At 39.0% G+C, this 72,089-nt stretch overlaps 1 long non-coding RNA gene across 1 annotated transcript; it reads left to right on the forward strand.

Moving 5' to 3' along the window:
- Window positions 1-7,438: 7,438 nt before the first annotated feature.
- On the forward strand, window positions 7,439-45,492 carry LOC112954987. Its single transcript, XR_003250812.1, has 4 exons — window positions 7,439-7,509; window positions 12,669-12,797; window positions 44,090-44,309; window positions 45,348-45,492. It is a non-coding gene; the product is annotated as an uncharacterized LOC112954987 (long non-coding RNA).
- The last annotated feature ends 26,597 nt before the right edge of the window (window positions 45,493-72,089 follow it).

The raw sequence follows: 72,089 nt of genomic DNA on the forward strand, positions 1-72,089 counted from the left end.
GGAATGCAGTCGTATTCCCAGCTGTATTTCAACTTGCAAGTGTATTTCAACTTGCAAATGAGAATTGCTCCTTAAATGTGACACTCTGAAACTTCTGTCAGAGATCTGTGTAGATTCCCAGCACTGTGGGAGTGATCATTCTTTATTATTCTGTGCCAAGATGTTTTTATGCTGATGAAACTGGCAGGTGGGCATTTACTCAGAGATAAGAAAGTATGTCTTTTTTGCTTGTGGACTCTGTTTTTATTCAAGAAATCTGCCTGTGTGACAGAGTAGAAAAGCCTTTGCTTCTCACAAAGCTATTAAAAATAAATAGTCTTGCCGTGTTGAGAATGTTAATGGGAGTTTGTTCTGTCCAGTTCTCCCGCAGATTTGAAAATGCATATCTGTGCTTGCCTGTGCATTTCCCTGTGCTCCTAGACTTCATTGCCTCGTACCCGCAAGGCTGCAGGAAAAGAGGCTCAGATGCCCCTGTCCTGTGCAGAGTTGCTGTCGCCRAGAACGCCGGCTGAGGATCTCGCCTGCCACCAGAGAGCACTGTGACTATGCGCTCGAGCTCGCTCCAGGGCAGGTGCTACTGGATGCTCTGCTTTTTTCATCAGATTTACTTCGCAGCTGGCAGCAGGAGGAAAATTTGTAAGGCAAACCCTCCCCAGAACAGTTCTGTGCCTTTTAAATGCTGCTTCACCAGCACCACCTATTTTGCTCTGAGAATCCACATGGACAGGGCTTGATTCCCCACCCTCCCCAATCCGAGGCAAAGAGAAACCTTACCAAAGGCAACCGACCACTTGCAGGGACCTTTGCATTCAGTTTAAAGCCAGCCTGAACCTCTCTGGCTGCAGGCTGGGAACATGACATGGCTGTTGTTCTTTCTCCATTGTCTCATTGCTTCCATCACAACTGTTCAAGTGCAAAAAGMAAGGATAGAAAGGAGAGTATGGACAACCCACTCCCTCCTCTTCATCTGCAAGATCCTTGTCAGGTTGTTATTTGAGAGGTTGGTTAAACGTGGATAAATTGCTCCCCATTTGTTACTGCAGCTCCAAATCTTGTTGCTTCTGTTTCAGACCTGAAGAAGATCTGCATTCTTGCAGACTGCTCTGTGATTTGTTTCTTTTTTTTTTCTGCCTTCATTCTCCCAGAGATTTAGTCTCTGCTGTGTCCTTATAGCAACATGCCTACAACAAAATTGCTGCAGGTCTTCAGCTCTGATGTGTCAGCTCACGGTGTGACAAGAAGTGTCACACTGCTGCAGCGCTCTGTGATCACTCGTGTGCTTTGCAGGTCTCTCATCTGATTGAAACCACCCACCGCACCCAGCAACCCTAATATTTACCTTGAAACTGGACATGTCTTTTCTTAGGAATGGTGCATGTGAATGAGCTGTCTCTGAAATATGCCTGTCTGCAGAGGTAAAGACAACTGTCTTCTGAGAATGGTCCCAGACAAAAAAAGTGTTAATTTATAGCTTTATACCTAATTGCCATGCAGTATTCACCAATAGATGAAAATAATGCTAGAGGTGCTAGGAACACCACACCAGAGCATTGTTCTTTGTCCGTTTTCCAAGTCCTTACCGGAGGAGGCAGTGTCAAAGGACCTCTGCCATCTCTTCTGGTGCAGGGTAGCAAGGAGCTGACGAGTAAGGATTCCTCCCTTCCTATCCCTGGAGTTGGAAAGTGCACGTCAGAGGGCTGGGTTGGCTTGGCTGGCTTGCTATAACCYTCTTTTTCTTCTATTACTCAGGAGCCCTGAGCAATGCTAGCTCRGCTCCTCAGAGCCGTGGAGATGAGGTGAGCTGTTTGTTGAAAAAGCTGTGGTTCAGATGCAAGTAGCATCTTCTATAGATATAGGTTGCATCTTACAGCCTYCCTGTTTGAGATGGCTAAGGAAGGCTGTATCCGTGATATGAAGTCTTCAGAGAATGCAAGGGGCTGTTTAGATGGCACCTAGACACCCCAGGATCTGAGTGCATGCTGCTCATTCTGAAATGCTTACATTAAAATAGGTGGTCCTGATTCTGTCCTGTGTCAGATGGAAGAGAATTTTTMCCTAAGTACATCCTGCGAGTGGAGGATCTGCGTATTTCCTACAGCCCTCCCTTTCATGTAACTTCAGGCCCAAATCTTGCTTAATTTATAGGCTCTGACAAGATCTTAGAGCAAGAATGATAGCCTGGTTGCAGAGCAGAGGCTATCGTTTAGTATCTAAAGTGCCAATTTTCTGACAAAGTGAGTAATCTAATACAGTGCTGGATAGTATCTGTTTGATAGGGAACCTCTGTAAGTCACCTCAGATTAAGAAGGGGAGAGTTTAAGCTGTTATATGGATAATGACAAGGAGAAAAGCAAACAATTCAGGCACAAATCTTCATTCTYTCCCACAAAAGAGATGAAACAAGTCAGAAAAACACAGTCTGSCTGAAATCCTTCATATTATTCTTTTATTCTGTCTGATATCAATGTTTCATTTTGGTTTCCCCTCCACTCCCCAGGGCCRAGAGAGCCTCACAGGTGGACATACAGACACACAACCCCAGGAAGAGTTCTGGGGCAAACCTTTTTGCTCAGCAGGGCCCTTGCTGGCACTGTTGGAAATACTCCATTCAAACCTCAGTCTTCAGAAAGGATTTTGATATTATGCCTGAGGATATCGTGAGGGAAGCTTCTCCCTCCAGCTAAGCTCGGGATCTGTCTCCTTCAGATTTACCAGACTGGAGTGACAAAATGTCATATTGGGAAAAATACTTGAAAAATTACTTCTGATACATTGCAGGCCAAGTCACGAACCTGATGAAACAGGTAAAAATACCGTGCAGGGTTTAGTAAGTATTGAAGACATCCTGCTGGATGATCAGTGTATATATGTGTGGTTTGCAGAGATGATTCAGATTTACTCTGGTTAATTTATTCCAAAATATAACTTGCAAGTCTGACTTAGGAGCCTTGGGTTTCTGTATAGTCAATGGGCCAAACAGAGCACCTGCTAAGGAGACAGAAAGCCTAGGGTTGCATCATGGATTGGAAACTAGAACAGGCACCAAGCCAAARCACTGAAAATAAACACTATGGTTAGGCTGGCAAATAACTCCCTTGTGCTGTAGACTGGATGATGATGTCATGTGGTTCAGCCTAGATGATACAGAGAAACCTTATTCTCTTCCACAGTTGTCTATAAACTTTGGTAGAACATTGGATGAATTGCTGTGCAGTCAGTGAAAGCACAGAAAATCTTGGGAGAAGGGATATGTGGGAGCATCTACATGTTCTTGCCTGATGCTTGGGAAGAAGAATACCTGGGACCAGCAGTGAAAACACAGGGCAGTTTTATCTGCAAGAAGATTTATAGCACAGCTTTGCCCTGTTCACCACCTGCATTGCTGATGGCAGTGGGAATGTTGCCATCTGAATGGTTAGATGAATGTGAACTAAATGGTTAGATTTCTTTGCCACATTTYGAAGTGTTGGAAGTAAAACAACATCAGGAAATGTAAAAAACAAATAGGTTATTTTTCATTTGTATCTTTTTAAAACTCAMTAGAGTCACAGGAAAAATAGTCTTAAAAGGCAGATCCTCATCTTACAACTGAACTGTCAATCCAGTGGATTCTGTAGAGCTGAGGGTGTCTGGCCCATTATACTGTTCTGTCTTCTTTCAAATAACAAACCACTCTAGCAAATCTAAGCATGGAAGGTATTTCTTATCCTGCACAGAGACTTTGAAAACTAAGCATTTGAATTAAAACCTCCATTACTCTTCAGAGATGATGAGAGTCAAAAGTAAGTTGAACTGCAGTCATTGATTTCAGATAATACTCTCARCTGCTTCTGTTCTGCCACTGTTTGGTGGCATTTGGCTTTTTTTTCCCCAGACATTTCATAATGACATCCAAGAATTTTTTTGAATTTATTTATCCATCCTTTATTTTCATGGAGAAACAGAGTCTGTGATAATTGAAGGGAGGTGCCCATGTGTTTGCCTGCTGAAACAAAGTTTCAGGATCACTGTTCAGCATTATTGAGTATTTAGTATTGGATATGTTTCAATATGACTGCATTTCCCAGGGGACTCAAAGACTAAAATATTTTACTCACATTAATATTAGGTTAAGCCAAGCTGGGGAAAATGAGTGCAAGGGAGGCTATGGAATTACTACCAAAAACCAGACTCCATCCCTATCAAGAATCTGTATAATATTGAATCTGCCTTCAAATTCAATCTTTCAGTAGTTCTTCCTTAAAGTATGAAAGTAGTCAAAAAGGTCTGTGGCAGCAAAAAGAAATGGCTTTAATCCTCTTCACAAGGCCAGCAAAAATGTGCTTGTAATGCTATGTAATTCCACAGTGGTGAATGATTTAGAATAGAAATGGGTTTAATGGGGTTTCTATGGAAGATATTCTTCTTATGCAAAGAGTAAGAGTATTGAGTCCCTTGGGACTCAATAGCAGCAGCAGATGTAAGTGGTGGAATTGGGCTACCAGAGTGGAAGGGTCTTCTAGCTCTCTCCTTCTGGCCTGCCATCTAAAGCAGGAATGACGAATGAAAAGTACCCCAAGGGCTCCACATTTCTAGCAGTGCAGTTGCTAAGCAAGAACTYGGTTTATTTTCTTTTTTGGAAAATATTTTTATTTTAAAAATTTCTCCCAAATTAAGCAGTGGCAAGTGGGCAAGCTTAAACATTCTGATTTGGTTGCCATCTACATGTTTGTTTGTTTGTTTTTTTTTTAATTATTATTTATAGGAAAAGGAATAATGAACTGTTTTGAACTGAGTCTTTTTATTTCCAAAAGCATGACAATTTTCATACAAAATTATCTTCACCTTCAATCCAGCTCTTTCAAGGCTCACCTTTAAGCTGCACACTTTCATGATTGATGGCAGATGCACTGTCTCATTCTAAAGAGCTGATAGTAACTTTCCTATCCTCCCAACACTGTCTCTAAGTCATGTAGTTCTTTGTTCTGTTATGTACAAAGTCTCTCCTTGCAACAGCGTAGAGAATTCCAATTTCTGCTGCTCAAAGCAGGAGGACAGCTAGGGTTTTGGTCTATCTCCTTAYGGAAGTCATGCAAGGTGGGAAGTACCAACTGGGATAAATTTTCAAACACTCACTAATTCAGAAACACTGTGATGGAGAAAAATCGTCACGAGAAAAATATCTTTGAGGTAAAGAAAAACAAAAAATATATAGTTATTTGCTTTTCCCTGATTTTTTTTTATTAATTCATGTTCATGTGAAATAGTTCATATTTCATCATTTCAAATCAAAACATGGATAGAATACTATTCCKATGAATTAAACTAATTTCCTGCCTCTGCTTCACCTCCTGTCGGAGCTTAAGGGGACAATAGGACACTCTCTTCTGTCCCTATCCCACCTACCTCCAACATCTATATTTAGGTTATCTCTCCTGGGCTTGTGCAGGGACTGGTAATAGAGCAAATCACCAGCATTTTTCARAGTTTTCGAGCAGTAAATATTAGATCCTTGGTGATTTCAAATTTAAAGGTGACAGAAAGATTGGCTAATGGTAAATACCAGTGAGAAATGGTCTGTATTACTTGGTAAATAAGGCCAGTTCCTCAGCGAGAAGAAAATTTAAATATGCTAAGTCTGTGTTGTATTTCTAGGAAAATTAATGCAGGCAGGAGTTACAGAATAAGAATCGTTTCCCGGGAAAGAARCGACACAGGAAAAGCTATAGGGCTTAGAAGTGAGAAGCAGCGTGGCGTGAGACTCCCAGTGCACTCCTGTGGGAAAAAAAAATAACAACTCAGTCTCTGGAAATGTAAGTAGGGTAAAAAGTAGGATTAGGGAAGGATTTACTCTGTACACAACAGTGGCGAGAGCCAATACAGGAATAGCGAGTTCAGCCAGAGTGTCTACATTTTAAAGAGAACATTGAAAAATAATTGAAGTGGTGGAGAAAAAGCTTATCGCAAGAAATTTAAGAGTGCAGTCGCTTTAGTTTCCTGAGGGGAAAATGCCTGATGGTAAAGGGTTCTTTAATCGAGTAGAGAAAAGCATGGGAGTCAGTAAGGATAAACTGCAACCCAAAAAAAAAGACAAAAAAAAACCCTAATTAATCAAATTAGATACAAAGAAAAATTTGAGGGAAAACTAACTAACTAACTCCTGGGAAATACAACAAAGGACAGCACTGAATTCTCTCTTCCTTGATGTCTTAAAGGCAAGAGTATATTCCTTTCTGAACTATTCTTTAACAAAATTGTGCTTTAGTCAATGAGAAGATGTTGGCATCAATTCTAGACTAGATCAAAATCAAGAGTTGTCAGTGATATTTGGTTAACCATAAATTGAACAGCCTGGGGGCAAGAGAACAATCAAGTTTCAGTTTTGWTGGGAGCTGTTCTTATCAAAACACAAGAGTCACATACTGTTTTATCTTAAAGTCTCTTTCTGTGTAAGCATGGATTAAAARGAGTAAATACTTAAAGGGTTAAGTAATCTTAAAATGTTTCTAACTCCAATATTTAAAATGTTCTGGCTGTAGCAAGCAAGACACAAAATGTCTGCTTTGAACTGGCCGGCCTCTAATGCTGCCCAGCTGAATCTTTTATACTTAAGCAAATTCTTTTTACTGAGTTGTCCAGCATCATTTCTGATCTCTGGTTGAGGTAAATCATTGGTATCCAGTGATTCATAGCTCTGAATGATGTGCCCTCTTCAGGGTAATAAACATGAATCTGGTGACTCCAAAGACCTCCCATCCCCTTACCCTTAATCCCTCTAYGGTCATTTTAGATGTTCATTCTCCAGAAAACATTTTGTTGGAGAGATTTGTAATATTTTCATATTCTTGGTGGTCCATCACTAATTCTAATAAAAGCAGCAGTCACGTTCTTCTGGCTTCAGCATGCATCACTGTGTACCAAAAGAGGGGTGGACATTTAAAAATGAAGATAGTAAGCTTAGCAGTGAAGCTACTCAACAAATGTTCTCTCTAATCACAATCACTTTTGTTCTAAACACAAGTGAGTTGTCTGCAGGACAATTTTTACTATACCCTGAAAGATATTCAGCTGTTCCTATTAAAATCYGTATTTTTGTTGTTCTGATTGCTGAGATGAGAAGATGAGGGTAGCATATTTGTCTTTAATTGAGAATATTTCTTTGCATTGGTTTTATTAAGTTACTGTTCTTTTTTTAGCAAGACTTTTGTAATAAATTCTCTTTCCTCATCTACTTTMTCTGGTCTAAAGGAGAGCTGGAAGTCCAACCTAATAACCCACCTTGAAGCTCTGAATGCAGTAGTCTGCTACTGACAAATCAGGCCAGCTGGCCGATTAATTAATGATGAATTATTTGGTGATGTACACCTGGAAATAATGAGTTGCCTGGAGGTTACATATTTGTGAGCTTTCACATGGAATTTGGAGTTTTTCTGCTGCTGTGTGCTTATTTTCTTGACATTTTCCTGGAAAGGTTCAGAAAGAGTGGCCTCTGAAGAATCTCAAGCATGATCATTTTTGTCTTCTGGCCAGGTGAATTAGTTGTGCTTGTTGGTAATAGGAGTGCAGACTAGATGTTGACAGAGAAAGCAGCTTGAGTCACTATGTGAGATTTGGTTTCTTCTCATAAGTAACTTGTTTTGTGGAAAATACATGAATCAATTGYATTAATATTTATTTTTCAGGGTCATGTTCTTCCAGATCCCTCTGAAGATGGGAGGGAAAGGTTTAGGTGCCATGGTATTTCATATGCTTCTTGGTCTCRTAGCAGAGACAGAATGAAAGTTTCTCAGAGATGATCAGTTTTAAAATTTCCTTTCTTTCTTTCCTGTTATGCACAACAGGCTCCTATTTTTTCACGATATAGGATCTGTTATGTTGTCACYTCATAATTTGGGGATGGGAAATTATGACACTAATCACACCTGATCCAATAAACCTATTCTTGTCTAGAAAAGGCTTATTTTTAAAATGAAAGGTATTACAAGAAGTTAGCAGTTGAATGAAGTTTGTAGTAAGAAGTTTTTCACTTCTAAATTACGTGTAACTAAAAATAGGAATGCCATGGAGACATTTTAGGATAACAAAATGTATGGCAGAGATGATCTTGGAAATTTAGGAAGAACGATCAGACTATAAGTGTAGTGCAAATGTAATGTGTAATTTTTTTTTTTTTTTTGCTAGTCAGTATTATTAATAGTTTCCCTGCTAATAATGCTTTCTTGTTGAAGTCGGGTAATGGGCACCTATGGTTTTTGGAGTCAAAGATCTCTGTGCTGCATTGCACAATATTGGAAATTAAACAGTTGAGTCAATTATCAGTCAATAGAGCTAACAGCACTTCTTTCCTTCTATCTTAGTAAGCAGAATTTAATGCATTAAAATGTTGTATTGCATGAAATCAGAATGTGTTGGAGCTTAAATTCATGTTGTAGCGCAGCTGAACTACGAGTCAGCTACAAGCTCTACGAGTCAGCCCAACTGCTAACTCTTGCCTTGAGCCTGTGTCAAATGTGAGATCATTATCTTTGCCCACCATGAGATTGCCAGTAACGTAACACAAAGCTGTACTTCTTCAGTGAACATCTTAGTTTAGAGGCAGATTATAGGATCTTTTTTATTCTTTCTTTTTGTGGAAATACTGTTTTTAACAGGATTTTTTCACCCTATATTTTGAGGACCGTCTGCAAAGGTCTCTTGTTAGTCTCTGCAACCATCTGCTATTCTGTTTCAGCAGCCCAAAACATCAAACAGACTTTTTTTTTTTTTTTTTTTTTTTTTTTTTTTTTTTTTTTGAAGCAGTTGCCAATTTCACTAAAAGAGGAGAGCAGAATAAACAATAAAGATGCAGAAGGAAAAGTTGCAAGCTGATGGAGAAGCTTTTGTGTTTGCTGACAAATTTAAAACTCAGATAAACCTTTCTGAGTAGGTGGCAGTGTCACTSCTATTCACCCTCAAGCTGCTGCTCCAGGTTTCACTTGACTAGAGTCATGGAGCACATTCCTTGGTTGTGGAAAAAGAAGACAGAAAGATGGATAGTAATTGCACACAAATAACACCATTTTCTTCTGGTTGACACTAGTTCAGTATTCTCTAACAAGCATTTTTCCTTTTATATTTTTAATGACACTGAGGGAAGATAGGCACAGATCATGAAATGTGAAGACTCTAGTGCCAGCCACAACTAAAATATCTGTTTTTTTTTGTTGCTGTTGATTTGTTCCCTCCAGGAAGAAAAAAAGAACGATACAGACATCTGACATCCATGACAATTACTGGTTGCAGCCACAGAAAATTGGTTGCATTCATTTTCTTTAAAAGTYTGTTCTTATTGCCTGCAAAATAATGATGTTGTTATTTATTATCTGATAAGCAAAGAACTGGCCCTCTGCAAGGAGGAAATAATGAGAGGCTCTGCCGAGGGGAATTTAAAATCACTACATGCAAACAGGTCCCTGAGGAGGTGTTAATTTAGGATGCCACCTATGTATCAGTGTGTCGCATCAAATTATGTACATGCCATGCACTGATGAAGATTAATGTTTATGGTCTCATAAGGAAGTAAGTCTTTAGAAAGGATTTGAATGGCATTTGATGAAAGCTTAATGAATTGGGAATGAGAAATTATTTAGGCATTAAAGCTGAGCTGAGTGTATAGTAATGGGTTAAAAGAATAAAGGGCTAATTATAGAGATGAGAATAAAATATATGATAGCATTGCTGAACTTTTAAGGCATAGATGATTGAATGGAGATGACCAAAGATAGAGACAATTCCTGCACTTCTGAGAGATTCGAGTTACTAAAAAAAACTCACCCCCCAAATCCTTTCTAGAAGGATTTTACAATCTGCCTCTTGTCCTGGTTGTGATTTGCAGGAAAAAAAAGGAAAAAAGTAAAGTTAACTGAACGTGTCTTTGTATATGAAGATCAAAGCCTGCGAAAATTCAGTGTGAAGGTTAGGAAGCATTCTTACCATTGAGATTTACTGGGACAGTGAAGCCATTTCCTCAGAGGAAGCTGCTACAACAGGCCAATCACTTGGCCCATTTAAAACTAGATTCTCCGATGCACTAGGAAATGATGCCCTGTTGGGAGCAATCCTGCTGGTGCCAGAGAAGGGATAATGTACTTGAAGCCCTTATGGGCCTTCCCCATTTCTTATATCTGCCAAACTGTAACGTTTTTTGTGTAGTTCAGTTGACTGGGGAGAGGCTTTGAGTAATTTTTACTTTTTTTTTCTTTTTTTTTGGCCGAACTAGCCTGGCCACTTCTAGTGCTCTTCCATTTCACTTCCTAAGAGTAGTTTCAGTTTGACAGTTATAATCCATGGATTTCTTTAGTATCCTCTTACTCCMGTGAGGATGCATCAAGAGAGCATGTAGGCTTCCTGCATAGCTGGAAGAGAATAGTCCATTATGGTGCCTGCCTCTGCTAATGCTCCTTTGACATTGTGAGAAATTGCATAAATAGTTCTAGGAATCTTATTCCTATAGTCAGCAGCCTACAAGACAGCCTAGACAAGGACTGGGAAAGTTATGATTTGTGGTGTCATACTATGCCCAAAGAGTGGGAATTAGCATTCACTCAAGCTTATACATGGTTCAGAAGTTGAAAAGGGAGAGACTGGGTCATTAGCTGCAAATCACTTCTGTTACAAGCCTCAAGAAGCYGCTTGTGCTTCAGGTTAGATTTGGAAAAAATAAATGAATCCCCAGAGAGCTTAGCCTTGTGACAGCAGAGAGTTGGGTTTTCTGTGTTGTTATGTCTTGACTGAGGTCTGGCTTATTATGTGCTTGCTTATTCTGCTTAGTGCAAAAAGCATAAATGCTAGCAAGGCTTTCGTGACAAGGAACATGCTGCTCTACAGCAAGGCAGTGAGCTGAAAATGTGCGTCATATCACAGCGATGGGCATATTAGAGCATGCTGCGAGGGGAACTGTGAAACACGGAGCCAGCCAGGACAGCTGGGTCACAAGTGTTCAAGTGCRTGATGGTGACTTGGGTCACCCACATCACTTCTTGCCACTCATTCCTATTCAGGTAACTGGATGTGTGGAGGAAGGCTGTTCTAAAGATGATCAGCACTATCTGGTTGTGAACTAGGGTATGAGTGTGCAAAATAATAATAATTCTGTATTCCATATTCTTATTTAAACAATTTCACTTAAGGACTAGAAAGGATGTCATGCGATCCACCACATCCTGCAAATGGTGAACTGTCCAAGCAAACTTGTGTATACCTTACATGGTCTAAGTTATCGGTGGAAATCAAGACCATTTTAAAAATAAGTTCCTACCTTGGCCAGTTAATTTATTCAAATAATTTTTGGGGGTGAGTGAGTAAAAGATGTCTTTTTCCTCTCCTTTTTCATCTAATAAACATTTTGGAAATGGAAGTAAGTCACAAAGCTTAGTAGTAAAAAGAGAAAGACCATAATGATCTATATAGAAAATAGCATCTTCGGTTACAAAATATTCAAAGGCTTTAAAAACCGTATTTTATGTTCTGCTATTGATGAAGAGCAATAGCAGAATTCCTCTAGTGAGGAATGTGCCTGTGCTTCCATCTTCTTTTTTTCTCTCAGTATTTCTTCCTATTAGAAAGTCTAGCGTTGTCTCGTAGTCTCCTGCCATGAAAAATCCATGAAGAAGTTATTTCCCAATTATCYGGATGTAAAATCCATCAAAAGCAGAGTACACAGATTCTGAGTACCTACAGCAGGCTCAGATACCTTCATTTATCAACCAGATGGGTCACGTTGCTTCTGTGCTCTTTTTGGTATATATAAATTTCTCCCTAAATAAAACCGAGAAATGGAAATTGCTGTGAGAGCTAAAAGGCTTATATTTGCATAGTTTCAAGTGTTGACCAGGAGTGCGTAAATGCATTTGTTTCTCTGAAACATGCATATTCCACGGGGGCCAGCTGAGGCCTCACAGTGTGGATCCCCAGTGGGGTATTTTCTGCTTTAGTGGGGAGATTTTTAAATTTGATCTAAGACTGCAATACAGTAGTTAGGTGAAGCTGTATATCTCAACAGCAGCTTACGCTGACATAAAGTTTGGGCTGCTGCAGTTCCTATTACCCTTAYGCCACATGGGCCTGGTTTTCCCTTGTGCTGGCATTTACTTTTCTTGTCACCACACAGGGAACCAAGTCAGGGAAGTGTTCTGCCCGAAACTTCTCCAAATAAAAATTAGTTTTCAGACTAGGATGACTTGCAAATTATTAACAATAATGATCCCCAAATAAAGCAGAACTCTTTTCTGCAAGACCTTCTGCTTAAGTTTGACCTTTAGTCAGCCTTCATTCCTGCCGTTCATTTGGTTCCTTATAGGGCAATAGAGATTCATAGCTGAATAATATATAATAAGCCTGAAATAGTATCCATTGACTTCTCAACAGTCCGTTCAGATGAGAAATACCTCAGTGCAGGACCAGAAGGAGGAGCAGTGAAAGGCTATTGCTAAAGCAGCAGTTGCTGACGGCAGTGTTAATGTCACTACTTCTGTTGCCTGTGCTGGGTGCCTGAGAAGGTCCCTGCTGAGGGAGACAGGGTGGCCTTGCTAGGTTTGGTGGCCTTTCCCAGCAAAAGCAACCACCTCCCAGGAGAAACAGCAAGATCTGCTTTCCTAGCTGCCATTTCCCATCCTGTCTCTGCCTCATCTCATCTCCCTCTCTTTCTCCAGAGGAAATGGCCTGGCCCAGCTCCAGCAGATTGTTCTGGGAGGAGGCATTTAGAAGACTTGACCCTGAATTGATTCAGCCAAAGTGACCCAGAGGACACCCAGATGCTTCACAGAAGGCGGATCAAATCTGTAAGTGAAACTGTTCAACTGAAGGCAGCTGTCATGATGTTTGATCCCTTACAGTGCGACTCCAGTTTCCCTACCGTAAAGGTGGGAGAATGACTCTCACTAGTTGAAGTATATGAAGTCTGTCAAGGAAGTTCTTGTTCACTTTAAAGGTGCAGAGGGTCTAATGTGCTGGCATTTTTTCCTTCAGTTTGTGTTAGCACTTTGAAGATGAATTTTTGTACTTTTTATTGGTAGGGCTTTCCGTCTTGGCTGCAAGAATGAGGGTCAGTATAGCCAGAAGCTGTGAAAGTCAATTTTGACTTAACATCAACCCTGCTGCTTTAGCTCTGGGACTCTGCTATTCCAGACACACATTTGTGGCAGATTGRCTGGGGGGTTGTGAAGCAATTACAAGACTACTTGGATACTTGGCCAAAGCTGCCAAACTCTCATTGCTTTTCATCAAAGTCCRAAACCCCAGGTGAGATGCCATGGGCTTGGAGGCTGGTGCTTGTTGCATACGTCTCCACATCCAGTTTCTGCATTCTTTTGTACAATATAAAAGTTCATTAAATAGTATGTTTTCTTATTAATCCTGGAACAAAATTAAATTACTGACATAGCAATGTTTTCAAGCATCTATTGAGGGTGAAGCTTAATGTGGGTTTTCTTTCTTGACCATACATAGTGATTATCCAGGGTCATCTTGAGGGATCATATTTGGAGATGGTATGAAAGCACCCTGGCAGATACCATAATGAACTGGCAAGTTCCTGCATGTCTCTCCCAAGCAACATGTGCCCTCCAGGGCCAGCAGCTGCCTGACACCCTTCCTGTACACAGGAATAACCACAGTGCAGGGGCGTTGGAAGCCAGCTCCTGCAAGAGGATTCTAATGGATCCCATGTRTGAGTGTGGTAGAGGGGACACACAGAGTAGTTTTGAGCTTTTCAAGGAAAAAAATGTCTTAGTTTGTAAGAAGAGAGTTTGTTTATACTTAGAAAATGAATTATTAAGCAGAGGGACTTCTGTAGCAACATTTGCTGTATTTGCTTCACGTCTATCACTAAGTTATAGCCCCTAAGTAATAGCCCTTGCTGAGAGGTGAAATGGTGCTTTCCCTGCTCTCTGCCACCATGCCACACTCGCCTCTGATTCCCACAGACACTTCACTAGGAAATTCACTGTGAGGAGAGCTCTAATGCTTTCATGAGTTGAAAGATAATGAGAATGGACTAAGACATTAATATATCTGAGGCAGATGATCATCTCCTGCTGCTACATAACAGCCAAACCATTTATTGTCAGAGCAGGAGACACTGATCCTCTGACAATGCTGCATTATGATGTTATCCCAAATGACTGAGATAATTCCAGCTGATGGCTGTGGGTACATTAGAGTGACAGTTGCCCTGTGTCTTGCCTCTTTCTTTTTTTTTCTTCCTTACAAAAGTCATGTTCTTTCCCCAAAATACCCAGTCTGCTTACATAATGTTATTGGTTTCCTCCAAATAGATTTTGACTTTAAAATCTGCAGGTATTATGAATCTCTCTTYTCAGTGTTGACAGTGGCCCAAGAGCATGGTCACTGTACAAACAAACAAACAAAAGAGAGATGCCAGGTAGAAGTTTTGGAATTGGAAGGTGTTATTTGTTTAAATAGCCTTATTTGTTTAAAAAGTTGCAAATGCTAGAGCCTGGTTCACTCCAATATGGCTGGCAACATGCTGCATATATCTCCAAGTTCCTAATTTCAACCCTGAATAGAGTAACCCTTCCTCGTAAAGACACTTTGAGCATCCTTGCTGTAAGCAAAGACATTCTGTAAGCAATACATGCAGAACTTAAAARTATAAAACAAACTTTTGGGGAGATAACCCATGCAAAAGAGAGCTAAGAATTAAGGAGCTTCTAGGCTAAAYGTTGTCATGCTCACCAACCTCATAAAACACCCACAGTCCTGGCATAGCAGGAAGCAATTGGGAAGGGAAGACCCTTAGAATAAACCCTCTATGTTGATGAGTTGCTGCCTGCCTGTTTTTTTTCTTTTAGGATTTCATCTGTATTTTGTTATTTTTCTTCTTCAATGTATAAGCTAGGTACAAGCCATGTCTCAGCAATCCTTCCTTTATGTGTAGTTTTGCCTTTCTTATGTTGCATGACACTTTTGCCAGCTTTCTCACAGTTGTTTCTCACAATTTAGTGATTTCCTCAGAAGTCCCAGCCACGGTGCCCCGGCTGTGTCAGATGAGAGCTGGACCTCGACTCCTTCAAGCACAGAGCTGAGYCCCAGAGGGAGGAAGGTTGCAGACATGTTACGTTATAACAGATACACTAGGATCCATAGGTAGCAGCTCAAGTTTTGATGGGAGAAGTTCTTGGAAGAGAAATCCATTTAGAGACACTGAATTCACAGAAACCACTCCTGGCTTCAGAAGCTTCTGAGTGTCACATAGCTATAGCTTGGGAGAGACACWGAGGAAAAATGATTTATTTTTCCTTCATCCTCATATTGCCTAGGTATCAACAAAGAGAGACCTGCCATCTGATCTAGCATGGATGCTCTCTCTTATGSTTTTGTGTATTCACACAATAGTGTTCTGTAATAAAAAAAGAAGCTATTTTCTAATGTCTTTTGCTGGAAAAGCACTTCTAATTTGATAAAGTGATGATAAGCATGAGAATGCTGTAGTATGGCTAAGGCCACTCTTCTTCCATCTTCAGTCCATTGCTCAGCCAGTCACTGATTGAGGAGATGGCCTCATATTTCTAGTTCTGTTTAGGAGATATTTGGGAGGTCAGAGGACAGTCCCTATCGTGAGTTCTCTAAACTCACCAGGGACATAGATGGGACTCACACTGTTGCCTCTTCTGACCTGGACACTCTCTTTCATGCTCCTGGGTAAATACAAACAGGAAACTCYTAATTGTGAGGGACTGTTGTCCTGTGGAAAGTGCCTGTTGACTGTGGAAAGTGCCTGATTACCAGCAGGGTATAGCTTTTGTGAACTAATTCTTTTGAAAGCGTGACTAATCCTGATCTTGATTTGGTATTTCATAAGTAACTCTGATCACAAGTCTGCCAGTATATGGTCTCGGATCTCTCTGTCCCTTCTTTCTGTTCACAGCTTAAAAGCCTCCATTATCTGACCCCTATCACCAGTGTCCCTGATGCATAAATCCCTCTTCATAAAGATTCCTTGAAATCCTAATGAAAACTTCTATAAAAGGAGGGAAATGTGCCATAGAACTATACAGAACTGTACAGCTATTTAAAGTTATCCACAACCTYACTAAACCTCAGTAGAAGGATGAAGAAAGAAGAAATAATTCCAAGAAGTGGGAAGAAAATTCAGGTTCAGGTGGGCTTGCCTGTCACATTTTCACTTCTCCCATCTCAGCAAAAGCACAACTCCTACCCTCTATCTTTCCCCAGAGTATGTGCTTCTATCTGATCAGAAAGTACTGCTGACATTTATAATTATTCCCAAAGGAGGAAGTTTTACAGGGGCTAAGAACATGCTGAGCATTCTTTAACTGGATAGGAAAAGGGATTGCATGAGAAACAAGGCAGGGTTCAAATCTGTAAGGAGAATACCAGGAGACTATAGGTAGGTGTGAAAAGAAGGGTTAGCAGAGCCAGAAATACTTGCCAGTGTTTACAGGTCTGCTTGGCATATTGCATTTTAATAATGCAACATTCATGCTAGTAAAGAGCCATGGAGCATGGCAGAAGCAGTACTCCTACCACTTCGGTGGTAGTTTGTCATTCTTACTAGTTGGCTAAATTTTGGTGGAGACACAAGGTCTCCACACACAGAGGCTTGCGCTGTCACAAGTCTTCTAAACCTACATCGTCCTCCGGTGCCTTGGGTCTCTCCCAATGCAGTGATCTCAGTGCTGTCTCTGAGGGAATGTACTCCAGGCTGTGTCAACTGGTGCAGAAACTTAGGGGGAGGAATGAAAATCCCTGTCTGCAACATATTTTGGGATGCCATTACCAGTTCCTATTGGCAGAGAAAGTGTCTCATTTATAAATGTAGGAAAAGTRACGTTAGCTTGAAGGTACTGGCCAAGGTTAGGGGCTTGGAAAGGCCATAAGAGTGGATATGGGAAGCCATCCATCCATACAAAATAGCTGACTTCCAATGGAAACCCAGTTGTGGGTTAGGGTTGTTATGGATGCTTCCAAACAGGGTACAGGTGTGCATATAATGTTTTAGTAACAGAATGGAGCAGGTGGTAAGCCTTGTACTTGAAGGTGCCTTGTTTCTCTCTCTTTAGCTGCAGGATGACAATGGCATTTTATAGCAAATTTAATAACAAACATCTAGAAAGGGGGGCAGCTGAAAAAAAAAAAAAAAAAAAGGAAGCTGAAAAGCTGTGAACTCTTGGTCACTTTAAACAAGAGGACTGGATCTTGTCTGCTGACCTTAAAAAAARGGTTMACTAAAAAGAAAGAAAAAAAAGGTTCCTCTAGTTCCTCTAGTAGGCTTTTGCTGCTTCATCATTGCTGCTGGCAGGTGACACAGTTAATGTGCAGGCCAAAGTGTGATGTTACTCCATGTAGGAGACCACCTACCAGTTTCAGCTAAGCCAAAAATCTAATGGAAAACAGGCTTTGTTGTAAAACCTCTGACACCTTTTACAGACAACTTGTGCTAGAACACCTGGAGAGCCACTTTCTCCWGAGTACTTACACTCCTTGTTCTACTGGAAACCAGAAGGGAAGAAAATCTCATCTGAGCTTTACACTTGTAAGTGAGGGTGAAGTTTAAAGTCCCCTCTCTTGGTGTAGCACACCAGCACTTTGGCTGGTATTCAAGGAACCTGGTTAGCACTTGTGTGGATGGTACATGGGCCAAAGAGAGTGAAACTGTCTTTTCTGAGAGCAGTGCTGCTTCTGTCATGCTTTTTGCCTCTTCACCAGCGTGTGTGTTGTGTGATTAAAAGGCACATGTTAATCAGACTTGTAAAACAGGATGACCCTGTTTTCTTGACCACATCCTTGGTGTTTAAGTGGTAAGTGCAGTAGCCTTAGTTGAAAATGAAAGGTTGACTCCATGGGCCTGAAGATACCTGTATCTTAGGTTCATGCACTGAACGCTTAGCAGTGTTGAGTCAGGCCCTCTCCCCTTCCAGGATGGATTTGTCAAGCTTAGTGTGATRTGGGATTTTGAAGTATGAGGTGGTTTACAAATGCATGTTGTATGTGACATTTGAGGTCAGTGTGCATAATATTCTCCCTTGATATGTTTGGCCCAGTCTGTGCTTTCCTGTTTCCCACTGCTGTGTTGATCTTTTGCTTTATGATCTGATTTGTCTGTCCCAGATTTCCACCTTCCACAGGACTTTTTCTCTCCCTTAATAGTATTTCAAACCTTTTTCAGTATGGCAAGCAGTTTGTTCCCCCCTCTGTCCTTCAAATGAAGTTTTCTTTGGCAATCCTTGTCAGGATAAATTCAATAACTGTTTAACTCAGAAGGATCCCCTGAGGAGGAAGCCAAGAATCAAATACTACAATTATTCACATTTTGGTGAGACGAATCAGACTTCTCAGGAATCATTTCAAACAAAGCGGTAACAGTTTATTCCTGCTGGGTGGAAGCAGGAAGTGTGCTGGAGGGAACCCGACAGCCTCCTGAGCACCATCAGGAAGCATGAAATGGATGGGCAAGGAGAGGAAGAGAGAGAGGCATTAAYGAAGAAAAATGTCTCATTTCCGCGCTCAAACTAATTGGAAAAACGTGTTAGTGGTTGTGGCAGTGGTAATTTCTCAAGGTGGTAATAGCTGCAGCCTCTCCTAGACTATGGTTGGCCACGCTTGCACCTCCACCCTGGCTGAGTTTAGTGCAAATGAGGGAAGCCTTGCTTAAAATACGAATATATCCATAGAAATACAAACACACACACACACACACACACACACACACACGTAGGGTTTGTTTGCACTCAGGTGCTATGTATCATTTCTAGTACTTGTTTTGCATGTATATATTTGCAGAATAAAAGAGATATAGGGTAGAAGAAAATTGGTTTTATTTCCTTTTTCATTTTGTGAAACTGGGCTTTAATTCAGTGCTTGTTCTCCTACCACCTTGAGGAACCTCTGTTAGTCCGTAAAAGGGAAGGGGGGCATTGAGAAAGGACAGAAGTGGTATGATCATGTTGGCTATGATATTTTAGAATAGAAATGGAACTCCTTAATGAAAGTAAATACTGACGGCAGTATTGTCAAAAAAAATAAATAAATAAACAATTGATTTTCTTTGAGGAATCAAGGCATGGTAACATCTCCACTCTCTGTAAATTAATTGCAACAGGGATAAGCCCACACTTAAATTTTCCACAGAACCAGAGCCAGCCCAAATTCTAATGTGACTCATCTGGGCTAAGCTAATTCCWCTGCTAAGAGAAATCCTTTAGTGGACAGGATGCCAAGAGCAAATGCTTAGCGAAACCCCTGCCGTGGCCTTCAGCCCCTGGTGTCGCCTCTTCCAGGGCAGGGGAAGGCAGAGGGCAAGCAGCAGCTTGTGGCAGTTGTGACTGAAAGGCAGTTTCCTACCAAGAGGAGGTTTCTGTGCTCTTGGGCATTTCACACAGCCCCTTTATGCTGCCTCTGTGTCACAGTTCATTTGTTTCGAACAGGAGGATCAGAGAGAGAGATGACGGGATGCGGGASCCCAGCGTGCTCGTCACTGTGCTATGTGTGAGAAACCACCTCATATTCCATAGTATGGAACTTCTTATAAAAGCTTGATTCAAGAATGTCTGATTCTGCTTCTCTCCAATTACATTTTTGTGCAGTTGAGGATAAAAGTAAAACCTACAGCCCGAATGCAACACACAGTTTCTCTTCTGAATAAAAATATTGGCATCTGGCTTTCAGCAATCAGAACTGAAATAGCCACTCCAGAAGCACTGATTCATATTCCATCATCATTTACTTGCTTTTTACCCTTCTGAGGTAGATAAAGGGATCTCCATGCAGTTTTCTGTGTAAGCATGGCTCTTAGGTGAAAGGGGATATGGAGTGAAGCCATTAAATGAAAAGCAAGTTGCGAGTTATGCCRTGCATCTAGGCATGTTCATGTGAAGAGAGAATCTAAAATTGCAGATCTGGTGGAGCTTTGACAGAGGCAGCAGTGTACTGAAAAATCACAAATTGCCTACGTGGATTCTTAGCATAACTTTATTTTTATTAAATAGAGAAAAGGCATTTTGAGAAGAGAGCAAATGGCARCTCTCTATTTCCAGCTTCCCAAATGCTCTCAGAAGCCAGCAACCTTCTAGCACCTCTGAGGAACCCTTTCCAGGTTGTGCAGGTTAGAGAATTGCTTGCARTAATACATCACCTGCCACTTTTATTCTCTGCTAGTAAATGTGAACACATGGACCTCAGTTTGGGGCATACACAAAAAGATAATGAGTCCTTCAAGTGTCCATAAAGAAACTGTGTTTTATAATACTCTTTAAAATGAATATGGAAGAAAAGATGCACGGAAAAKGAGGACAACTATGCAGCTGGGGAGTTAGGACACTGAAATGAAGAGATTTTCCTTCCGAATACAATGTGGAACAGTTTCAGTGTTTGAAGACCAAGCTCTCCTACAACCAATGATTAAGATATTACATTGGAAGGACATGGGAGCTGTGCTCAAGCCCTTCATTGAAACCAGTAGAGTATTGTCACCTGTGGTTTTACTTTGTATCTGGATACCAGAGGTCAATAATTTGTTAAATATTTGTTATTCCGAGAATTGTTGGAATAATTTGTCTGCCCTGTGCTTGTTTCAAGGGCTAACTTGAGAGAGGCCCTATGCCASATGAATACTTCTTTTGGAGGTAGCAGCCTCCTCCTAGCTGATATCTTTTGCCTCTCTCCTGTAAAATGACTGTGTCCCTTATGATATCAGTTTATGTGTGATTTATGCAGCTATGTATCTAATGCTTGTTCAGCTATGATGGCTTCAGGTCCTGTTCCTTGAGGACTCACTAGYCTGGTCTTTCCTTCTTCAGGTGGCAGCAATGAGATCACTGTTCAGCCAGACAGCAACCACTGGTTGAGGTGCAGTGTGAGGGAGCTCCTGGAGACAACTTGGGAGAGTTTCATCTCGACATGTTCAGGGAGGGAGGAGATTTGTTTTGTTTAGCTATCGATGGCTTTAAGTTAGGCTGGGTAGTATATGATCATTTATTTCTCTGATTTGTTTTCCATTCTGCACTGAAATCTTGTGCATCTAGGAGATGCTTCTGTTTTGCACAAAAGGGGATTCAAATGCAGCTGGAGAGACATCAATGCACAGCTTAGCTGGCTATGAAAAGTAGCAGAGGCCCTGAGGTGCACTTGATGCTTAAGAGAGTGAAGTGCTAAAAGAAAAAATCAGTAAATTTCTCAGGTCAGGTTCATTATGAGCCATGAGCTTCCTACCAGAAATGAAACGCCTGGTGAAAATGTGTGTGTGTGTATATATGTAATAGAAGTCAGAAGTGCCTTTCTGTGGATGAAAGTGGGGCTGACAGGCAAGCAAAACCTGCCAGCTGGAGCTACTGCCAGAAGCAAGGTGAGAGGCTGCAAGGACAATCCTATATCCAGGATCCTCTATATACAATCCTCACATTTTCTTTTTTTTTCACTTTTTTTTTTTTTTTTTTTTTTTTTTACTTTGATCTTTCCTGGTGATGTTATTACTCTACAGAGTTTCATGGTGAGTCACAATAAGAACACTCCAGCTTGGTCTGCAGGGTTTAATGCCCTGCTTGCCTCCTTCACAGAGATGCCTACGTTATGCCATCCTGTGCAGGCTCCCTCTCCAAAGCCCTTGGCAGTAGGGTCCTCTCTGAAGCAGCCGCTCCCTGCAGAGCAGAAGCCCAGGAGGGAGGGCAGAGCCTGGGTCCTTGGACAAGTCCCTCCTGCTCTACCGGGGCAGCCAGGCCTCCTCAGGAGCAGGAGGAGGTGACACTGTCCACATAATCCCAACGCATACACCTCAGGGCAGTTCAAGTAGACAGTGCCCTCTGTGGCACAAGAGGGAACTAGCTGGGACATAAAATGAGATTCTGCACTAAATCTGATCCTAGTATCAAATCCCTGACTTTAATTTCTCCCATTTAATCATACATGTATTTCAATAGACTGTTACATAAAAAGCATATATATTTTTACTAAGCAACATGAATTTTCTACCTGCCTCTTGCTTTCTGTTCAGAGCCTTCTAGAGCAACGGGAGCGATGGGGGAGCCCATGGCTGGTACTGACAGAGCGGCCCTGGAGGCCAGGCCTGAAATACTTCCTCAGGCCCCTGTATAATTATCTCCATCTTGAGCCCTGACCAGCGTGACGCATCTTCATTTCACTAAGGAGACAGGCTAGAATTGGCAATAGCAGAATTCATTTATCACATTTTAATAGAGAGGCAGCTCAGGAAGGGAGGGAYTAATGAGAAATTTCTCAAGAAATTAGCCAGCTTCTATTACTGGGTTGTCTCCTGTGAGGCGCTGCAGCGATGACGGATGGCTCGGGGCAGGGCCCCCGTGCTCGCTCCGTGCTGCTCCCATGGAGCGCTGCCTTCCCTTCCAACTGTTCCCCGCTGCCGCAGGAATGTGAGAAACTTCCATGTGTGCTGCCAAAGCCTGGCCCGGGCTTTCTCCTGAGATTAGGGCATAAAGCAGCTGCGAGGTGTTGCTCATCTTAAGCAATAAAGATTTCCTAAAGGAGGCTGGAGAGAGMTCTGCCGTCCCTTGGCGTGTGCACAGAACTGTTAGTTCTTGCTGCTTTTTGCCCACTTGTTAGAAGTGGGCAGAGCAGAGCCGTTTTCAAGCAGTTCTGCTGACTGTACGTCCATTCAGGATCCAGTTATAATTGCTCAAAGGTCTTTGTTGAAGATGTAATTCAGGAAAGCACTTATATAAAGTTAGTTTTTCTCTGTTCAGCCAGGCATGTAAGAACCTGCTTATCTTGAGCAGATGATTAAGAGTTGCTGTTTGTGAAGGTGTGAGTGCTCTTGTTTTGTGTCGAATCAATCTTGAGACTGGATCCCCATTAAAAGGGACAATCTTGAATTACCTCATTTATGTATATTCAGGTATCTCTACCAAGGAAAACTTTTTTTTTGGGGGGGAGAAGGGGAGATGTATTTAATAGCATGCTTTTTGTCRCAGCATTTTCCAGATTTTGTTTCAAATGGAATGAAAAAAAAAATTCTGTAGCTACTGGAAGTGCCACGTTCGGCTCAYATCTCAGGTTTCAGATGTGGCACTCAAGTCTGCTGCAGAAACATCTAAGATAGACRAAACAATGCCTGATGATTGTGCTCCATCTTGCTTATCTAAATACATCCCATACTTTCACTTCAGTTTCAACATATTTTTGTATATTCATCATACGTCACAGGSCTTAGAGTGCATTACAGTATTGCAGCTTGCACTCTTTCCTGCCTTACCCAGTGTCATGCAGAGCTCTCCAGTGGTTAACTTGGATGGATTTTTGTGTCTATAGACAGAGTAAACAATGAATGACAAAATGACCTAATCATCTTTAAAGTCATTAGCTTTAACTCTGTATCAATCATTCTATATTGCTGGGCTAATAATCCCTAATTATGAACTGCTCCTGGTGTTAACACTCCTAACTGTTTCCCATTTAAATGCAGATGTTCCCTGACCTTCTGCTTCCCCCAGACAGGGAGAGAACTGCKTCTTCTCAAAGTCGAGGGAAGGGGAAACGCTGGTCCTTGCGAGCAGAGCACCGCGTGGCAGGACATTTTCTCCACCCTGGGCAGTGCCAGGTGCCCCCCAAAAGCTCAGCCATATCCACAAGGTTGGTCAGGGCTCTGGGYGAGCTGGGCAGAGCGCAGTGCCTAGCATTGATTAGCGACTACAGGCACATCCTTGTTAATGCAATGCTGTGATGATATTCCAGTRATTTGCTCAGTATCTTCCAGGCGATTTGTACAGGGCAGTGGCTGAGTGGTCAGWGTGAGGAGCTCCTTTCAGTGGAGCAGGGCACAGGCAATATCTGTATTTCCTGGGACCTTAAAAGTAGCTGCGGCCGAATTTTAAATCCARTCAAAGAGTGTAGAAGAAGGATATTTGTTACACACAGATCAGGTGTAACATGGCCTGCTAGCATACAGGATTTAAACCACCTCCACCCACAGCTTGTCTCAAAGCTGACATGGAAACTCATCACTTGCTGCTGACAAGTGAGGCGGGAAGCTGATTTTCCACATTGTCAGAGATTCTGCTCTTCTTAATCCCCCATTCCCTACAGGTGGGCTGCTAATCCAGGCTGTGCCCTGACAGTGCTGCGGGTCCTGCCGAGGCTGTGCTGTCTTTGCAGGGGCTGGCTGAGGTCAGCAGTCAGTAAGGATGTATTTGTACAGAGCTGCTGTGAGGAATTACCAGCCTGGTCAGAGGCCGTCCTTCCTCTCTGTGCTTCACAGACAGTGTGGATCGAGTTCACTGAGCGCCACGGTGCTCTCATAGCAAATTCTTATCACCTATTTCACATGTGCCTGGGATTATCCTGTTTGGATTATTCTGATTTATCATTGCTTTGTCAGAGTTAGCTCATTCCTACTGAGACTGTTAGGTACTGATTGTATCTATCTGATCATTTTCTCCTATTCCAAAAGAGGATAAAGAATTTATTATTTTTATCGTCTTTATATGTATATTTTATTTTTATCTGTCCTATGGGAAAAATGTAAGTGGGTCAGATTGATTTGACTGCTTTGTTTGGACTATGGTTTTTTAAAGGTATGCAAAGAGATGTTCATTCTAAAGAGGAAAGTTCTGACATGCTGAAAGAAATACAGCATTCTGATAATATCAAAATGCTTTGTTTCCATTCTCTTCAAAATGAAATCTTAAGTCGACATGTTTATCAAGAAAAAATAATCACAGAAAAGCATTTTCTCTCAATACTTTCACAAGAAATCGATGACAAGAGGAAGAACTGCAAAAGTGGTCCAGTTACCTCGGCCACATCACAGCCTGGGACAGATGCTGCCTAATGGCCAGGCTTTACTATGATATATAGTTACCTGTTTAGTGGGACTAGTACTGAGATCTCTGATGCACTGCATATTTGTCACCACAAAATAAGTGGTAGCAACAGCCTGTGTGCCGCAGTCACCGCTTTTGTGGTGACACTGGAGTTTTCTGCTTTCACAAACATGGARTTTGGCCACAGACAGTTAAGTTTGGTCTGTACTTCGGGATCTGAAGCTCACATGCCCTTATTTCATCAGTGAGTTATACATACAGTTCTGTTCCATGTATATTACCTGCATATTGTGTGGTTTTGTATGCATTTTGTATGCACACAAATAAGAATTTATATGGTTGTATTTTGCATAGTCTGAGCCTCGGAAAACTAAGTCTTCACTCTTTTAGAGGTATTGGTCCCTGAAAAAGAAGTCTTCAGATGGTATGCACAGAGTCAGTTCAAAAAGAGGGCATTTGTGTCAAAGGATTAGGGGTGAAAGGAGATAAGATATATGCTATAGGGAGATMGATGGTAAACTTCTTTTTGCATTAGTTGCACATATTTTTAACTTGCAATGCTGCTGATTTTTTTTAAACAGGCAATGTTTTAACTAATCACAGTATCTTAAATGAGAAAATTTCAGATTTTCTTATATTTTTGTGCATCTCACAGTAGTTTCTGTCTAGTAATAAACCGTAGCACAGGACTGAGTAGGGTGTTTTTTTTTTTTTTTTTTTTTTTTTTTTTTGACTGCCAACTTAAACTAACTCTTGATGAGCAGGAATATAGAGCAGCCTGGCGTGCTGGGGGGCCTGACTCATGTGGTCCAACACTGACTGAGGACATGAAACAGCCTCTCTGTTTCATCTGCTCCCTGGCTTGGTAGCTGAAATCAGTTACAAACCCTGGAATACAAAATATGTAATGTTATTAAAAAAGGAAGGTTTTTTTAATGTTATTAAAAAAGGAAGGTTTTTTTTTTTTATGTGGCGAGTGTCTCGAGTGGTTTGACATTGCACTGGAACATGGAGGGCACTTAAAAGGCTGTTAAAAGCACTGTAAAACATATGTTAAACAGAAAAGTAAACCTCTGCTTAATGATGTAAACACAAAGGCCCAAGTCAATTTAAGAATAATTAAGAATAATTCAATTCAAGAAATGAATTGAGTTCAGGATTTTTTTTTTTTTTTTTTTTGTATGAATGTGCCTGGGAAGGCAATTGGACTTGTAATTCCAGTTTCCAGTAGCTTTGCCATAAAACCTTCTTTGTTTGCAGAGTGGTACATGTAAAGTGGAATGTCCACAACCCATTGAAGTTCATGGATCCCTTTTCAGTGTCTTCAGTGGATTTTTTTCTAGCACATCATGGAGGGGAAAATAAAACTGGTTGAAAAAAGTCTGGTTTCTCTACTTCCATTTCTAAAAGAGATCCATAGCTTTGATGAGTTTTCCTAAAATATTAAAGGTTTTAAAATTTCTCCCTAGGCAAATTACCTACTTCTAAGTAATATTTATTCTTGGAATGCAGCAATTGTTCCTGAAATTGCTTTGATGAATATTGAATTGTACCTATTTTTACTGCATTCTTAAGTACATTTACAGCTCCGTTCAATATTTATTCCTCTTCTTGCAGTCTTTTGATGTACTGTGATTTTGTATGTCACACCACGGCAAACGGTAGAACATATAATTATTACATAGGATTTAAGTTTGTATACTGACATGCACAGTAGAAAGCACACCCACACTTTAACACTAGCTGATCACAAATGATAATAATTTCTCTCCTCATTATCCCTTACGCTACTGGAAAAACAAGAGAAACATTACAAGGAGGTTGGCAAAGGTGAAAAAAAAATCTTGTTCAATAACACTGGCTACTTTCCGTTTAAAAAATAACTGCTGGGGAAAAAAAAAAAAAAAAGATTGTTTTCAGTAAAAACAAATGTTTTTCTGGCTCCTAGAGCTCAAWCTTCCACCCTCCCGAGCCAAATCATTGCACAGGCTTGACAAGGCATAGGGGCTCCCAGCTCCCTGCTGCAGAGCAGATAGATCTCTGACCTCCTGACTCTTGTGTCCATCTCTGCATGGGGCATGTCCCCAGTCTGTGACGTCTGATAGGGCTGGGACCTGGAAATAGAAAAAATTACAACACTGAAGTATTCTGATTATTTCAAACCATCTTTTATAGAGACCATCTTTACATCCCATTCTCTCATTTTGGAAATTATTATTCATTCTGAAATTGGATAAGGTATTTTTACAAGTTCACAGCTTCCTGAAGAGCAGAAATGCTGACTTTCAGTTCCCTTCAAGCTTTATCATATCCTGTTCATCTTCATATGCAGGTTTAAGTTAGGATGCTCTGAACAGATGGCAACTCTAATCTGTAGTTCCTAGGATCATTCTGAGCTCTTCTAGGGAAGACAGATTTCAATATCTGATATCAGCCAATATTCAGTAAAACTGCTAGATGTTGTTACCAATTGCAAGCCAAGTCCTTGATTTTGATAGAGTGACATCCTAATGAGTCGGTGTGCCCCTCACATTTCTACTAGTTAGTTCAGTCAAATTTCCTCAGCAGTTCCACCCTATTCTGATGATTCATTGTTTAATTTACCAGTTTAATCGTGTATTCTCTTTTTTAACATCTCGCTTCTGAACCATGTCTTTCTTTCACTATTATGAAAGGAAAGGTCTGAAATAAACATCTCCCTGACACTGTTTCTGGTGAAGACTAAAAACTTCTTTTCTGCAATGTCTTTGTTTCCTGTGAATGCTCCCTCCCTTCCCGGTTGGTCACAAGCCTGTAGTTCTTGTAAGACTTGATAATGTGAGCTGAACTGAACAACACTGTTGTTTGACTTTGCCTCTTTGCCTAACTGCTTTTTAATTCCCTTTTAGTCTTCATTTCAGTCTTTCGTGAGCAAGTCCACCTCTTGGTAAACACATCAGTGCATTTGCAGTGCAGCCTGCTTGTGTAGTCTGCTTCTGAGAATGCAGGAAAAATGCACAGAGAAATTTATAAAAGGGAGGAATTAATAGCAAAATAAGATTCTTGTCACTTCCTTTTGTTTGGTAGTGTAAACAATTTTTAATAATGAGGGGCATGAGCTCTCCGGCCGTCTTCAATTTGTGCCCAAATATATCTATATAAAAGTTTCGGTCATTCTCTTGTAAAGGAAATTTTTTGGATCTTCTTGGCCTGGCATATAGTCAGGAAAAGTGTCAGGCTAGATGTAATGTGAGTAATGAGAACAAGCCTGAGAATATATATGATTGGGAGAGCATAGCCCAGCAAACTGGGGGGAGCCAGCTTTTGCCCTCCACCTTTGCCAGCATAAATAAGAAGAGCTCCAAGTAGGAAGACACAAACACCAGGTATCAAAATCATTAATAATGCAGTTGCCATACAATATATTACTTGTAAATTCCATTTAAAGGGCATGTCACACCATTTAGTGCAATCCATTAATCAATAGCTTACAGAGAAAGAAACCATCTATCTTGGTCTGTTCCTCAAATCTAAACTTTTAAACAAGGAGAGATTTGTTCAAGTTTAGTATTAACTGTTCCAAAACAGGGCAGCTCAGTCATCCAAAAGGAAGCAAAGAAGGTTGTTTGCTTTCAGCTTGAGTTGATTTCAGTTTGAAATGAATCATCTGATTTACCTCTTCCCCGCTCACCACCATGAATACATTATACATCTCCGTTAAATTGCAATCATATTTTCCCTCACAAAATTAAATTAAAATATAAATCAAATATATTTGCTAATGGTGAACAATGTTAAAAAGTTATCTTGAAAATGTATTGTAACAGTTACCAGAGTAGAATGGTCTGATGGTCCATTTAGCCTCCATCAGTCGCTAATGATAGTTTTATTAGAGCCTGGAGTAGATTTCTCACAATGCACCTTCGTGTGCTATAGTAATAGGTATTATTAGACTTTATTAGGGACTGGAGTAACTCTCAGACTGTACCATATTGTGCTGCTATAATAGGAGGAAAATAGCTTTTTTTTTTTTTCTGATTTAACTAGACATGTATGAGTACTGCAGTAGCCACCACACTGAAGTGGATCCGCTGTAATATTTTAACATGACAGGCCATCATGGCAGAGTTAGGGGATTTCACGTGTAAAGCTCAGAACAAGAGGCCCTGCTCAGCACAGGCTCTGTGAAGGGGTCATGTAGACAGAACGCCTTTGCTGACATCTTGTACATTGTGGCCACGTATCCATCAATTAGACCCTTGCAAGAAAACAGCTGAGCCAGCTCTGCAGCTCAGCTTACTCAACTGAGTAAGTCCACAGTAGGGTTACATTAGTTGTGACTGGACTTTAGCCTCCATCTTAGAGCTAGGATTRCACCAAGCTAATTGAACAATACCACATTTGGGTGAGACCTTTCTGCCCTTTCTGCTTCTCCATACTTCTGGTTGCAAGATTAATTTGGGCAGACAGAGATCAGGTCTGTGTGCTGGTAGGGACGTGGGCAGAATGGCTGAAACCCATCCCCAAAAGGATGTAGGTACAAACTCCTCTTGAGGCTTCCATTAAATAGCTCTGTGAATAGCTCTGAGGTAACCATGAACTTAGGAGTCTGAAGAGAGAGAATGATCGAACTGCTCAATTGGATCTTGGTCTTCAGTCCTGAAATAGAGCAAGATAGAGCAACCAGGRTAAAGGTGCATGTTACCATTTACTATTTCCCATCTTTCACAAGGAAGAGATTTGCATTTGGGTCATTCTGAGTATTTTCCTTCATTTCTTTTGACTCCTCTCCTAAATAAGAAAATGAGTAGACTGAGTCAGAGAGGGTCAAGGGTTTGCTCCTTCACTGGTGCCCTCCCTCGCTTCACCAGGTGACTCCTGACATTTTATTGAGAAAGTTGTGCAGTGTTTGAACTCCATATTGATTTAAAAAAAAAAAAAAAAAGAGACGAAGGATCTATATGATGAGGTCTATGTATAGATACCACTGTGCATCAGCACGGGGAATACAATTAACCTCAGAGAGCAGCAGCAGTAAAAAAGAAAAGAACAAACTGAAATAATAAAGCTGGCGCTGCACTCTACCATGGTGTCATGGACAGATTGTGCTGGAAAGCATCAGCTCGGTGGTGCTTTGGGGTGAGGGGGTTAATTATCTCTCTGTGAAACATTCATTACAGCACCTGGAAATACACAGAACTTGCTGGGCTGCAAGTTCGTTGAGAAGTTCATGATCCTTTGGAGCAAGCCCAGAGTCATTCTGGCATGAAACCTTTTCGCTTCAGTCCCCACTCATCCGAAGCTCCATCTCCTACATGCTGCAGTGCCAGTGCTTTTTCTCTGCTTTTTTTTTTTCCCCCCTGTGATTTTGGTCTCAACTGTCATTTGCTGTGTTAGTGCAATATGTAGCACAATGGGGCCCTCAKAGTCACATGGAGCCTCTGGGTGGTGGTGTGACACAAATGCTAATGCTCCAAAGCAGTAAGAACATTCCCTGTCCTGATCGTGTCATTTCTTCATATCCCATCACTGACTGTCCATATTTCAGGGTGATTCTAAATTTCTTGTGCCAGGCTTCAAAATCTGTCTCCGTTTTGACCTTTCTTTCCAGTCTTACCTTTTATTAGTTTATGTCACTCCATGAGGCTGGCTTAATTGTCTGGTTTTTATCACAGAAATCTGTGTTTTTATGTGCCMTCCTACTCTTTCATGGAACAATTCAAGCAGTTAGTTGATCCTTTGCTGTTACAGCCTTCTTTCAGTTTTATGTTCACTCCGAAGCTCATAGGAAATCTTATCTACAAATATGGGCTGGGAGCTGAGTAGTCAGAGGTAGGGAAATCAAATTAATTGATTCGTAAATGAATAAATACCTTAAAGACTAGTGTTGTACAAGTCTTGTACTAGTGGAGCTCAAGCCATAGCTCTGTGATGTAGGGGCTTTAGGAATTTMCCACTTTCCCATATCCACCCCTTCCTTTTTATTTTTGCAGCTCAGAGTTTTGCTTTTCTCATCTSGGTACTATAAACTCTTGTTTGTGGGGCTGCATTGTAAACTGGACCARTAATCAAAATTATTTCCATGTTTTGATGTGTTTTTTTCAGGGTTTGTTTGGAAAAATTGTGACTGCTTTCCTAAATTACGTATAAATTAGCAAAAATTCATGCCCCTCATCGCAGAATATAGCTGTTTCTCTGAGAGCTGTGAGAAGTGGCTTTGGATTCCTTTAATGAAGGAYGGCGTTAAATCTACCTGTCTCTTCCACCTGCTGTTATTTACTGGGAGAAAACAGTATTTCTTTTAAACAAAGTATTACAACCTGGAATTTTAATTATGGTCAGCAGACTCCCCGAAAGGCAACAGATGAAGGCTGCTTGAGCAGAAAAGACAAAAGAAAAAAAAGAAAAAACAAAAAAAATCTGGTGTATGGATCTTCATAAAGTTTACATTCGAATGAGGAACAAATGCATGTGAAACTCCATGGTGTAATTCAGAGGCACTCAATGAATCTGTGTTCCTCCCAAGTTAAGTCCAAACTGTGTGGGTTTTTGGAGAAGCATGACTGTGATTTTAGAGATGTAAATCCCAGCTAATCTCTACAACCTGCATGTGAGGGGTCTGCACTTCCTCCCTGAGGACGAGAGGGAGGAAATCAAGCCCTGCAAGGAAGAGGACTGTGTCAGGACAGGGGATGAGATCTGCTGTGTCAGTGGGAACAAGATTAAAAGGGATTTAAAGTTGCGGCTTCTGAGGAGGGAGGTGACAGGTCTTTGTCAAAGGGTCAGGAAGACTGCATAAAAATGTGAGCGATTGTGTGCAAGAARAAACTAAGGATTAGCAGTAAGTGAGCAAGCTGTAGAAAGAGAGAAAAACGYAGTCAGATGAGGGATGAGGTACAGAAAAGGTCAGAATTGAGCTGTGATTTGAAGGTAGAAGGAAAACAGGGAAGCCAATAAATACAGAGATATACGCTGCTTGACTGTTCCAAAGGGATTGCTTAATCTCAAGGGCTGTGTTGTGTGCCACTGCCTCATAAATAAGGCCAGTAATCCTGAGGCTGAGATTGCCGACACTTCAGGRAAAATAACCTTGAGAGCAGCAGTGAATAGCTTCAGAAAAGGGTCTGTGGACACTGCTGTAAGTTCAATGTGTATAGGAAGAAAGTCTGAAAAGATTAACACAGAAAGCAGGAAAGACAAATGCAGTGGGAAACTGGGGGAGGACAGAGGCGGGTCGGCAGAAGAAAACAGTTTCCTAGAACATCCAAGAAGATGTCGATGTATTGTCTCCTTGAGCAGCAGCCACAGCATCTGTTTTGGCAACTTCGGTCTTCTTTCATTCGGCTGATGGCATGTGGCTGTGCAGAGCTYGGTACCACAGCCTTTAGTGTGTCTTTAATTTGTTATTTTCTCATGTGAAAACTGCAGAGGCTGAATCTCCCTGCAACTTTACTTCAAAACGGTTAAAATAAATTATATCTCTATTTCTTATCCTCCAGCCTCTCATCCAGACTAGTCCCCTAAGCAAGATAACAAATGGAAGAGCAGCCTGCTGCAGGAAAAAAAAAGGTTGTTTTACATTTTTCATAGAGCAATACCAGCATTTTCCTCCTGCAGCTAGCAACAGTTTGACTTTCCTATTCGCTCCGACTTGTTCATGTTAGTCTAGCAGAACTCCATAATCTCTTTTATAATTCCTGTATTACTTTTACTGTTCCTTTACCTATTACCCATACYGATCTCCTAGTGTAATGCCCTCAATTTCATCTCTTGTTCTCCCATCTCATCTYTTCTACCTGATCACTCTGACCCAGAAAAACTTGGAAAGTCATCGGGTCATCCTGGGAGAGGTGGCTATACGAGTTAGAGGAGGAAGACTGTGTGGCTCTCTTTGGAAGCTCAGAAATACATCTTTTATTTCCGCCAGAAATTCCCCAGCTCTCTAGCCTGGTTATCGACTGCCAATTCCAGCAAATCTTTCTCTACATCCACAAACATGAGAGCTGACGTAACTGAGGCCRTAGGGCAATACCCTCAAAAAAATCAAAAACTTTCTATAGATACTGGGTCAGTTAGTGGCACAAAGAATGTGCCAGATTCCCTGAAGGATTTTTTTTAATGTTTTTTACTCAGGAAATTCCCTGAATTTATAGCAATCTTGACATCTAGTTCTCACTGTTTGAGTGTCTCAAAACGGATTGTTAAGTCTTTACCAAAAAATTCCATGTATATGTTGTTTTGATGATAAATTATGAAGTAGATGTTGACTGTTAATAACAATTACTATTATCTCACTCAATTTTATAGTGATCTATAGTGATACCCTCAGGACATGGGTGAGGATGTGAGAAGTGGAAGTACTGATGACAGGGCTGACTTTGGATTACTAGGAATAATTGTAGTTTTATTATCTATCTTCAAAATGGAGAGTATATATTTTTCCCTCTCTTGTTTCACCATATCCATTTTGATAGCATTTCTGAAGCTTCCAAGATTATCAGCGAGCTTAGGTCAGTACTTGCAACCCTACTAAAATGATTTTAAACAGGTTTTGCCAACAGAAATGAGAAGGATTTGTTCTACMATACAGACAAACTGGATTTGCCTGAGCTAGCTAGTTCTGCTATACTTGGCAGTAGGTGGCAAGTCTGTGCATGGGCAGCTTCTGCATCTCTGCTGAAAGAGTCATAGGTTGTTACATATTTACATGTTCTCAAGCATTCATCTTGTTGTGCCCAAAAGAGCTTAAAGATGGACAAAAGGAAGAAAACAGGTAAGTAACAGGTAAAGTCTTCATCTTTGGATTCAAACCTGACATGGCTRGTGACATTATGTTTGGTGTTCATCACAATATCACACTATGCTAGTGTGACAATATCACACTATGCCTCTATATGTTTATTTGAAAAACAGAGTTAATGCAACTTTTTTTTTTAACTGTCACTGAAGAAATTGTTTAGGTGCTAGTCTTGATGAAGATTACAGTACAAATCATATAAGTCTTCAGAGCACTTGCARTATGTTTTCTGATATATCAATGTTGTCAACTGAAATTATTTTGATTGAACTGGAAAGGAATTTAAGGGGTYGATAGTGCAACGCAAAAAAGAGATTCTACCCTTTCCTCTGCTCTGGTTTCTGTAATTCTCCCTTCCTTCCAAGAAAAGGAAATAATAAAACATAAGTAAAGTGGGTAGAWATTTCTGGAGGGACTTTTCTCATTTCAAAGGACTAGTATTTTTCTGCACATTCTAAACAATGACTAAAAGTGCACATTAAGTCCTTCTCTCTTTTCCAAAGAATGACAAATTCACATCCTTAAAATTTTCTAAATCAGGTCCTAAGATCCCTTGATGGGTTTTCCTTATTTGCCGCAACTCTAATTAGTTTATTGACTAGAGTAATGCCACTGGTGAAAGGCTTATAATTTCTTTTAATTAGAAGAAAACCTTTTAGTTAACAATGGAAATAATCAATCTCCTTTAGAGAAAGAGCTAGAAAGGACTAGGTTACTTCCTCATGTATTGTTCAGAGCAAAAAAAATAAGTAACAGACCACAAGTCAGAATGGAAGGGGAATGCTATCTTTCTGCTTGGTTTTCAAGATAGATTTCTTTTCTTTACAAATCATTTATGACAGCTATTTCTAGTAAAAACATCATCTGGAAAAAAACAACTTGCCTTTTGGGTAAGGATCAAGCTAAAACCATTAATTTGAATGAGTCTGGCAAATTAGTGAGTGGTGAAGGTCCTTAGGAAGTAAGTTGTACTTTTTGTGTGTCAGTCTGGTTTCTGAAGCTTAGCAAATTAAGGTTCTGATTCAAAAGTCATTATTTAAATGGTTGCCACATATTTAAAAGAGGTTTGGACTAGGCCTTAAGGAAAGCATGCTCATTTCAGCTGTAAAATACTATTTTCTCTCTTGGATAGCTAGAGTCATGCTCATAGTGATTCAAGTTGCAGAACCCATCTAGGAGGATGAGGCTGTCCTGGAGCTGTACTAACTACTTTTTGATAAAAGAAAAATTAAATCCAAATTTTGTTTGTTCTTTTCTGGTTTATTTTTATATATATATATTTACAGCTCTCTTATTATGTAGCTACATCTGTGCTTTTAGGCTTCCTTAGAGTCAGACATGAGACGGTTGACCTCTCTTAAAGTATGTTGTAGTCAAACTACAGTCCAGCTGAAATAAGTCATAGAAAATTCACTGTCAAATTTCTCTGGGACAAAAACACAAACTGGGGCAGTTTGTGCAGTCTGGGTTGTAGACATGGAAAGTCTGAATATTGGCCAGAGCCGGGAAGTCCTACTGCATGGAGACAGTTCTTCCAGAAACTGGTGTGTGTTGGAGACTCATGAATCCATTAGAGATGCTCCTAAGTGCTCATATATATATTTGTACTGTGACAGTATAAAACCCTAGAATTAGAGAAGAGTTCAAATATTTGGGTTTCTTCTCCAGATCTTCTGCRTTCTGAGAATGCAGAAATCTTTCTTTAGCTCAGGCACATAAAACTGAAATACAAGTGAATCCCTTGACCAAGTTCTGTATTTTTTCCCCCACAAGCTTTTTCATTTGAATTGTACTAGCAGTGGGGACAAAAGACCCTCTTATAAGGCAATACTCGCAGCTATCACTGTCCYTGAGCCATTTTCCATGATGCAGGTCTGTTCTGTTTCCATGTTTAGGCAAAGTTCTTTCCATGGTAATAASACAAACCATCCTGACCCCAATCCATCAGTTAGTGGAGAAGTCGAATAGAGAGGAGCTCTCCAGCGGAGAGGAGCTGCAGCCCCTGTCCACGATGTGCAGGGCTGTKGTTTATACTCAGTCAGCAAGCGGAGAAGGGGATGAACTCTTCAGCTCATCCTTATGAAGCCGGGTGCTTTGAAGGCTGGTGCCTTSAAATCGTTTATTTTGATGAGCTCACTTGCCTTTGAGCCTGCAGCACGGGATATTCCTGAGTCGCTCCCTTACCAAACCCCAGCGATGCCGGAGGTGGGCTGCCATTCCTATTTACCAAGCGACGTGTTTCTGCACTTGAGCAGCATCAGCTATCAGGAGTCTTGAAACACTTTGTGAACTTTAATGAGAGCAGCTTCACAACACTCCTGGGAGGTGCAGAAGTACTGCTAACCCAATTTAATAGATAAGGAAAGGAGGAAGCAGAGGAACCAGCGGTTGAATATTYGCCTCTGCCTTTCTGCTTCCCCTCTACCTGCATATGTATTTTGCAAATTTTTGTGCATGCATAAAGAAAAATCCTACTCCTTGAAGTCAGCCTATAAGTACTGCAAAATAAAGCAAAACAAAACAAAAAACAAAGTACTGCAAAACAAAGCAAAGCAAAACAAAGCAAAACCAAAACCAAAGAAGCCTGACTGCACTCACACGCTCGTTAAATGTAAGCAGAACTAAAAGCTGGGCTGGGACCGAMAGTAGCCACTTTCCTGGGAGAAACGTGGCCATGTCTTCTGCTAAGAGCCTTAATGGTCTGGGAAAGGCTGTTTCGAATCAGTCAGTGTCTCTTGTGCTGTTCCAGGCTCCTTAGATATTGGCTACACTAGTTAGTCATTGGGATTTTCTGTTACTGAAATACAAAGTATTTTGAATTACTAGGGCAATATTTTTTTCTTTAAGAGTCACCTATGAGTCTCTTGGGGACACTATGTCTTTCCATTTTTCCCCCTTGTTCCTTCATATCTCTTGAAAAGCGCTGTACTGCCAGCTTGCCTTTTAGCTGTAAAGAGAGTGAAATGGCTTAAGTGAACCCATACCATTCCTAAAAGCAACAGCAGGGGATGCTGTGGGGTTAAAAAAAAAAAAAAAAAAAGCCAATCTGCACAAAGTCCTCTCCAAGAAATCCCATAGCACTTAGCCACTTTTAGGAAGAGAAACCCAGCACAGAAATCAAACCCAGTAGTATTATGGACCAACACAGAGCACTAATTAAAGAGACATCCAGGTCACTGTTGAATAATTATCTTCYGCTTTTATTTCCAAATTGGAAATGATAATTTTATTTAATTCCACTGCGAAAAGTGATGTGGAGGAGCCAGGTGGCGAACAGTCTGATTGGATTGTTTCTGATCTTCCAAATGGAAAGATTGGAGAAGTTCAAAACCATGGCAAAATGGATATTTTCCACGTTTGTAGCAGTTAATTGGTTCAGACTGAAGGAGACACATCACAGAAAACAGCCCTTCCTCTGGGCATTTACCAAATGTCTGGAAACCGTGAAGTGAATGCATCTGAGAAGCTAGGCCCACATCTCAAAGCAAAGCCGTGTTGACAGAATTCCAGAAAAATAATATATTGAAAATCAATGATAAGTAGTTAGAGTTTAAGTAGTAAGAGTTTACATATTTATAAGTGATTGGGGGTAGGAGAACATGCTTCTTTATCAGACTCTTCTTACTGAGCTCTAATTCATCCAGATTACTGCGGAGGGCTCTGAATGCCGGGTTGTTCCCTTATCATAATCGGAGATGAGATAAGGCTGCCGTAATCCTGGAAGAATCTCCGATAACACTGTTTGTAGCTGTGCCTGGCAGATAAGGGTAATCAAATACCAAGTTTCAGGGCATAAACTAATTGCTTGGAAGGAAATTTTTCTTTGCTCGTGCTGTACTGGAATAAGTATCTAGGTATATAATGCATGCTGGAATGAGATGGTATTCTAGAATTTGTATTTTCTGTGAACATTTTTTTGAGGGAGGAGGGAGGACATTTATTTACCACTACCTGGCAAGACACCAGACCTAGTGGACCGTGGACATGACTTGGCATAGCAAATCTTACGGAAAAGTAATTCTATTCAGACATACAGCACAGTGTTAATCCTTAGATTTTAACAACAGGCAAGATGTTCAGACCAAGAATCTCTTATTAACTGTGCTAATAAATGTGTCTGTGTTAAAGAGGAAAAATAGATTACCTCAATACTTGCTTTAGCATTATAGAAAAGATATACATTTCATGCATGCAGTAGAACTGCCGTGTCCTTAAGGAACGATGAGGTGGACTTTTTCACATTGCTTACATATTTTATGTCATGCATGAATGCCACATATACACGATGCCTGGAATAGCTTATGTGCTTTCCTCTCCCAGATGGCTTCTCTTTAAATGTTCTTAAGTCACATCCACATATGGCAAAATGTCATACCCCAGCATTTACAGGAATAATACATTCCCTGAATCAAATTTGTTCCTGATATAGGTCCAGTGATAGCAATGCAGTTTAATCAGCCRTGCATTTGGATAGTTGATTCCTTCCAGGCGATAAGACACTAGAGAGGAAAATCAGCATGTTGCCTCCTTTCAGATTACTTGAATCTTGTCACCTCATAAAACCCCCCAAACTCAAAACGGGTCACAGTGAACTTGCTCTGCCTTGATCTGAACTTGTTCTCAAGCACCAATTGATTTACATGCTGATTCAATTGCTGTAGACATCAGTTATTTTTGTTCTGCTTTGTTTTATTTTTTAGCTGATGCAGGCATCAGTTTCTCTTAGGTTGTGACTCTATSCAGAATTTATGAAATTGTGGTCATGGACAAGCATGTGTTGTCTCAGATGTGTGTGTTGTTGATATCTAGCTAGATGAAAAGTCACTGAATACTGTTAAAGAAATTAGCATGTCTGCTGACTGCCCTTAAGTACTCCCTTGTTATGGTCTGATCTGGCTAATGCGTGCATTTTCCCCCCATTTATAATAAATGTGGTATAAACCAGGTAACAGGCTTAAATGACATAAAGTATTCTTCTACATAGCATGAAAAAAAAATGCTATTTTCTGTGTGATGTGGAACTCATTGCCATATATTGTGCATAACAGGCTTTTGGAGGAGAGGTGCTGCTGGTTATTAAATAGCTGAACAGCCTGAGTGTGACTTCTTGAAGAAATCTGGCAGCTCCTGATTTCCACCAGCTGTAAGAAGATGATAGTGGGGGCTTATTGAGCGCCCACTCCTGCCCTTCCAGGGTTTAGCTGATGGATAAAAGTGATTGGAAAAAAAAAAAAAAAAAAAAAAAAAAAGGTGGGAGAAGCATCAGCAGGGGCTTCTCCGTCCTTCCCTTCCTTGGCCCCTTGGTCCCTGCCTGAGGCAGGCTGTGTCTGCTGTGTCTGTGTTTTTTTCTATGATTAACTGATAATGGGCAACATTCCCTTCATAAAGCCTGTATTAGATTGAGATTCAGCCTATTTTCCTATGGAAAATATTCCATCCATTTGCTATTGACCCAAATAGCTGAATGGATTATAAATAAACCATTCATTAGGTTTTAAGAGCAACTCTCTCTGATCAAATGCAGATGTTATCTATGGGCTGAGGAATGATGTAAAAAAATCCTGTGGATTAGAATAACCTTTCAGGCTGGTGTTTGCTATCATTACTCAAACAAAAATGAAATAAAAGGGGGAAAAGTGAGGGAAGACAGAATATAAACCAGTAAAATAAAGTTTGAGATGGGTGATAGTCTGTCTTTCATCAGAATTCAAACAAAGCCTTATCAAATATGTGTTTATTCCAATTAACTTTATGACAGGCACATTCAGGCAGATTAAAATGCAGCTCTTAATTGGTGTACTTTCCAGGGCATGGTAGGTGTTTGATCATTTTAGATAACAGAGCAGCAGAAAGGAAAATTAAAGTGACAAAGCACAGAGCAAGGAAGATGAAAGCTACATGTGGCACAGAACAATAAACTATTATTACAAGTGTTAGTAATTAGATCACATCTATTTGTTATTGATTTCTTTCTCTCTTATACTATTTATTTACTGTGRTTGGCTTTCACAGCAGCCCTCCTCAAAGTGGTACAGACTGAAGCTTGATTTTAACTCAATGGGCTGGTACTTTCTGGTGCTGGATGGTAAGAGCAGATGAGTGGCCTTCCAAGCTAGGCCCCTGGGCTCCCTGGGRCCATTTTCTTCTGCAAGTGACACCTGCAAGTTCCCAGAGCAGGAGAGAACTTTGCTAGGTCCATACCGAGCCCAGCAATTTCAGAGTAGCTACTTACTTTTAAGTGCATGCATTTATGCTATTGACTTTGTGTAGCTCAAGGTTAAACATGTGCTAAGTGCTTTACTTTACATGCTGAGCTTGAACCAGAATGAGGGAGTGGTGACAGGTTCCTTAGTGCTGTTAGGACTGCAGTAGAGTTTCCATCCTCTCCTCTTGTCATTATTTAGGCCAGTGATGATGGGAACAGCCGCCTTGCTAAGTAGCAATGCGAAGTTCCTTAGGACAGCTCATTACAAGCAAGACATGCTCTCACGTGCCTGGAAAATAAAGCTCGTGCATTTACATTTTCCAGAAGGCTGTTTGCTGCAGCAACTTGAAGCAATACATGGACCTTGCCTGCTGATGCTTATTGAGAACATTAATTGTCTCCAATCATTGTCAGAGCATCTGTTTCACATTTTGACAAGTGCTCTTCTCTCCTTCTTCGCTCCCACCCCTCCCCTTCACATTCCTCGGGTAAAGATAATGAATAAATTACGGAGAGATGACAAACGTGTTGATAATCAAGATGAAAAACAAATGAACTGGAAGTGGCTATGTTTCTACATGAAGCTGTAAATTGCTTTCTTTTCTTATGCAGTGAAACTTCTGACTTGGCATCTAAAAATACCAGAACATGAGAAAATGATTAAAAGTGTTCTGAGAGAGGAGGTTTTCAACAGCAAAACCTTCAGGATCTCTCACTTTTCTGTGGGGTAAGATAATGATTCAAGGGAGGTAGAAAGCAATGTGACAACCTTGATGACTGAGGTCAGCATGGTGAGAAAGGGCTAACAGGTCTCGTTTTAATTAGGATTTAATGAATTSCATGTCTATGGAAGCTGCAGACTGGACTGAGGCAGGTAGAGTGGCAGGAGGTACAGATGAAGCTCTGCTTTGCTGCCTCCTTCTGCAGCGCAGACCTCTCCTGCTCGACCACTGGCATTTTACTGAAGCAGCTTTTCTAGAGGAGCTTCATGCTAGATGCTCCTGTTTGCTCTTTCTGTTAGCACACGAGTCAAGGGCAGCGGGTATGCACAGGCTTTGCAGACCAGCAGTATGAGAACACTTCAGAAAAAGGAACTAAGTAGGTATTACACGACCAGTTACAGCATCTGTGAATTGGCATAACTTCAGGCTCTTTAGCAAAATTATGGTAGTTTATGCCATTTTCCAGTGTGATTGTTAAAGAATATACGCAGACATTGCACAGTGCTTTCAGAATTCCCARTCTGTGTATTTTAATCTCTATCTCTTTTGAGCTGGAATGGATGCACTATGCAGCTAAATAATTAAATTAARCATTACTTACCTAAAAGTTTCCACAATACCTTTTGCCAGAAAGGCTGTGAAGTGGATTAATCTAATTCGTCTTTTGGTTTTTAAAAATTCATGAACTTATGACATTCTTGTTCATTAAAATTCAAAACTAGATAAATAAGGAATAACTTCAGCTCACTGTATTTTTATATTTGGAGAAAACTTAGASATGTGTAGCAAACAATCACTTCATAAATAAATTGTGCTGTTATTCCAATACATGTACTCTTTTTCTGCAATGTAAGAGTTACCTGGGGTGAGAACAGGAGTAAGGGGGGTTAGAGATTTTCAGTGCTGTGTCATTCTGAAAGGCCCTTGAAAGTTGCCCAGGGTTGTTCTTTTAAATATCATCAACCTCTTTCTACAGATGAGTGGCACCACAGACTACTGCCTTCCTTTGAGGCAAACTTTCAGTATCTCCAACACAGGCTCTCCAAAGGCCTGTACATTATTATCAGTATCAGCTTTGCTCTGTGGCAAATGGTCACCTTTTCAGCAGCATGATTCAGACTTGCTAGCCTATTTCCTTCAGCTACTCTGGGATTTTATCAGATTCTTCCTCTGGAAATCTTTGGTGGGAACAAGGGTTTGGTTACAGCCTTCAGCCTCCACATTAACAGATAAGAAATGTAAACATGTGGCGATCCCTTAGGAGGTCTGTAAATTGCTCTCTCCCCCAGAGGCATCACCAGATTAGGTCTCAAGTTGAGAGCTGGGATATTTAGCGGAGGAACAGAATTGCACCAACAAGGGAATTTGCTGCAGAGAGGAAAGCAAGAAAACTGATGAGGGGCATGATCCTAAAGAGCCTTAGTGGGAACTGCTGCCTTCTGCTACCAGTGCGAGCGCTGTCCTCGTTCCCTAGTCGAGGGCAATGGGCCTTCTCAAACCACAGCCCACAAGTAACCTCCGTTCTTCGATTTTTTTTCTCTTTCATTGGATCAACATGGAAAACCACTTTGCATGGAGAGCTGTGAGCCACAGTAACAGTTTCCATTATAAATCCAGGGAAGTGTCAACGGAAGAAAACACCTAATCCCCTTTTAGCTAGACCAGGAAGTCTCAAATATAACTAGACCCATTTCCTTTGAGGTTATCTGCTTGATGTTCAGATCAAGGAGGTTTTCTAGAAACATGGAAAACTTTGAATACATATTTGAATACTATATCTTACACTTTTAAGTTTYATAAATATTACTAGACATTTCACCCATAGTTTACTTCAGGATATTGCAAAATTAGGGTGCCATTTTCTTATTGTTTTTTCCCCAACATCCTGCTCTCCATATACTTATCTGCTAAAGCTCTTAAGAATATATGAAAAACTCAAACTCCATTAAAAGTGGTTAACTGAATGTGATTAGATAAAACTTGTTTTCACAGGAAAAAAATACTAAGGATGCTTCTCTTCCTCTATGAAATAAGAGTTCAAAGAATCTAGACTTTCAGATGCTATAATTAGGTTTGATTAAAAAAAAAAAGAAAAAACTTCTTCGTCTTAATTAATATAAGGCTTCTTCGAGAAAATTTCAAATGCATTAAAGAATGATTTTCTTCTTCATTTTAAAAAGCTCCTCTTTAATTTAAAAGTTAAAAGGCCTTTAAGGCCAATATTAGCAATTGCAATACAGCTGAATCTCTCTTTTTTTGGATAACTTTAATATCAGCAACTTATTAGAGAGGAAGGATAGTTCAATGTGTAGGAAACTATCTTTGGCCACAGCTACAGAACAGTGAAGTTTCTTTGAGAATGCCAATTAATGAGAAATAGCTTTCAGGAAATTAAGGTGTTTGTGGCTATAGCTTCCTTCTGTAAAATAGTTTCATGAATTTCAAAAAAGAAAAGATATTTTGAAAGGTCATAATATTTCATTCTGACATTTTTCAAACAAAATGTTTTGGCATTTTAAAATGTTATTTTTGTTTTGACTTTAAAAATTAGCTAAAGCCATAAAACATGGTAAATAACCTTTTCTTTCTTTGTTTGAAAAATTTGTTTTCAGTTGAAAGAAAGGTTTGGGTCAAAAAAAAAAAAAAAAAAGCTCTCTCTTTACACATATGCTGCACACCCTTCTGTATCCATGAAAGTCTTAAACAACTTATTTTACTATCAGGATAAACCAAAAAATGTGTTCAGTTTTCCAACTAAAATATCCAGTATTTACATAGCTGTTTTTAGGAGCTTGAGGTTTGTTTTCTGGCTCTGCAGGAGAATTCCTGGGTAACCTTCAWGGACACAGAGAGACAGATATGCAAGAGGATTCATATACTTCAAATTAACCTTACATCATATTTAAGAAATAATGTTTAAAATCTGGTCARTTGTACCTAGCTCTAGAGGTGAGGAAATTCGCAGAGGTGGCTCATTTTTTTTTWAATTACATTTTTCTAGGTGCCTGTTGTGTAGGATGACTGCAGCAGAGCTGTATCTACATGGAAGTTTCAATTTTCCCCCCTCAGCTTTCACCTGGGGACATGTGAATATAATCTCAGCTTTGGCAGTACAAATATTTTTATATGCTGTCACTAGGAAACTGTGGTAGGAGATTCAGATATAATCTAGCATGAGTATAGATTGGTAACTGTTCAATTTACAAACATTATTAGGAACATATTTAAATGTAAAATGGAGGTCAAGAAGAGCAGGAGTTGCAAACTCCTCCCTAGRAAGTTTAATCTAAAAGTCTTGAGTATTTAAAGAATGTCTTCCAAGCCAACACCTCTTCCATAATTACTGCATGGGGTATTTTCACTACTGCAGGTATTAATGTCTAGGCAGTTACCTCAGYTTCTAAACAGTTACCGACGCAAGAAAGACACATCAAAATTGAAATATTTCAATATTCTTAGATCTTTGTGGTGAAATGCCTGCATTTTGATGCTGAGGAGGCATACTTTGTATGTCTTCTGGATCACTGATCTCTGACAAAAGAAAATTTGGATCATTATCTTAGTGTTGATGATTTTGCTAATSATCTGTCTGCAAATGCAGGTATTGATCTTCATGACTTACACAGGAAGAGAAAAAAAGTAGTTCTGACAGAGAGCAGGAGAAATCTTCTAGTACAGGTCAGAACGTGTCTCAATGACCTCCAGAAATGAAGATCAAGGAGACTTAATACATCAGGCTCTACAACAGGACACATAATGAACTCAATCTTCCATATTCGTGATCACCCAGTAGTTAATCACTGTGAAATAGTTACCCATGGGTAAGTACTTCTAGCATGTAAAATAGTATACAAGACATGTAAATAGAGGTCATCCCAACAAGACATCTACCATCTAAGCAAGGCATCTAACCAAAACAATATTTTTCTTAACATTATTCTGGTTGAGAGGGATTTGAAAGAAGAGGGAGTGGTAAACTGAGGAAGAGTAAAATGAAAAGAACTAGGAATTGGTTGTTCTTTATGCATAGCCAAAAGAAGGGACCCCACCTGTAAAATCAAAATGCAGCATATACCTGGCAACCCGTTTTACAGGGAATTTTCGCATAGAAACTGAACATGACTAAGAGGTAAAACATCTCTGCTCAGAAGTGATCCCATTGGGAAACAATATGATGTGGAGAATGTTTACAGTACATATAAGCATGTTATGTCTGTTCTGGGAAAAGAGAGAGGCTTTCTTTCTCCCAGACTGTTGAAAAAACATGCTTCACCTGTATCCTAGTGACTTGAAATTAAAGCAAAATGACTCAGTTAAAAGTGACACCATCACAAATTGCCACTGTGTAAATTCCTGTTGTTAGGTCTCAGTTGGAAGAGTATTATATTTTAATTGCCTTCACTATATGAGCCAGGTTTAGTGGGGCCAAAGAAACATAAAACCCATAAAATCCTAGGACAAAGCTATTTAAACAGAACAATCTCCAAAGTTAATTATATCTAATAGCCAATGAGTGGGATGGTTTTCTGTCTCTTGATGTTAACCAGTAAATACCTCCTGCCCTTGTTTTTTTGTTTAAAATAAGAAATATTTGAAAGAGTGAGCTTTAGTAGAGGCTATGTTGCTACAGTAAATATAATAATTAACCTTCATAGAATACTTCGTCATGCATTGCAAACTGATTAATCCATAGAAGCCCTTTTCAGTGTTTTATGTATCTTTATAAATAACAACGTAAATTGTAACTTTTTTTGGATAAAAATGCTTTTGCTAATAATACTTATTAACAATAATTGCTAACAGTACTAAAATGAAGTCCTAACAGCTTCTTTATCCCTTTGATTTATATTTTCTCTCAGACACTTTTGCAGTGTTTTCCATAAGTCCTACACTTGTCTATCCATTTTTGTTGGGTGGTCACTTCTACTTGACGGAAACAAGATCAACATATTGTAATAACTGAAAACAGATGAGAAAAATCTAAGAAGAAAATGGAAGATACTTGCTGTTGTGTTTTTCCTCCGTCTTTTCCCCTTCTTAATAGGAGCTAACAGTTTTAGCTGTCTTAATGCATTAAGTGTTTTGAAACTCAAATTATTCAAAATGCTCAAAATATTGTTCACTTGTTTGCTTTGTGATTTGTTACTACATGGAACTTGCTGCCTTAGCAGAATACTGAGTCAGCTACTAAACCTTAGCTGCAAAGAGAACTGGGTAAATAATTTGKATTTTCAAAATGAAGTCTTTTGGCCATTGATTTCCAAGTAAGGTATTAAGATTGAATGTAGTGGTTTTATGTGTTGTTTCAAATAAAWAAATCTGAAAAGTGTGCAAAAAAATGTTGTTTTGCATAAAACTGATTTTTCCACCTCAAATAATAAGAGCATGAATCACAAAACAAAAATATAATTCAGTTCTGTTTCCTAGCATGACATTTTTGTCAGGAGTAAGTTATGATATTATTACCAGTCATATTTCAGGATCTGTCCAAGGGCTCACATCTTCGTATTTCTCAGTGTGGAAGCTGTGGAAGAGAAAAGCAGAGTAAACCCAAGCACACAACTGATAATTTTGGGGGGGGTCATTAAGGAAACTTTGACCCTATGTGATATAGTTGAACTAGTTCTGAACTGAGCGCTCTGTATTGCAAAATGTAATCCTTTTAATATGCACTGTTTTTACTCTTGGTAAATGAAGGCAGGATTCTGGATATAGTGGTCTGACTTCTGGACCTTTTTTATTTAAMGTAAAATCAAGAACACATCCTCTTGTGTTTTATTCTGGTAGTGTCTACACATAAGTTAGAGACAAGTTTTCCTTTCTTTTAGTCTATCTGGAATGAGCAGTTTKGTTAATTTTTAAATAAATAAGTAAAACCGACAGGTTATCAGATATCACTTTTCCCCAGAAACTTCATGTYTTGAGCGGGTGACCTTGTGTCATTGCCATCACCAAGGCAAAGACATTCTTATAAAATTTTTATCTTAGATTTAAAAAGTAAACCCAAATAGGTCCTAGGAATGACATCCTCTGGAAAAGGACATTTCCTGAGGGAATTAATGATTGCAGTCAGTCAATGGCCTGGGGCAAACCTTCCAGCATTTAGATCTCCCAGCCCGACATCAGCTTCCAGGTAAAATCTGACTCTTTGATCAGTACTTCTCMATTCTAACTCTGCATATTCCCTTCATCTCTTTTGTATATATATTTTTTTCTGACAGAGAGAATTTGCAGTGCATTCTAGCCATAAATTAGGAGGAGAGATAGGGGTTTTTTGTTTGTTTTAAGCCATACAACAGTTTCCATTAGGCTATGACCTTTTTAAGTTATTGTTGCTGGCCCTAGAAGTTACTAGCTTTGCACTGCATTTGTCTCTAGAGCCTGAACTGAACTTGTCAGTTGCCTTTTTTTTAGGTGTATTACAAAGATTATAGTCCTGTAGAGGTGAAAAAAAACCACATTTTTTTTTCTCTGTTTATAGTTGATAGTTAAGAAAAAGATTCTTACTCAGGACAGTACTCATATCTGCAACTAAATTTAAAGCACACACTTAAGGTTTGCTAAGTGTAAGCCTCAGGATTTGCCTGTAATAGTATTGAGCCACATATTTTAAAGGTAAGTGTGTCCTCATGTGCCATCCTGAATGGGTAAAGCTTGAAATTCCTATTCATAGGCTAGACAGCCTCAAGTCAGGAATAAATAAAAATAATAATAATAGAAAAAACCTATTCTTGAGAAAAATGAGTCATAGTTGCACATGCTTTTTAGGATATCCTTCCCCATATAAGCATTTTTTTGCCACTTCTCCCTTGCCCTACATCAAATTATTCATCAGGTTAGCACCTTTTCAATCATGAGATGCACCCAGATTGTAGTGTTTTTTCAGGCTTTTAAAAGCCTGAAAAAAATTTTTAAAGGAAGATCTTTGATCAATGTCCTAACCTGACTCATTAAAACAACAAGTTTCCTAAGTGTCAGTGTGGGTAAACAGTTACCTTCTGCATTAACCTGAATGAGTTTAAGGGACTTGCTGAAGAAACGCATTGAAAATCTGTGGTAGATACAGAGTGCATTTGAGAATGAACTCAAATTCCGTGAATCTCAGGAARGATCCTATCTATACTCATATTAGTTTCTCTGTCTGCAAAATAAGAATAATAATACTCAAAGAGATATGACTACAAGCAGATCCATTGAGTTACTGTCCATCTCAGCTCTTGCACATGCAGCTCTTTTTGGTTCAAGTTGGGATTTTTAAATGAGTGATGGTTTCCCAACTGCCAGAATCAAATCTGAGCCTAGCCTCTAAAAAGTGAATATATCTTCACTGCTATGGATTAATGCTTCCCACTATATGAGATACTGTTAGATACAATTACAACAGATAGGTCAATTTTACATTTTTTTTTCAAATATTAGGTATTTAGTATCCGTGCTAAGTCAACAAAAGTATCAACTTATAGGACTCTGTAATATGTCCTATGTATTAGGATTCTGACTGTATTTACACATTATAAAAATGCTACTTTAAAATGGTGTTTCAAGAATGGTAGGATCAGTGGGTCTATGTGTCTTGCACAGGTCTGTGGCAGGTTCATGATCAGGCTCTTTCACTTAACATCTCTTGAATCAAATTCTGATAATTTTTGGTTTTGCCCCAATCCAAAGGATGTTATTTCCAGGAAGTGTCCTTTGTTTTCTTGAATTGAAGTTAACGATCACCCTAGCCTGTGTCTCACTATTAGTACTGGGGAGTCAAGAGAGCAGACCCAATGTCCTCGGTAAAATTAAGCACATGCCTAACATGTCATTAGGTGTCACCACTCCCACCTGTAATCTAAAGTCAGTTGGACTCTGGATATGGATAGACTATTAATGCAAATCACTCATCAGAATTTTGGCTTTAGAAAGTGAAATAAATATCAACTACCTGTGAGATGTTGTTGAAAGCCAATTCATTTGGAAATGATGAATATTTATATAAAGGCTTTTTGAGTCATACTGAATCCCTTTTCAATTTCAGTACTTATTCTTTCTCTGAAAGTTATTGAATATATTTTCAATCATTTTAAAGTTCTTGTGGGAAAGTTTCCCAATGCATAATTTAAAAAAAGTAAGATAATGTATTAACTAAAAGGTTACTTAATAATACCTCTTTTCATTAACACAGATTCTTGTGCACCTGAAAACCAGAATTTTAATTTCTCTTGTATGGTTTTTCCGATTCACATGCAGTGATTAAAAGGACTTTATTTCTTAAATGTCTATTATATTAAAGTATATTAAGAATATTATTTTCATTAGCTGATAGATTTCTGTCCTGTTTTAGCAGGAAAATAAGATTTTTTTAAATCAAGAACTATCCCTTTGTAATATATGCACAGGCAGCATCAGTCATTTGACCTTACTTTCTGAGAAACTGATAGAGTTGCCTGTCAGATGCAGCACACAAAAAGTAGCTTTCCATCCATCATTAGGTTAATCTTATATATTTAATGAGCCCTATGTACCAGTACCCCACAATTTTAGATTCTGATACTGCTGACTTCATCTGCATTGTGATAATGTAGAATAACTTCAGAGAATTCATACTCAGATTCATACTCAATATATAAAAACACTGTTCAACATTTTGATTTTGGGTAAGGATGACATTTTTTTTCTATGAGAATAGAAAGAGGGAGCAAGAACGATAGGTAGATTTTTTTTTTTTCAGTATTAGATGTTGTAGCCAAGCTCTCACTGGCCTCCTCAAGATAAGTTTTTATCCCATGTTTTTTTTCTGTGTGTGTATGCTATGTGTAGCATAGCCTGGTCACTGTTGAAAACAATATTATCCTTGAAATGCATCTTGGTTTCACAGTCCAAAACAATCCTACACAACTAGTTACTCTGCATACACTTCCTTGTCTTTTTCTCACCAAATCATTAGTTTTCCAAGTATGCTAACAATCTGCAAAAGACWGATACAAAAATGTTGGCATCGCCATGATATCAGTCAAAGATAATTGCAGATCAGTCCAAAAAATAAAGTTTTCTAATTTGTTAAACTTAGAAAGCTTAGGTTTACATGTTTTTTAAATGTAGCTCTTCGAGAACCAGTTACTTTCCTGAGAAGTTAATTAAAACTGCACAGAACAAATTGTTTCTTAGCTAACAGATAGAGTATTTCATCAAAATGAGTACTGTGGCGTCCTTTAAAATAAAACATATTGTCAGACATGTTGTAGCATTTTTATAAATGGCTAAGAATTTACTGATGAAAAAAAGGAGAGAGTGAGGCCTAATCAAGAAGTGCCAATTTATCAGAAATGAATTTTTGACAGGAGCATTTATGAGGTTCAGGCTAATCTGAGATAGCTGTTCTTTCTCATTCTGAGAAAAGGATTCATACTGCACTTTCAAAGATTACCAAATCCTACTGAAGATCATAGCTGACTTCCAGACTGCTTATCCTTCTGTACTGATGGCAGACGGAGCCTAAGTGCCTAAATTCAATTTCATCTTTAATGATGAATTTCAGCTGAAATTAACAGCAATAGGACTTCGTAAATATGTTCTGTAGAAGATCTTTTCTGGAAAAAAAAAAAAGTCAGATGCATTTCATTGCAGTTTATTAACCTACAATTTTTGGTAGGAGGTATTGACATTTTAAAAAAATATATATGTAAGTGAACAAGTACACTGACTTCTTAAAAATTCAGTTCTGTCAGGGTACAAGAGAAGACAATTTGACAGCAGTGAAGGTGCAGATCTCCCTAAGGTCCTACTGATCTTCTCTGCCCTCTAAAATTGCTGCTTACAAAACCCCACCCCAAATCAATCAATAAGCAGATGGATTTATTCCCTTTCTTCCCATATGTGAAATGATCTTTCCAGATAAAAAATTGGCAATTCAATAACAGGATTAATTTAATCAGTATATTCTCTTAAAAAGATGAAAAAATACCACCACATTAAGAGTAAAACAAAATTTCAGAAAATAAAACYCTAACTGTTTAGTGAAAGTATTAATGATCAAAAGCTAAACAATATTTTACTCGTAGGGCCTCATTAGTGACATAGCATCCTTTGCAAAAAGGGGATCATTATTTCATTATTTGAAGTCTTGCTCAGTTCAATAGCTACTGAAAATAAATGCCTAAGGTACAATGAAATGACCTCAACATATCTCCTTTTTTTTTCCCAGTTAGCTTAGCCATACCTCCAGAGAAATTCATGAATTTCCCCTGTATGATGACACTGTGATGAAGAATCTCACCCTAAACTTTTTTTTTTCTTCTGGAGAATCTTTGATCTTTCCATGTCATTCTGAATTTCCAAGCTGTCTTTTCCCTGGGGTGAGTCTTGTTGCTCATGCGGGAAGTGCGTGGACTGGTCTGCCTTGCAAGGGGCAGACAGAGAAGCTCTGCCCGCTGTTTTCAGACACACAAACGCTGTGCCTTTTAGAAACCTTTCTGATCTTGGATCAAAGTGGAACAGTTTTGTCTCTTCTCTGTCTCTGTCTGCAGAGAGGAGGAGATAGATCTTTCCCCTTTCACAGGATGCTAGGTCAGTTGCACAAGGAGGGAATATGCTGCTGGCTTGCTAACATATTCTATACTGGAATATAATACTGAGTTATAGAAATCAGTCTTATTTGTCACCTGCCACATAGGCAAACAGAAAAAGGAAGCAAAAATAGAGTAAAACTCCTTTTCAGAGTTCTTTCTGGCATAGATGTATTATGTTTATCCTTAAACTCAAAATATAGCTCTAGTTTGAAGAAAAAAAAAATTATCACTTCAAAATTGCTCACATTTTATTGTATATTTTTTCTTCGAAAAATATCACCTACTGTAGCATTTTCTTTTTTCTTAAAAGGGGACAAAGTTTGTAATAAAACTGAAATGAATTACATTTAACTTCTTGTTACCTAATGTTAGATTATTTGAGTAAACAGCCTGCTAAGGAGAATCACAAGACCACCTTTAAAATTGATATCCAAATTACCACGTCAAGTACCGAATTACTTAGTACAGTCCTTAGAATGAGAGGTGTACTTGAATACAGTATTTAGATATTCCCTTTTTAGCGTGCTTTTAATCCCCTCTACAGAGAGAATGAGAGAATGTGTTCTATAAAGATATTGGTTGAGTATGTTATAAAAACAGGACAGAATTTTGGCTTTGAATCAGTGTTTGAATYATAAAACTTTTCTTACTACAAATATGGTGATTTGGGCTTGGGCCCGCATGCACTCAACTGTGAAAGGTTTGATTTCATTCAGTTTTCTAAACTCTATTATTTAAATGCCCTTTTGATCTCTTCAGCTGCCTTGGCAGGTGTAATATGTAGGTTACAACTTGCTGGGCATCCCTGTTGTAAAATTTGTTGGGCATCCCTGTTGTAAAGGTTAGACAGTGCCCTTCTACCCTCCTGATTTTCGCTATTGCTTCATCTTCGTTGCTGTCTCAGAAGCTGGGTATGTCCTAATCTTTTTATTTTGTTGAAAGGAAGTAGTGGTTAAGGTGCCCCTTGCAGAATGAGAAAGCTACAGGATGTAGGGAATTGCCCAAGGTAAGATGTTGGAGCAATACCTAACATTCACGGTGTGTTAAGGCTGAGCTAGGCTACTCTTCAACCATAACTACACATTCCCATCGGTCCCCTTCTGCCTACTCTGATATTTCTCTAGCCATGCAGTGAACTGATTGAGGAAGTTACAATGACAGAAATTTAAGCCAGAAGAGAAGAGCTTTCTACTGTTGTAACTCCAGGAGCAGCCTCCCTGTGAAGTTGGATGAATGTAGTAGGAGTAGGAATGTGCAGTTGGGACCTGGCAGTGAGGGAAATCGGACTGTTCCTCTGACAGAAGCTGGCTGATAGTCATGTTGGCTTAGCCGTGTTGTGCAGCTGAACCTGTATCTGAACCTTTATCTCCTGGCACTGGCTCAGAATASCAGCACTTGAGTACTGCTTGGTAAGCCGTACAGGAGCTGAACGAAAATGGAAACCAGCAGACAGGTCAAAGATGCAGATGCAAATGTCATCTTAGGGAAGGAGCTTCTTAGGTACAGGAATTTTAGGAGACACAGAACCGGAAATTATGGTCAAGTCAAAAAATGAGAAAATAAGCCCACAAACTGCCTTTTTTTTTTTTTTTTTTTTCCCTACTATGTTGGGGAAAAATAGAACCTAGTCTGCTTTCTTTGTAAATAAATATCCTTCTCTCAAAGAGCATCTGTAATGAATGATCTGTGTTGTTCATTTTGTCTAATGTAAACAAGCTAATTGCATAAACCAAAGGGTTTAAAGAATATTGTCATTGTCTGGAAAAAATTAGACTGCATTGGTCAGCTACCTTTTCAGTATTGTTATACAGTAGAAAAAGGGTTATTTTTGAGGCAGTATGTATCAAGCAGGGAAAAGCTTGCTGCAGAAGGACTGCAAATCAGTGATGAACACTTACTGTTACCAAGGGAGACCTTATCATTATGGCAATTATAAATCATGTTAAACAAAAGCAGCAGTAATTATGGTTTTATTTGTGGGAATCAAGACATACAGTTATGAAGAAAAATTAGAGAGAAGGATTGGGTTGTTCRTAATGGAAGACATCCAATTCATAATATATGTAGATAAAAAATAGTTATTATACTTCACTGTCATCCAAGYCATCACTTATCAAGCTGAAACTAAAGACACAGGTAAACATAGCATCTGTCCAGCTGTGCACAGCGTAGAGAGCTCTCACAACCCAGCTGCAGCGTAGTGGATCTCTCTGAAATCTTTCAGGAAGCAATCTCGAAAGCCTGTATTGACATCTCTTTTGACAACTGCCTAATCTCTTACAAGTTGTTGGTAAATGCTGCTTTACATCATCTTGTCACGGATTGTCGGTGGGAAAAGAAAGCATATTTTTCAAAGTCTAGTTCAGGTACAGTTTATCCCCAACGTCTCCCATGCAGATACTGTGCTTCCTCTTAGATCACAGGAAAACAGCAAGGGGGAGACTTCACTGGCATTAGAAATTCAGAGATTTAATCTTATCTAAATAAATCTAACCTGCAACATTTCCAATTCATCCCACCCTTGACATTTAGAAACCAACATGAATTTTAATGGTCATTTAGATACTTACCTTACTTCTTTCATTTTTAATACAGTTGTTAAAGGTCACAAAATATGGTTATATACCCATGACCTTGAATGTTCCTAAAGGACGTGTGGATTTGGAATTTGTTTATGGTCCATTATATATTTTTTTCTTATATTGTATATTGTTATGTTATATTATGATAGTATCATCTGGTTCCCAGTTTTTGACACTTAATGATTTTGTACATTTAGAATTTTGTTAATTCCTGCCTATTTCCTTACTTCTGCAAGCACCCAGGGGATTACTATATTAACATCTTGCCCCAAACTAACATCCCTTTTTTTCTCCATAGGTGCCAGCCATCCTTTTGGGTCAACCTCTCTTATTAAGCAATAAGACCAAGTTAGAACAGTTGTTTACAACCATTCTTAGTGTCATTGTACTTTTCTGCTTCCCTGTTTCAGACCTGGAGAGAGGTTCTGTCTGCGTGAAGAGTCTGCCGTTCTTTTCGGCACTCAATGTTCAAAGCCCAGTATCTCTTTACAAAACCTCACCTTGATTACATGTAACAGCCTGATATTTAAAGGGGAAAAAAMCAGCTTATGATATCCCATATCACATTTCTCAGAAAAGTTATTTTTCCCTTAGCTGTTTTGCCTTGCTATTTCTCATCCAAATGTACGTCTCCATTGCAGGAGCTGGACACAGTCTTACCTATCATATTTCAGTTTGCACTGATTCTAATATGCACTAAAATGTCAACTCCTGCTAGCTTTTTCTTTTCAGGGTGTTCCTGGGGGAAAAAAATGTAAATACACTCTTAKAACATACTTGCAAAGAAAAAATTATGAAGTGATAAAACCTCCTGAGAAAAAAAAAAATTACCCATCATATTAGCTAATAATTTAATAATTCTGACATACTACACATGATATACCAGAAATTGGTGGTAGAAATTGGTCTCTCTTCTCCATCTGATTTCATCACGAGATGAATGGTAGTGCTGGTGATGCTTGTGATTTACAACAGCTCTTAGAGGAKACCATCAGCACAAACAAGACATTGATACTGTTGTTGTCGTAGATCCAGAACTTGCCTCTGACTCTTTCACATTGGCAGAGTCTTGTGACAACAGAAAGGCTGTGGCAGGACTGCAGACTTATATTCAGCCCCAGAGACTATGTGGAGCCAGCGGTTCATTTGCTTGTATTGGTACTCAACATTTTAAGATAATAATCAGATTCAGCACTAATTCAGGCATGCTGACAGACATGGGAGTGGCTGGAGTCAGAAACAGAAACGTGTCCTTTGCACCCTTGGAGTTAATCGAATCAGTGTTTGGATTTTTAAGAGCTTTAAAACTAAGTTGTTAATAACTCTTCTGGCCTAAAAATGTCATTTAAAGTCTTGGAAGGAGAGCAGAACAACCTCCTAAACCTCAACATTATGAATCTGTTCTTTTAAAGTGCTTTTTTTCTTTTTTCCTTTTTTTTTTTTTTTTTCCCTCAAGTGTCTGTCAGTTTGTTTGTTTATGCAGCTTCTTAATGATACAGTACCCAGAAAAAAAACACGATTGGGCAAGTTTCAGTGAGACCATTATTGAAATCCCTTTATAGGAAGTAGAAGTTTATAAGAAGAAACTGAACTCATTAAAGAGAAGTGAGAAGCTAGTATTATCCTACTGATTTGATCCTGCCCCTCTACTCAGAACTGGTGAGGCTCCTCATTAAGGGACTGGAACATCTCTTGTACAAGGAGAGACTGAGTTGGGCCTGTTTTCCCTGGAGAAGAGAAGGCTGAGAGGGGATCTGATTAATATGTATAAGTACATGAAGTACATGAATGTAGGGAGGAAGGGGCCAAGCTCTTCTCAGTGGTGGCCAGTGACAGGACAAGGGGTAATGGGTGTAAGTTGCAGCACAGGCAGTTCCATCTCCATGTGAGGAGGAGCTTCTTTACTGTGAGGGTGACAGAGCCCTGGCACAGGCTGCCCAGGGAGGTTGTGGAGTCTCCTTYTCTGGAGATCTTCCAAMCCCRCCTGGATGCCGYCCTGTGCCCCRTGCTCTGGGTGTCYCTGCTGGAGCAGGAAGGTTGGACTAGATGATCTCTAGAGGTCCCTTCCAACCTCAACCATTCTGTGATTCTGTGWTTTTCTGCATCATAGATTTCATCTCTGGAGAAAGATCCAAACCAGAGCTCCAACTCCAGCTTTTTTCCATCTATGGGACCAGTGAGTGTAAAACTGTATCAGGGCAAATGCTGTGTGCTCTCTATAAGCTGTATGTCTCATAGAGAGCATTGTGTGAATGCTGAGAGTTAAATTCACAGTGAAAACTATTGTAACTGGCSAAACATCAATAAGAAACAGCAGCTTAAGTTGATGACAGATTTGATGCRTCCTGTATTTGTGCCTAAGTAGGTCTGATAAATTTTCATTTGTCTTGGCTAAGTGACTTCTTGTACACTTGTACACTTRTGTGAAAGTGTAAATCACATTTTGGTGTTCTTTCTAGAGAAATGATCCCCAGTATTAAAATGTCAGAGTGATAGGAGGATTTCTCTAAACTAATGGGGAAAGACTTCCTTACTTTTTCTAATACGTTTTGTCTTTTTTTCAAAGCTGAATGATTTTTATGAGGTTCAGTTCAGAATCTTGTGTTCCCTTTCTCAGTGATGTACTTATTCTGTGGAGAAAAAATCCTGAGAAATCTCAGTCTCTGAAATTATCACCTTCAGGGAAAACATAATATTTGTATTATGCAAAATTTCAAGAACTTTCCCAGTTGCACCATTGTAAAATGTTCTTACAAGTCTTATCCTTAAGATAGAGAGTTTAAGGCATTACAGTTGTTCCAGGGATAATTGCTTTTTTTGATATAGATGCAGCAGTTATTACGTAAGAATGGAATTTGCTCTTGCATTTTCCAATTAATTTTTTTATCCCTAAGATTGTTAGTTTTGTTTTTCCGATTGCAAATAACAAAAACCAACATTGTTTCAAGCAGCTTGACACAACTATTCCTTTATCCTTAATGTTCTTCTCCAAACAATGTCAAAATGCATCTCAATCATAATAAAAGCAATATGCTTTCTTTTGCTCCTGATATTTTTTTAACTCTGCCCAGAAAAACACGTTAAAAGCTTCCTATTGCAAATCTGTTGATTTGAATGCATTCAGGAAAAAAAAAAAACATGTACACTCACATATTTCTGCAAGAGAAATTTGATCAAAAGAAAATTTTTTCCAGAAAGATTTTTGGGTTTTGTTTGTTTTCTTTTTTTTTTTTTTTTTAACTGGGAATCCTTTTCTGTGGAAAGCTGATTTTTATTTTCTGTTGCAGCAGTCTGAGTGTGAGAATACTTTCCAGCCTCTACAAACCTGAGACAGAAAGAAGTAGAATGTCTCTGGACATATTCCCGGACTTCAAGTGCTGTCTGAAAGAATATTTTGAATTTTTTTTTCACATTTGTGCACGATTTCTAAGTCTATACACCAGATGCCRCACCTGAAGACCCCAGAGGTCTGCACAGATCATACAGACCTGCACCAGCTCATTGGTGTGAGGCAAATGTACTACAGATAACAGATTTCAAATGTCCCAAGAGTGGACACAGAGAGATCATCAAAGGATGATGCAAGCACATAAAGTCCATCACTCATCCCACTTGGCTGTGATGCTCAGCTTGTCCATCTGAGAACTTTCTTTAGGCTGTGTTGATCCCCGTGGGCTTGCTCCTTACAGTGGGCTTTTCTTCTGCAGTCTAGTTCTCAAGATTGTGCTAAAGAAGCAAGGAAAAATCTTACCCGCCAAGAGAGAAAGAATGTGAAGATATGTGGGGAGGAATCAAGAAAGATACAGAAAGACAAACCAGACAAATGTATTTTATTCTTCTTATCTGATGAGTCCAAAGGCAAAGTCTTCAGAGAAATGCAATAAACCATCTGGATTTTTACCGCAGAACACTCTGGGAACCCATTTCAGTTCCCAGGAATTCTCCCTTCTAATTTCTAAAAATAATGATGTCTGCAATGGGCCACCCTCTCATCTTTTCATTCGGTGTTTTAGCCTAGTTTCTGATGTATCAAATTTTATCCCCTTGATATGCAGTCCCACCCTGCTCCCTGTTTTCTTTACCTAAGTTTGAACATGATCTCTAGATTGTGAGAGTCAAGGAACAAAACAGTACTCAGGAAAAATGTAAACACATAGCCTACTGCAAAGTTCTTAATGCTGCTCGATCATTTCTCTTTCTTATAACTGGGTAATATTTTGACTCATTTGAAACTCTTGGCTTTGTGCAAAGTCCGGRCATTTTGTTATGTCTGGTTTATTAGTTTGCTGGAGGAACAAGCTGGAAGATAATAAATATGAACCTTTTATCTTTTGTTTCTATATGTTCAAGCATTTTTAAAATAATTCTCTTGCAGTTAGAAAATATAAATACGTTTCTACGGCTGATTTTAACAGCTGCAATTAAAACCATAAGCTGTAGTTATTTTTCAGGAATAGCAAGTGGTCTGTTTTAATCCACTGGTGATGCTATTACAAAAAGATTTAATCCCCATCAGAAGAATTTACAGGCTCTTGTCTCCTCACATTCCAAAAGAAAGAGGCTAGGTTATATGGTGAGGTCTTTTTATCTGTTTTTTTTTTCAGTAACTGAATGAAAATAAGGCCCCATTGACTGACTCCGTCTCCTGTCTTGTCTGAAAACTCGTTTTTCCTGCTTACAAAAGAAATCTTGCTTTCTGGAGAAAACAGGGTTACATCTTAATGGCCTTGAGTTTAATCTTAGGATATCAGAGGTGTGGAGAAGAATGGGTAGCTTTAGATCAGGTATGTGCTTCCTGATTCCTTGTGATAATCATCACCATTTTGTTCAGTTTAGGATTTTGGAAGATAGTGCTTTAGCTAGGTATTTTTTAGACTCCTCCTAGGTATCTCAAAGCTTAAAGATAGCTATCTAAAACCTTTATATGCTCTGGATCAAAACCAAAATAGCTCAACTCTTTTCAGCCACCATGCATTTTTAAGGTGGTGAGGCCTGGCAGTTGAGTAACAACAAGGTGAAAAGTATGAAGCCTTCTGATTCCTGCTTCCTAAAGGTTTTGTTTATTATAATGAAGACTAAGGGGAAAATTATATTTACAAATTAGGAAACAAATTTAAAAATATTCATTTGACATCTGCTATGCTAATCTTCCAAGCACCAAGTCTCTGAAGTGTCCTACRTGAATACATTAAGCCATATATTGGCCTTTCCTAATATTCCTAACTCCAGCAAATTACCTCCACTGTTAGTTACTGGCAGATTGTTTCTACAAAGTGAAATGCATTTTGATGATTTATGTCAGAATAAAACATCGTAGGGAATTGCATGTTTCAGCTTGTCAAAATGGATGGAATTGTGGGATATTAGACCACAGGAATCAAAAATGGTACACAAATCACTAAGCCTGAAATGCTTTTAAAATGCCAAATGGTCTTATAATACTCAGGTTAAGTACATGTAAAACTTAAATGAGAATACACCAGTAACTAATGGTAATAATGTGCATTTCACAACACTGSTTATTCAGTTACTTACAGGGGCTCTACAAGTTCTGGATCAAATTCTAGTCTAGATGTGGGGTTTGCATATTGTCTGCTTCAGGAGTTTTAATTAGGTGTAATAAATAAATAAAAATGCCATTTATAGATATAGGTCTAGACATGATTTCAGATTTTGAGTTCTTCCCTTCCTCTGACTCTATTTAACATTTTGGTTTAAGCTAGGAAGTCTGAGCATTTACAGGGTTGTGGGGGAAAAAAAAGGTAAGGTTGATTACATCACCAACCTGCACAGATTTCCTGTGCTAAGAGACAGACAGAAGTAGAGACTATGGATAAGATTTTATTTGAGCTGAAATGAATATTGTACTTAATGAACCGAATAAAATATTAAACCATAGCAGAGAAATCAAGATGGAATGATTGCGAAATCATCTAAAGTACACTCAATAGAAATGGGGATAAAATATGTCTAATCAAATACTAATGAATGGAGAATTTCATATTATGTTTAGAACATAGAAGAATTCTGTCTGTTGATTCTTTCCCACACAGGGTTTTTATTTCACCAGGGATTAGATATTATGCTGAACTATTGTATAATGTATTCTGGYATTTAGATTCACATTTCTAAGAGGTTAATGCCTCTTCTATAATGTTTTTCAGTGTGAAAGGTCCTCTTGCTTAGCATTCTTATGTTGACAGGCAGCTAAAAGATATCTTCCAAGGGAAGAGGATGAAGCTTGTGAAAGTATCACAACAATGTTTGGAAGAATGACTGTTTTACCACTAACATGGCCTACACTATATAAAACTGGGTGCTCGGTACTCTTCTTCACTCAGGAGCATTATAAGAAACATCTCTTTTCTCAGCTAAAGCAGCTCCCTGCTGAAAACTAATCAAAATGTGCCACCTGCAAACACTAGCCATGAGGAAGCTTAGCTGAAGAGACTGCCGACAGGCAGAAACAGACAATAACCTAGAAACTCTTTTGATTAATCTAATGTTACTATGAATAAGTTTTATACCGCTTTGAGCTTATGCCTAGGAGCCYAAATTCCTTGAGGACATCCTTTTCATTTAACAGTTTCTTCATTCAGAACACAATGACAACAGCATATCTGCATCAGTAATTATAAAGCAGATTTTCCAGTACATTCTAGTCCTGAAGCTAAAAGCCATTAGGTTGATAGAAGAGAAGGGTAAGTCTTTGCAAAAATGTAGTCTTTGGTTGCATTTTCTTGTTATTCCAGACTGGTTTATAGTTTTTTATTAAACGTAACCCACTCATATGGAGTGAACCTTGGTCTGCACCAAATATTACTGGCTTTTCTTTTTTTTTCKGAGTAGCTAGTTTCCTTGTTCACTCAGTTACTTATTTTGACCAAATAATATCACTAAGTCAGGCACCAGGATGGACAGCATTAATTGGATAAAGTCTGGTATACAGATTATGAAACCTGACCATCCACCAGATCTGCAACCTGCAAGTACAGTAAAAAATGTCAAAAGAGTAAATATGCAAAGACCCTTATAATGATCATCCCTCAGGGAAYAGAAATTGCTTAGAGGATCTACATCTTTCTGTCTCATGATCAGCCTTCTGATGCTTTAAAAACTTTACATAGAGCATTACCTAATAACTATCTCAATAATGCTGAAGGCCACACAGTGGCCTTGAGAAATCRTGATTACTTAGGGAGCGCTGTGAGCAATATTAATATCTAGGAGCTTGGTATTTCACATTTCTTTCTGCATACCTCTAAATATGGAAGAACATGCAATTTTAAAATGSTCTATAAAAACTTTTACTGCAGAGATTTTGTTATGTTAATTCTCTTCTCCTCCTCAGTGTCATAAACTTTAATATTCATGTGGGCTCTTTCTTCATGTTTCACAAATTCACTGTATATTAGTACAATAAAACCATTGTACAGWCTCAATCACAGTAAACATAACAGTATATCAAAAAAAAAAAAAAATCCAGACACAGCAAGTCGTAAGACATCTGCATTAATTTCATTAGCCTGATTAACAAGGGTGCGCTTTGATGTGCAACAATGGTGAAGGGGGCCTGTTGGTTTTGTGGGATAATCTGGCATCCACCAGCATTCAGCAAATCAGTGTTTTTTTATTTCATAAAAAAATCTCAACAAAGCCTCTTTATTTTATTTTATTTTATTTTATTTTATTTTATTTTATTTTATTTTATTTTATTTTATTTTTTATTTTTTTTGATGAATATGTCAAAGGGAAAAGCCATCTATCCACAGTACTGCAAAACTAGATATAAAATAAATAGCTGATGGGACAGGAAAGAGTCTGGGCACTCTTCTTTGTGGTCTGATCCTGAGCTGTTCTTGACAACACTTGAGGCACTGAGGATCTATAAGGGATTTTTCGAAAAATCCCTTAAATCCCTTAATCCCTTGGGATTTTTGGAAAAGTTGGAGGTTAATTCCTATATTCTTAGCAAAGTCCCAGAGTAGTAACTAACTTGCCTGGCTCTCTGGTTTATCTCCTGTTACCTGAAGAATGTTCCTGGGCCTGTTTACTATCTCCTTCTCCTGAGGCTACTGACTGTGCAGAGCAAAGTGATGATCTAGATCAACATTCAGGCTCATTGAGTGTTTTCAGGAAGGCGAGGATGAAAATTTCTGACAGTTTTTTTCACTACTGTTCTACTTTTGGTACCTGTTTTTGGCATTTCTGTGGCTCAGAATATCTGCTCAAGTACAGAATCTGCAGGAAAAGGAGTGGGTGCTAAAAGCTCAGCTCCTCACAAACGCTACACCAGCAGATCCACATCTTTCATTTCAGGCTGAAGTCCCTCATGTCTCTGCCCTCACCAGTAATACTCTTGTTTCTGGGTTTGCCAAAAGCCCCGCTTTTCCAGCCATGTCAGAGCCAGTCTTTAACAAACTTGTCAGCTGAATGGTTCTGTACTTAAATTGGACAATGTTATTCACATATTTAATACTTAATTTTTCCCAGTACTAGTGTGGGAAATTCTTCTGTTCTCTCTTTGGGCCTCTGTAGTCTCTGAATATCGACAGTTAAAAATAGGAGAGAGAGAATAGAGTCCAAACTTCTATTTTTTTCTTTCTGCAAAGAAACTGAAGATGAGAGAAGATTGAGTTAGCAGAAATCATTTTTTAGGGTTAAATTTTGATATCCATTTTGCCGGAGCTTACTCACAAGTCCCTGCTTACATAAAGCAAGGATACTCTGAGGAATGTAAAAACACAATATCGAAATCCCTAAATTTCTGTTCTCGTCCTAAGCCATTTTTCATCTTCGGAGATGCATTTGCGCCAAATGTTTCTGAGAGCAGTTTATAGTTTGTGCTATAAACACCCCCATATGCTATACATCTGGGTGGCCTTTTACCACAGAGAAAAGTTGAACAGTCTAAAAGGCATTGTAACCCAGTGATATAAGTCCAGACCACCTTTATTTTACTTCTCATATTCTTCCTTTTTCCCCTTTCCATTCTGGTGAAATTGCCTTTGAATTCTTAAATATAGATTTAGAAGAACAATTTGTAGCCTTTGGGTGATTGCGTAGCTTTAGATTATTTAAAGCTGTGTTTCGTATGCCTGCTAGGAAATAACCTAGTGGAGTTCAGGAACTCCTGACTCTTAATTTTCAAAAGATTTTCAGATGACATTGTTATCTCCAATAGCATTTGCATATTGCGAATGGATTTGAGCAAGTAAAGCTAAAAACATACACCCATGCACTTGCTTCCACATAAGCCTTTGAACACTTTCTGTAGAAGTGGTGTGCTGAAATGTACTGTCGTTGAGCAAATACTTCATACAGCAGTATTACCAGCTTTCTTTCTCATTTTCAGGTTGGCCTTGTGCACAATAAGAATAATGTTTGTTTAGGGAAGCAGAGAAGAGCAAGTGGTCGATCTTGAGATCTTTATTTGAAAATGTATGAAGGGATATGATTGTTAAACATCACAGACATAGCTCTTCCATATTAGATCTAGATCTCACTATCATCACAACCAAAGCCCGCTGGCATGAGATGAATTGCTATTTTTCAGGCATGAATTACTATTTCATCTGTAGCCTTTATGTCTTTTTTTTTGACCAATATTAATACACTACTCTTCCTCTCAGCACTTTTCTATAGTTGCTGCTTAATACCTGCTTACAACCTGTAACCCCAAGCCCCATTTGTAGGACTGTCAAGAGGGAAAAATGCATTGATTTGTTTGACGCTATGAAGATGAGATCAGCTGCCTGTTGCAGATTATTTTTTTTTGTACAACAAAGGAATGAAAGTCACTTTGATTTAATTTCTTTCGTTTTTTTTAAACTTATGCTTGTGATAGACTACAATGAACTGCATTATAAAAAAGCTATATGATCAATATTAGCTTCAGTGAATATGAATCCTGAGACCTTATCATTAAGGAATCATGAGAATGTATGTATGAGGAATACATATAGAATCAAAAAGGTGCTAGTTCTTTCCCCTGTACCTGTACACTCCACCTTGAATATTGCTGTGAAAACTTGCTCCACTGCTGAAGTAGCAGATTGCTGTAAGTGATTCCAGCCTCTAAAGCTGGTGGGACACCTGCACAGCTGGGCCGTGGGCTTCTAGCAGATTGGAGGTACATGCAGTGCCAGAACCTTGTTCATCTCCAGCAAAGCACAGCAGTGTTAAATAATACAGCACTGTAAAAGATTCCTCTCTGTGCTATTTTCCGTCCTAACTTACAGAATTAGTTTGGACCAAAACAGATCCCAGGTTGCCATTTATTACTTTTTGTTATTCAGGAGAAGGGAAAAAACTCATTTAGGATAAATTTAAGGTTATAAATCTGAATGTCAGCTTGTCAGAGTCTCTGTTAACTGCAGGAGTAAGACAGCAGTTAGGGTTCTTTTGCAGGATTTCTTCTTTGGGAAAGTAATTCTGTTTTTTATCAAAATTATCAAAATAATTCCAAAACTAGTAGTTAATTGCTGACAGCTGGCCCACTAGTGCTTACCTGCAAATCCGTTATAGTCAATGACAGTAGTTCCTCCTTTAGTTAGAGAGAGAGGAAGATCAATAGCAATTCCTTTTTTTGACAAACTCTAGCTGATGTCTRCATGTTCTTGCAAAATGCATTTTACTCTATGTCCTGCATTTGTATACAAGAAGTTGCCTAGTCTATTAAGTCTAGGCTGCCTTCAGTGTTAAACTGATAAAACAAGTGATTCTAAACTCTGTGCAAATTTCAAGCTCTTTTCTGTTGTTGTTATTATTTTTCTTATCTTTTACCTGAGCAAAATGTGGCTAAGATTTTTTTGTGGGTGCAGTGAGAGTTAGTAGTAAATTCATAAAGCACTCACACATGTTTAAGCCAGCACCTGTGGAAGCTAATAAAAAGACATCTGTTGAATTTGATGGGACCTGGACCAATGCCTTACCTCAGTGGGATTTGGACAGCATATTATGTTAATATTATTTATTACATTCCTTTTTAAAAATGGTTTTGTTGGAAGAGATGCTAATGTACCTGTTAGCAAGGCTAAAGACCATGAATAGATGAAAGTCTGCGTATGCAGAAATAGACATAGGATTAACTCAAATATATGATTTACTTTAGTGAAGGAATGAAATAAAGGAAAATGCAACCTCTCCCTTAAATACCTATTTGTATTCAAGGTTTTTGTAATAACAAAGTCAAAACACCACAAATATATTGTAAAGCAGGGAGATATTGTTAAACCTATTTAATTACAGCAAATAATTGAGCACAGATCAGCTGAATAAGTTACTTGTGGTTATACTGTTAGTATGGGATTTACATCTCCTAACAGCAGTGCATTAAATGTCCTCTATAGTCAATAGTCGTCTTCAGAATGTAGTTGGTTCTTACTATTTTAGGGAAGGGTGAATCAGCCTCTGGAGTCACCTTCTTCCTTCTATTGACTATTGAGAAGTTTGGCAGCTAGTTTAGAGGAGACATACACTTTTTGGATAGAGAAAATAAGGTGATGTGAATTTCATTGCTGGTCTTTAACAAAGACAAGAATAGAAGCTGGGAAAGCTGGCATTCAAGTCTGCCGTATGTCTTAGCCACTAAGCTATTCTTTTTCTAAGGGATATTATCTGTTTAATTTTTTCATGAGGCCCATATATATTTTATTCTGCTTAATTGGAAATCTCTAGCTTAGACATTTCAAAAGGCTAGCTTTTGTGATTTAGTAGTTATAGTATTGAGTTGGCTGAACAAAAATACGTGAAGAAGCAATTTGTAATTGATGGATAAGTACTATTCAAAAAATGCTCAGCTGTCATTGCTAAAATGCAAAAAAAAAGTTCAATTTCCTGYCTTATTAAAGCAACTTCATGAGCATCCAATAAATATTTATACAAAACATGACAGTGTTTGTCACTTCTGCAGAAAAACATATCAAATGTAATAACAATAACATAAACTCATCTCTCTGTTGCAAGGCCTAGCTGCAACTAAACAACACTCTTCAAGGCAAGACATAATTTCAAGATTTTCTGTTTGTCTCTATCACTGTATTACTGTACTATCTGTATAGTGATATATCTATATATCTATATATCTGTATCACTCAACTATATCACCAACAGCTCCTACTTCATTTGTGATTTACTTCATTCAGTTTCAGTCTGTATTTAGCTTATATTCCTGTTTTGATTTTGTTACAGCATTCATTAGAACTATAATACTGTCATGTGTTTGGAACTTTGTATTATTAGCTGGCTAGACTACCTCTTGGAGTCCAATTAGTTGCAGCTGCATAACTGCTTACCTTATCATTGCAAATTGTTCCTTCATTTGGACTTTTGTGTTCATAGAAAAAAAAGTGCTGCTGGAATAACCCTTCTATGGCCCTTGAGCTTTCTTGAAATAGTATGGTATCTTTTCTTCTGATTTACTTAACTTCACTTTTCTTGATCATAAATGACTGGCTGATTCTGAGCATCAGTAAGTTAAACCTGTCTGGGGTCATCACAGTAGAAAGTGCAACATTCATCAAGTTTACTAGAGAAAAGCAGCTTAAAGATCATTTCTTAATGTTTCCTGAAAGCCTTCCTTATTTACATCTTGTATACTTTTTTTTTGATTCTAATAAGAATATCTCTTAACTCCCTTATGTTATCCTTCCAGATCTTAAAACCAGATACATGTGAAAATATATTATTACTTGAGCTCTCCTGGCACGCTATAGGCCCCATGTTTATATCTCATTTCTCCCTGCCTCTTTGCTTCCCCACTTTCTCAGTCAGGCAAATAAATAAGCCTTTTAAAATGCAAATATTGATAATTAAAATAATGGAGTCTTTTGTGTAAGAGGAATGGTGAGGCCTGAAAGGAAACAGCAATTCACAACTTTGGAATCTCTTTCTGTGGGAGTTCTGGGCTTGAAATAAGCCAGGGTTATGCGGAGAAAGAGTGATGGGAGCAGGAAAGTGGCAAAGACCTTCTATTTATTTCCATCTATCACTTTCTGGACTGACAAAGATAAGTGACRCCTATGTTTAGCTGACTCTGTGTGCATTTGGTGTTATTAAGCGAGACGTTCCTTGTCTAAGCATGTTGCATCTGACATGTCTGTTTGGTGGGTGAAGTGGTGATCACATACATTTGTGAAGGGCTTTGTGATCTTTTTAGGTCCAGAGCACTTCAGATGTGAAAGGGCACRTTTTGGAGTCTGTAAAATGATCAATGCTTTAACCAGTCCTCTTGCTTGAAACACTGATTCCCTGTTGTCAGGCTTCCTTGTCTACTACGTTTTGAGTTGTGGCAGGATCTAAAATCAGCCGGAGCTCTGAAGTGAATTTTTCCCTTAAAATGAGAACCTCAGAAACAGCAAATGGAGTTTCAGTGGTGAAGGCTCCATTTTAATAGAAGAAAATAATATAAAAAAAGAAAAATCGCAGTGATTCTTGTGAGGAAAACAAGAAACAAAGATCAGGGCTCAGGTCTTCGGGAAAGGACAGATGTAAAGAAGAGACAGATGTAAATAGAAGATTTGAGAATTAATCTTACCCTTCCTTTCCATCTGTATCCTTCCATGTGGGCCCTTTCTTTAGTCCTGGCTTTGCTCTACTTACTCTCAGTAACTTCACGACTACAGTAAAGCTCATGAGGCCTCTCTGAGTCTGAAAAGGAGATCCTTTTCTGTGTGACAGCCAAAACTTTTCTGTCTCCCAGACATAGGGGTGCCCTAGTGCTGCAGAGCCTGCCAGATTCCCATCTCCTCTCCCTGTGCTGTCCAGCACCGAAAGCTTCCCCTGTCCGAGCTTGGTCCTTTGGTCTCAAGAAAGGAGCAATACCAGGGGATCTCCCCGACACATGTATGGCAGCCCAAAACAAGAGGAACTCAGAGGCTCCCTCCCTGTTCTCTGCAGCCTCTTAAACCAAAGTATGAGTAACCACACTAGAAACAAAAAAGTAAAACATATAACCTCCAGCAAGCCAGTAATATCGTTTCAAATCAAGTTCCAAGATTTGCTCTGTTTTGGCAACAGGTATGTTTTCATTTTGATATGGATAATTAGCATTGATACAAAGCAGACCTCAGTTACAACCGATTTTTTCAACACATATTTTTGTCAGGAGAAATGACGATCTTTATATGATCTTCAATGCATTTTTTAATATTAATGTCTTCATGATACTGATGCTACAGTGGCATGAGAGCTATACATTTTCTTTGACTTTATTATGATGGATGTGTTATTAAGTCTTTGTAAATTACATAAACCTCCCAACCACATAAAGAAGCAGAACTCAGGAGGGTTATTGCCCAAGATCCATATTGTGTCTAGACCAAACATAGTAATAAAAAAACTGCAGAGAATAAAAATTAACCTGAATGGAGTTCAATTTGCAGTAAACACAGATTAAATTGGGACAAATCACTACAGTTAAAAGTAAGGAAGGAAAGAGAACAAAGTGCAATCTTTGGTTATATTTCCTGCAGTGTGCGGTTGAAGCTGTTACAGCTGAAGTCCACTCTGCACTTGGAAAGTGAAGCACAACTGATGATGGCTTTTGGTGAGCATGAGCAAGGAATGCAAGAACATTGAAATAATGCTGTAGGTTATCTTGCCTGTCAGAGGCCAAGAGGGAGTCCCTGGCTGCTTAGGACATATAACTCAGCTCTGGACTTGTTTTAAGGCACTAGAAATTGAACACAGTTAGAGATAAGCTGAAATGGGAAGCACAGGTAGTCGTTTTGATATCAATATCTCTTGATTGCTATTTGGTTTGTTTCAGTTAAATGTTCAAAGCTAAACACGCTGCTTTCTCCAAGGTCAGGGTGGCTGGAATCAGTCTTTTTGTGTGCATTACCACAATATTTAATGTATTGTTCTTTGCATTATAAATAGAAATTTTCACAAGAAGCCGAATCATCAATTAAAAAAATATATTCAAAACATAATTTTCTTTAATTTCACTTGGAAGTAGGCATATGTAAATTCCTGTTGTGACTTTGACTATGGGCGTGAATTCCTTAGATACCTTTTCATAGAGCTTATACACTTACATATTTCCCTACTTCCTGCACCCCAGCTAGATTTGAATTAGCTGGTACATGCACGTGTTTGCAGAGAGGGACTGCGTCCTGTCGAAGKCAGTTAGCACCTCTGCTGTCTGTGCTTTCCTGATTAAATGCTCTGGATCCAGGACCAAAGTTAGGCTCACTGGTAGTGAATGTAATGTATACATATGCTTTGATTTTCAGTAGGATATATGTTCCTCAAGAAGCTTTCAAATTCTACTTGGCAATGACCATTTTTAACCTTTTCAGGCATCATTTTTGTTCTTAAGTTTTACTGCATGTATTAACAGCTTACTGCTGTTTTTAAAAGAATTTATTACTAGGCAAAACTCCCTCATTTACTGATTATGATTATCCAATAAGACTGACTCAAATTATCCAGTAAGACTCAGTTTTGTCTAATCACCGAATTATGCAATCAATTGATACACAGCTTATTCCTCTAACAGCACAGGAATTTAATGGACTCAGGACATGTGGAACTAATGTGTTTAAGAAGATTATGTACTTAAGCAATATGTGCTTGAACTTTTAGTAGAGTCCCTGCTATATACACCATAGGTAGCAGTGAGGTTCATCACTTAGAAAAATAAAATAAAAATAAAAATARAAATAAAAATAAAAATAAAAATAAAAATAAAAATAAAAATAAAAATAAAAATAAAAATAAAAATAAAAATAAAAATAAAAGCTGAGTCTTTCAAGCAGAAAGAAAGGCAAAGGGATCTTTTACACTTGTCTTTCTTTACTTCCTTTGTATATCTAATTCACTGCACAAGAAATGACCTTTCTTCTCCATGGCTAATAATAGCTGAGAGATATTTGTATTTACCAAGAACAAGTCCAAGTGAAGGAGCACTTCTCTGTCAGGCTCAGTGATGAGTATTCCAGGAGCACGAAGGTGCCACAGTACTTCTGGAATTAGTATTTAGGCAGGGGCACCCTCTCCTCTCCCCCATATCAAATCTTTTGGGCATGTGTCAGGATGATGCTGAAGTCGTTCATCAGAGGAGCACAGCATGGAGTTCTCACCGTGCCAGGTTCAACCTGCCAGCCATGATTTCTCGCCTTCTTTAGAGCAAGGCTGGGATTTGCACTGACTCTGATTTCTCTGAGCCAGATTGTCATCTGGTAGAAATCAGAATAGCTTCATTAAATCACTGGCGCAAGACCAAGTTACTTCAGCTGACAATCTTTCCACACCCCAAAGAATTTAAGAGCTGGGGGTTGTAACTGCCCTTCCAGGAAACACAATGGTGAAAAGAACTGGGGGGAAAAAGAAAGCAAAAAAAAAAAAGAAAAGTTTGCTGTGTGCTCTGTCCTTTTAAACCACAAATGGGACCAGCCACTTATAGATGAAGGCTGGAAATATCAAAAGCCCATTGAAGTGAACTAACTGATTTCAGGCCTAGACAGCATTTAGTTAGATTCTGCTGGTGTTGCTGACAAATTATTTAAGATGCTCCTCCTTTGTGGTTATTCTAATGTCCTCGGAGTGCTTAGATATATAAACATTCTCTCATAGCTCATAACTCTTTTGCTTTTTAACCCTGTCTTCCCCATCTCCTGCTCTGTCTTCTTGCTCCAGCGTTCATATATTATAAGCCTAATAAAACTCTCAGCTGCTTTTTATTTATATCTATAAACATATGCATGGCATACATATATATATGTATATATACCTGATATTTATTCATTCATCCATTTGATTTTATGTTTGACAGGCATATTATATACTTAATTTTCAGTCACTGGAGGAAAGCAAACAGCATGAATGAGTATCTTCACACTATGATTATGAGTTGGAAAGGGGTCCCCTGTCTGTATTAGGCAAGTGTCATGAGATCTTCTAGAAATGAGCTCTGGAAGACAGAGACAGCTATTTTTATATTATATTTCACAGCATGAGACAATTTTAATCTCTAAATCTGAAATATCCAAATGACCTTGGGCTGCTCATTTTAGATTAAGGTGATAATGATCCCTTTTCTATGCAGCAGTGATATTCCATCCGTCATCACTGTGTGCATCGCAGCCTTAAAGGGGCCACAGTAAATAGTTAAGGGAATTTATAAAAAGAGACTGACATTACTAAATAAACACGTTTAGTCAAGTGAGATTAGTGTTGACATGAAAGCTCTAATCAACTGTAAGATTAGCTGTAGAGAACCAGATTTCTCCTGTGGTCTCTTCTGCCAGCGACCCTTGATTCCAGCTGGAGATGTAGCGTGCAGAATTCATCATGTGCTCAGTAGTCAAACTGCTGGCACCGCACTGCCACAAATACCAGCTGAAACCTGACAAGTGAGAACAGAAGGAAATGCCTGCCTGCAGAATTTATGCTGAGGCTTCTTGACATATCACCTGAGAGGTGTGGAAACATCTACCATTGCTCTTATGTAGACTGATACATTTTTCCTTCCTGTACTGGAGCTGAGTCTGGCCTGGAGAGTATTGACTGTGCTGTAATTGCAGCTAATGGCCAGTTTCAAACGTGCCTTGGCAACTGGGGTGCTTGACAGTTCCCATGACCTCCAGGTCCATGTCTGCCTGTGGCCAGTTTCAAACGTGCCTTGGCAACTGGGGTGCTTGACAGTTCCCATGACCTCCAGGTCCATGTCTGCCTGTGCACATCTTGTTTCCTGTTCATAAGAGCATATTAAGCACATGGAGCAGGGGGCTGTGGTTGGAGTCACAGAATCACAGAATCACCAAATGTTCAAGGTTGGAAGGGACCGCTAGAGATCATCTAGTCCAACCTTCCTGCTCAAGCAGGGACACTGAGTCTTCTAGTMTTCTGAGAGGACTCAGGCTGCACTTACAAATTCTATTTTTAATACAAGGTGTTTCAGTAGAAACTGATTTTGAGAGCTTCTCAGGCTGTGTCCATAGATGTAGTGCTCTAAGGTGGATGCTCTAAGGTAGAGTCTAGACCCTAATCTTGTCAATATATTCACTGACATTTTACCAGGACCATATAGAAAGGCATTTGGACCAGCAGAAGCAAAAGATTTTTTCAGTCCACCTCGATCATTTAAAATCAGTCATTTTGAAAGAAATGCCTTAAAACAGACACAAAGTCTATTTTTGATATGATGAACTTAATTGATCTTAAAAGATGCTTGTCATTTTCCAGGAAGTAATAAGAAAAGCCAAGGGGTTTAATGAGCTTATGATTCATTTCTGTTGAGAGACAAAAATATAAAAATGACTGAAATAACAAGATAAAACATGAGCATCATAGCAGAAGTATCATGCAAGGTAGAATCTCATAGTCCAATAGTAGTCTTACTGAACAGGTAACAGAAATAGCCTTAAAAGGCAAAAAGTATGCTTGTTCTAGAGCACCCATTTAATTTATTAAAAAAAAAAATCAGTTAACTCAGGTTCTCCTGTCCAGTTACTGAGTT

The sequence above is a fragment of the Nothoprocta perdicaria genome, unplaced genomic scaffold, assembly GCF_003342845.1.
Source record: "Nothoprocta perdicaria isolate Ctin4 unplaced genomic scaffold, notPer1 scaffold_53, whole genome shotgun sequence".
NCBI lineage: Eukaryota > Metazoa > Chordata > Aves > Tinamiformes > Tinamidae > Nothoprocta > Nothoprocta perdicaria.